Genomic DNA, 60,948 nt, shown 5'->3' on the forward strand with positions numbered 1-60,948 from the left:
CCTGACAACCTCTACAACGAGTTCAGCGTCAGCAGCAACCGCCACATGTTGGGGCAGACTTGCCCAAAGGCAATGTCGAACTCGCACACCAATATCTGAAGGTTGGGCACTAGTGGGAAGGTCACTCCCTCGCGGAATATAGCTTCGTGCATGGCCGCATGGCCCGCTGGCAGGATCGAGGCCTTCTCCTCCACCGTTGGCGGACGCAGCTTCACCACGCCGGGGCAACCGGAACACCCTCTTCAGCTGGTGCCGTCCTCGAACACCCACGCCGACTCGGTATCCTCTCCTGCTACATCTCCCCTCCCCCAGCGGAACCGCTGGCTGCGCTATTGCTTTCTAAGCTCTTTTCAGCGGCAGCCTCTCCCGCCCTAGAACTCTGTGGAAGCATTACACGACCCATATCTATGCCCCACAGAATGGTCTGTAGTGGCTCGACTTCTAGCGGTTCTGGCAGTGAGGTTCCTGCACTGGCAGACGGACGCAACGAGTCAATAAAATTTCTATCCGCTGCGCTGAACGACACTTCAGATCCGGAATCCTCACTGCTCGAAATCTCTATGACGTCGGCCATCCCAAAACCCTAAAACCCAAATCAGTTAGCTCACACAAGATCTAACCTATACCTATATCATTTAGTACCCAAGAACATCAAGAAAGGTTACCCAGAAAATACCAAAATAAGAACAAGCACTCAAACCCAGATTCGACCATCTAGCAAACCCCTAGAGGACCCAACTCTGTGAAACACAACAACCCATCCCCAAGCCCACTCTCACATCCTCACAGCACGTCAAAGAAAGACATCACAGAAATAGCCAAAACCCAGAAAAATTGCCATGACAGACACTAAATGAAACAGGGATATAGATCACAGTACCAACCTCTACGGTGGAGCCTCTGGTAGCAGTTTGAGCACACCTATCTTCGAAGTCAGAGTCCGTCAGTTTCCCCACGTACGATGACTCAGCAATATCGCCTCAGCCTTATTTTCCGATCACAGACGCAGAGAGCTTGAAGATGACAAGTGTATTTCAAAGTTTAGAGCAAAGTGTAAAAATTAGCCGATTCCCCCCCCCCTTTTATGTCAACGTCAAACAGTTCTAGGCCGTCCGCTGAAAAACGACATCAAGAGTCAGCCGTCCACATGTCCCACGATTCCAGTTACTCTCCGGATTAACTGAGGCGTCGCATCGGTTACAAAACCTATCATTACTCGGCATTAATGGCAGGGAGACGGCTAGGCGGAGGTAACACGCCTCCGCACGCTAACCCTCTCAGCGTTCGCCACGTGTCAACCACCATCAGACGAAGCGTCTAATGGAAGCCTCCACTTTTGGGTATACAGCGCCAAGTATCGAAGTCCGCTGAGCGCCACCCTGCTAGCGGAACTTCTCACTTGTCACTTCCTAAGTCTCGAAGTCCGCTGAGCGAAACCCCGCTAGTGGAACTTCTCACTTGTCACTTCCCAAGTCTCGAAGTCCGCTGAGCGCAACCCCGCTAGCGGAACTTCTCACTTGTCACTTCCCAAGTCTCGAAGTCCGCTGAGCGAAACCCCGCTAGCGGAACTTCTCACTTGTCACTTCCCAAGTCTCGAAGTCCGCTGAGCGAAACCCCGCTAGCGGAACTTCTCACTTGTCACTTCCAAAGTATCGAAGTCCGCTGAGCGAAACCCCGCTAGCGGAACTTCTCACTTATCACTTCCCAAGTTTCGAAGTCCGCTGAGCGAAACCCCGCTAGCGGAACTTCCCACTTGTCACTTTCCAGGTGTCGAAGTCCCCGCTGAGTGAATCCCCGTTAAGCGGAACTTCCACTCATCAACTTACAACAGGTAGCCTCTGCTACACTTGACACTGGCGGCAGAGCTCCCTCCTTGCACACCCAGTGCCTTGCTGAGCGCAACTCCGCTTAATAGCTACCGCAAAACACGTCTGCGCGACGCTGTTTCCTGCTACAACTAGCGGGGGGTATCCGCCAGCGGCGAATCCCGAGGCTATGCCTCACTCTGACGACGACCGCAACGCGGCGTTACTGTCAGAACGTCCCTACGGGACACGGGGACTTGTCAACAGTCTACGACTACCCTGATCCGGTACGTTGACCCCCGTCACTTGGGTACTAAGATTGGGCTCGCTACCCAACACCCTCTGCTCCGCGCAGCTTCCCCTCAACAAACAATTTGCCGACCATCTGGAGGTCCATCTTGGCTAGGGAGTGGGGGACTCCCTGGAGGGCCTAGCAGGGGCCCACCCGAAAGGGTATAAAGCGTTCGCTCAGTAAATCCATGGTTGACAACGCACTGACGCTAATTATGCTCTGCAAGTCTAAGCAGAGAAAACGCTTCACACCGCCGATCAACTCCCCAACCAAGATTGCCCTCCTTGACTGGGGACTTGGGGGACTTGTACCTACACGTACGTTTACAAGCATAATTAGCTATAATGAGCCACGCTCACTGTACCGCCAGAGGTATCGAATCTCACCAAGTGGGTGACCTGCTAAGACACAGCCAGGCGGGCTACCGCCCAAGCCCGGGATCGCCCCCAGGTCACAGCTAACGCGCCGCCACGGTCCCTGCCAAGTTAGCGTCAAAAGCTCCAGACGCTAGATATCGAAGCACATCAGTCCCACATCGAAAACAAGAAGAAGATCAACATTCTTCTCACCTATAAAATGTTCTCTCCTCTCTCCTCATTAATTACGCATTTACTACTCATTTATCACTATGTCGCCTGTATACAGTGACTGACTTAGGCATCGGAGAAGTGAAGATCGCCCAACGCGGTCTCCCTCTGACGCCCTGTCTCTCGTGTTTCAGCAAGCGAAAGTTATCAAGTCCTCGGAGTAGCAGTCCACCCATCGGACTAGCGTTAAACGAAGAATCGGCTACCGCAGGATTTTGAGCATTAACATTAGGGAAGACCCCATTAGAGTGTTTTGGGTAAGAGGGAATTTAAAAAACTTAATAGGGTAAGTAGGAAAAAAAATCCCTAGAAATGGGGTAAATGGACAAAAACCATTTAAACTATCCAAATAACCATTTCAAAAAACAAAACAAAAAAAATCCTATCACATTAACAAAGTAAAATTATCTTATCCCGGCATAATCAATGTATGGAAGAAAATTTCTAAAGGAAAATGATTGTTTGCCTCAATGAGGTTTAAGATTTGTGGTTTCAATGCTAGGTGTCATGCCATGTAATCAAATACAAATTTTACTTTCCTTTGTAGTCGATTAATGATTCAAAATATTGTTATATAGTCATACGAAATATTACATAATTTTATTTTTTTTGACAAAGTAAAATAGATATTTCATTGATACGGTAAGGCCAGAATGACCATTACATATCATTCCGCTACCATGTACAGATAGTCAAGACGTTGTGATGCAAACACACCACGTGATTCATAGGCTAGATCATTCATTTAACAAATTCATGCTTACTTATTCTAGTGAGCCTATGCACTATGAAAACAATCATAGTAATAGGCAAAGAACTATGAAAAACTACATCTTTTCTTTGCCCTTCACGCCAGGGCTAGCAGGCTTCCCCGAATGATGATAGGAAAGCACATCTTCAGCAGAGACATGCATGTATCTTTGGTTTAGGAGGATTCTTGTTTTTGGACCCTAGAGGCCTTCCTTTTTTCTTTTTGATGGAGTGTTCAAGGGCAACTCCTCGAGGCATCATCATTTCTGCAGGTACAAGCATGCTACCCGGTGCTTCAACTAGCCCCAATGAATTAGCAGAGAGCTTGAACGAATCCGCATGCATCCTGACCTCTTTAATTGGTGCAGGGGAACCACTACCACTAACTACAAGCTCACTAAGCATTACCCGAGGTTTCTTTGGAGAGACAAAAGGAGAGGTAGGTCTTCCTCTCTTTAAAGGAGACTGTTCTGAACTGGATACCAACGCAAGTTACTTATTAGCATCCTCTGATGCTTGCAGAGTTGCATGACGAAGGACCAGTGGCTTGCGCAGTTTGGATGACGAACTAGGGCCAAACAAATTACATGCCACATAAGGAAGGATAGGCGTCTGAATACCATGAAACCTAAAAGCACCACCAGTAAAGTTTCAATGTGCGAAACCTGCAAAAGACCTAGGTAGTTCCATTTTGTTTTTAGATAACTTGGGGTCAGGGTTTGATTGCGCACTTTTACCTGCTAACTGGCATGCCTCGTTCTCATGAAAGATGAGACCGCACTCTTTACAACGTCCAATCAGATTTTCAAAGAAGAAGGAGATTTCCTCAATAACTCCTGGTGCTAACTTTAAGGTTTTTGTCAGGAAGAACGGTTTGGCTACCTGATGCGCCACATGAACCCTAACGTCTCCAGTTGCTTTGAACAGTTTCTCGTCCCACTCCAAAAACCTTCCTCCCATTCCAAAAACCGTCCCGCAATCGAAGACACGTTAACAATTGTGTTTTTTTACCTCCAAGGCTGGTGGTATATTACGTAGCTTCGCCCAAAAGAACAGTTCATCCATTGGGATTGCAGCGGGAGATGTCAAGCCATCATAGTCATGGATGATCACTGGTGCACGCTGAAAATACCAAGGACCTCCGCGTAGTACCTTGTTCCTGTCCTTGCGTAGATCAAAAGATACCACAAAGCGCTTCTGCACTCTTTCTTGAACCTTGAAAGCATCTTTGAGAACCCAAATCCTCTTGAAATGACATTGCAGATCTGGTGTTGTGCATGGTTTTGGCGTAAGGGGTCGGGCAAGGAGGTATGCCTGAGAGCTTTGCCTGGTTTCCGCTCCCGGCATCTTGGAGATATCCACCACATCATCGCCTAGGAGGGCCAGCGACGATGCGAAAATTGCTGCAACATCATCAATTGTTGCCATGGTAAGATTGCTCCAGAAGCAAAACTCAAATGGTTAGGGTTTTGGAGTTAGAGCAGCGCCTAGGGTTTTATTTCATGAACTTTTACGAAATATTACATAATGTTCAAAGTTGTAAATGATCAATACTTTAATTTCTACTTGTGTCTTCTTACTTTTGGGTTATGGGAACCTATCCAAATCAGTACTAATAGTGGTCCATTAGCACAATACATAAGCATCATTAGGACCAATTACACTTAAAATATTGCTCCAAAATGCACCCGAATTGAAAATAATTTGCTATATTAATTTCAATGGGACAAGCAGAAAAAGTTCAAGAAGATGATAAAGAAAAAAGGGAAGCATATATTAGCCGTCAAGAACACAGTGAACACTAGCTCACAAACCGACCTTATTTGGTCTGCTGATATACAAATACAGTCAATATGCCAAAGGCACCAAAGAAAACACAAAAACAAATTAAGACCATGCTATTTGTTTGTACTGTTGACAATAAAATACACAAACTATGGTCCATAGCATCTTATCTTGCTCCATTTGTTAATTTGTTACAAAAGCTTTCCCTAAATAAGGACGACCCACAACAACATAATCATACTTAAGTTATAACTAAGAAGACACTAAGTGTTTGGATTTTCTTAATTGAAAACAATAATTGTCCTATCAATTGGGATATGTTTTTATTTTATTTTATGCATGAGCAATTGGCCGGGATATGTTTTAATCTCTTGCTTTGGCTCCAACCTACAAGCTCCACTAAATTTTCAGAACAGTGTGTCAGGAAGAGGCGCCTCTTCATCCAATCTTTGATTCCCTGCCACGGATTATATAATACTATAACTACAACAGAGAATTAGAGATTACAGGATGTATTATAGATTTCTAATACATATTTTAATGGAGTCATTGCCATGACTATATCCCTGCTGTAACCCTAATATCAATGCACCAAACCACTTGAGTTATCAAGTCTTTTGACCAGAGAGACCGTGAACCGATCAAATACTCGTGAAGTTGAATGCAATGAGAGAAACAAGTCAAATTTGTACACTTTGAAAGGATGAATTCTTAGTTATATATATGAAGCAAGGTAATCCAGGCAGTCTTGGTCATAAACTTGAGGCATCGTGACTACCGCTCAATTGATTTCAAATCAACAATATCGAGTGTGAAAAGGTCAAGGCACGTATGTTAAAATTAGTATAATGAACTACTTTTTCTTTGGGGTGGTCAATATCTATTTGTTTGAATAATTCACAAGTACGTCGCGATACTTTTAAACATAAACTAATGTAATTAATAATTGGTTCCCGTTGCTAAATGAGCTCTTGCCCAGCTTTACCCAATGGTGCTCCAAATGCATGCTGCATGTGAAATTATAATATAAATCAAGCTCGGTACAAGCTAAAACCCCAAGAATAATACACAGTCTGGATGGTCGACCCCTGCATAAAAGAAAGGGTTTTTATCATAGGTGGGGTCTGAACTATGTCTGACCGGACTGAATGGTACCTGGACTTTTAAAATGATCAAATAGGTACCTGAACTTCCAAAACCACATCATTAAGGTACTTCCGTCTATATTCCGTTAATCCTCCGTTAATTACAGGGATAAATCAGACATTTCACCCAAATTGACCACTAAAATGACTGTTATAACCTCATCTGACATTTTGTCCATTTCCCTCCTTTCTATCTTAATTTCCCTCCAAAAAAATTGACTCTTCCCCCAACACTATTCAATGTAAAACTTTTCATCAAATTTTACCTCCAATTATTGTCTTTCGATAAATAAAAATCAACATCTCAACATCAAGTTTTCTTGAATAATTTTTATTGTTCTTCAAAAATTAGCCTAACATAATGAAATACCAAATTATTCAAGTTTTACCTCCAATTATTGTCTTTCGATAATAAAATTAGCCTAACATAATGAAATACCAAAATAATTCTAACATAATAAAACTTTTCATCAAATTTTACCTCCAATTATTGTCTTTCGATAAATAATAATCAACATCTCAACATCAAGTTTTCTTGAATAATTTTTATTGTTCTTCAAAAATTAGCCTAACATAATGAAATACCAAAATAATTTTTATGTTAGGCTAATTTTTGAAGAACAATAAAAATTATTCAAGAAAACTTGATGTTGAGATGTTGATTATTATTTATCGAAAGACAATAAAATTATTTTGGTATTTCATTATGTTAGGCTAATTTTATTATCGAAAGACAATAATTGGAGGTAAAACTTGAATAATTTGGTATTTCATTATGTTAGGCTAATTTTTGAAGAACAATAAAAATTATTCAAGAAAACTTGATGTTGAGATGTTGATTTTTATTTATCGAAAGACAATAATTGGAGGTAAAATTTGATGAAAAGTTTTACATGAATAGTGTTGGGGGAAGAGTCAATTTTTTTGGAGGGAAATTAAGATAGAAAGGAGGGAAATGGACAAAATGTCAGATGAGGTTATAATTGTAATTTTAGTGGTCAATTTGGGTGAAATGTCTGATTTATCCCTGCAATTAACGGAGGATTAACGGAATATAGACGGAAGTACCTTAATGATGTGGTTTTGGAAGTTCAGGTACCTATTTGATCATTTTAAAAGTACAGGTACCATTCAGTCCGGTCAGACATAGTTCAGACCCCACCTATGATAAAAACCCTAAAAGAAACAGAAGTTACACCTAGTATCCAGGAAATATATATGAAACTCCACATACGTTGTTATTGCCTGCTGTCTTTGCTAATTGGTAGAATCTAAATCTTCTTAGTTGAGTCACGAAATCTTCTGCGTGGTTTTACTTAAATCTTATGAAATCCAGTGGTACGTACTAGTTCGATCTGCAACCTTTTTATTAGCTATGCCAGAAACTAAATCTTTCTACTTAAATCTTATGAAATCCAGTAGTACGTACTAGTTCGATCTGCCTTAGCCAATCCAACAGCTGGCTACGTGTGAGTTCTGGGGGGTTCCTTCACCCGAATTATATGTGTCGGAAGCTAATATAATGTAAATGCAAATCTCCTACTTTGGCGGTAGTCGTATCCAAGGCAGTTCAAGGCTCAAAACCCATTTTTCTACTCTTAGTGGGTAACCCGCTCTGATATCATGATAAAGTAATATGAAATTCATATTCAAAATCAATTGACAATTGATAGAGTGACCCAAACCATTATAAACTCATAGACAAAGTCTCATTTTTCCCATGTGGGATGTATATATTTTCAATAGCTCTAGGATTTAGCTTTTCTTCTTTCGGTTCTGTTCTTCTGCCCAAGCTATAAACAATTTTGAAGGTAACGTCGATAATTATTAGCTCAATTTACACGGTGAAAGTTTCACCAGCCTTCTCAGAATTCTTCTTTGATTCGCAGACATGTTGTCTGAAGACTATTCCACTACACGTACCAGAGAGAAACATCTACCAATTAATTTACTAACATATACTAAGATTTGAAAGACTGCATTATTTACGTCTAAAAAAGCAGCTGCATATTGACCTAACCACGACTATTGAAATTTGACCAGGTTGTGTTAATGTACTTAGCTAATAGTACTATTTCAAAAACTATTCATCGACTAGTTGTACATGGTAATTCAGCTTTATATAAATAATGGCTAGCTAGCTGTAATTGATAGAGATTTATGTTTTCTGCTTGGTTCGTTTTTACAGATCTGCTAACCATTTTTTAGTCCCAAAGTAAAGCGAGGGCAAAAAAGAAGAGGTACACTTCCAGGGAAGTTACCTAGAAATAAGACCCTCTCATGGAACCCACTCACCCCATGCATATGTATGGCTCCTATATAAAACCCTTCCATTCCACATTCAACACCACATTATATCAATCCTAGCCTTTGCTAATCTCTCTCTCTCTCTCTCTCTCTCTCTCTCTCTCTCTCACACACATTTTGCTTAGCTATACTTGCTTTCTATCTGCAACCATGCCTGCCGTAATGCCTGAAACACCCCTTCATGGAATTCATGGATTGGGAAGGGACAACAGTACTACTACTCCTTCACATCCTAGAAGGTATACTTTGATTTCATTCTCATTTATATCTGATCATCAATCTTAAATTCTACAGCTTCCTACAATCCATGGAGCCTAGAATTTTGAAAATATTAAAAGGCGAAGTCTACTCTTTAATTCTACACTTAATTCTCAATTCAGTATATATATATCATGAAATTTCTTAGCAGTACCAAAGGTTAAAATAAGAGTGTCATTAGGATTACCATGCCACTGCAACAATGTACTGTGCTTTGTTTTGTTAATATTTAGAAACCAACTAAAAGTGTTATTTTTTACATAATTTAGGTTGGAGGGAAAAGTTGCTATAGTAACGGGCGGTGCACGAGGCATAGGAGAAGCAACAGCGAGGCTTTTCGCAAGGCACGGCGCCAAAGTAGTCATTGCCGATGTGGAGGACTCTATCGGCACAACCCTGGCCAATTCCTTAGGCCCTTCAGTCACCTTCGTTCACTGCGACGTCAGCCTTGAAGAAGACATCGAAAACCTAATCGAGTCCACCGTCTCCCGCTACGGCCAGCTCGACATTATGTTCAACAACGCCGGAATCCTCGGCAACCAATCCAAACACAAGAGCATCGTCAACTTCGACGTCGACGAGTTCGACCGCGTGATGCGCGTGAACGTGAGAGGCACTGCCTTGGGGATCAAGCATGCGGCGCGTGTGATGATCCCCAGGGGAGGAGGCTGCATTATTTCAACCGCGAGCGTCGCCGGAGTCGCTGGTGGGTTAGGGCCGCATGCCTACACAGCTTCCAAGCATGCCATTGTTGGGCTGACGAAGAACGCCGCCTGTGAACTAGGCCGGTATGGGATCAGAGTGAACTGTATTTCGCCTTTTGGAGTTGCCACGCCGATGCTGGTGAATGCGTGGAGGATGAGTGACGATGACGAAGAGGAAGAAGAGTGTATGGATTTTGGGATGCCTTGTGAGCAAGAGGTGGAGAAGATGGAAGATTTCGTGAGAGGGCTTGCGAATTTGAAAGGCCCGACTTTGAGGGCTAAGGACATAGCAGAGGCTGCTCTATATCTTGCTAGTGATGAGTCCAAGTATGTAAGTGGTCATAATCTGGTTGTGGATGGTGGAATTACTACCTCAAGAAATTGTGTTGGTTTGTAGTAGTTTTTAGCTTCTTCTTTTTCCCATGGAATGGTGCTAATCAAAATGTACATGCATAGAGCACCAAGAGGTTTGCCATTTGTGTTTGGGTTTGTAATAGTAATTAGGATTCATCTATCAATTCAATATCTATCCGGAATTAGTTTCACATGTAAATCTGATCTCTTGTTTGTCAATGTGGTTACTTGATTCATAGCTACAAGCTACGTGTCCTTGATTAAGAAATTAATTTATATGTAGCTTAATTCATTCTGTAAGGTGACTTACCCTTTTGAGCTTCAAAATCAAAACTTAATCCAATCATATAATCAGCTAGCTTATTCGTCAGTGTCAGTTCAAGTGAGTTTAGACTTGCGACTGCTGGTTCAAGTAGCATGGGATGAGTGAAGTGATGTAGAGGTTGCAAGTCTAAGCATTTCGAGTATTATTCTGCATTGAAAACATTAAAAAAGAGTATAAAACCAATCTTTTTTTTTTAATAAAAAAAAAAACCAATCTTCTTATTGACACTTAATTTTTGATTGGATAATTAAGTTCTTGTAGTAATTAATTGAATTTGAGTGAAATACATATATTGGTAAACTTCTTTATAATTATTCTCAATAGTCAGCGTGTAGGTGTAAATTTCTTGCACGAGTCGTGAGTGAACTCTTGAATGAATATCTCAATATCCTTGTTGAGTAACTTGTTTTTATTGATCCGAGTCAGCTCAACAATCTTGCTACTAGCGCAAAGTGAATTTTGTGAATCACAAATTCACTTATTCACAATAGGTACATTAAGAATAGAATAGTACTAATTGTCTCTTAATGGAATAGAGCTTGCTTATACAGTAAGCACCAGGCATCCTTTAGCTTTACTTTTGGGATTCGATTCATTAGAATAGGAAGCATTATTCCAAAGAGAAAGGAGTAATTAATTAATTAAAGGGGAAGATGAATAGTGTCTCAAATTAAAAAGCTGGCGCGGTCCTGGACTCCTGGTTTTGACATCTAAAATTCTAAATAAGAGCTGCGCATTTGACCCATGAACCAATAACAACCCCCCACGCAGATAAAAAAAATTCAGAGCTGTAGATCTTGAGAAGCAAGTCGGAGAAAAACGACGCTTATGACAGCCTACAAATTTGGACATAGTACAAGGGCACTATAATATATTAGTCTCCTAAATATGATCAACGCAAAGTTTTCCACGTTTAATAATTGATTAAGAATGAGTCAGACCTTGGTGTTTCTTATTTCTTCTCTATCTGCCGACTAGTTTACTAGTTTGTTATAAGAAGTAAACGATCAATGAAAAATAAATTGCATTCTTATGGTCATAATAACTGGAATCCTTTAATCCACAAAAAGGGTTATAGGTCTGAATTTTGAAAGTTATTAGGTTGTGGTAATCTATTGAATCTCAACGGTCATTTTGTGGTTTGCTAGCTATCATTGTGGGATCTGTAATTTCACAAAACTTATAGTGCATATTGCGACTTCATCGAAATAAACAAATTAAAATACATGCTTACATTCTAGTGCTTGATATGAAGGCTTATTTACAAGCCCCAAGTCCCAAGTGAACAGAAAATATTCTCATATTTTTAATAAATTTTGTATTAGAAGTTCATAATGTAGCAAAGACTTTATTTAATGATGTTTTTACATTGTTGTAATTTAGGGTTAAGTCTAAAATGATTGCAGCATGAGTTTTAGAATCATATTTTTAAGTACTTTTAGGGCACGTTTACTTACTTGGAATGAAATGGAATGATTACAGAGTAAAAACACACATGTGTTTACTAACACATAAAGGAATTGGAATGATTCAGGGTAAAAGAATTCATGTGTTTACTAACACATGAAGGAATCAGAATAAGTGTAGGTCTCACTTATTTATCATGAATCGATTTTTGAATATTCAGAAATTTGATTACGAAGGGAGTAGATGAGTTTATGAATCAATCATCCGAAATCAATACCGATTCATTTCTTCTCCCATTCCATTTATCTCCAATTCATGATTGTTTTCCATTCCAAATAAGTAAACGTGTCATAAAATATTTAAAACTCAGAGAGACAATAAATAAGATTAAAAAAACAAAAACAAAAAACACATTTTTATCATATACACCACTCAAACAATTCTATTTCAGATTCATTTTGCTGCCATCCACGTGCAGGTTACAAAAGGAGTTGTCCACCCCATGCCATATCCATGTACAAGTAGCCATTTCAGAAAGAAAATAATGCTCACTTGCCTCTCAAATAATCTCAACTTGCATGCTTCGGGTTTGTAGAGAAATTAATTGTTAAGAAATGGCCGAAAGAGACTGTGAACAGCTCGATCAAACTTTGGAATTGAACATGGCTATCAGATAGAAATCAGAATCCATAAATAGCTAGCTTTAGGCTTTAGCTGTAGACTTGAAGCTGGCTCAAACCGTGAAACACTGCTAGTCTACTACTGAGCTGTAAGTTTCTGTCTGCTTCTAAAGTTCAACTTCCAAGGACTTTATATTAAATTAAACTGCTGGGCTTCCCCTCTCATTTTTTTTCTTTTGTTTTCTTTTCTCAAAGATAAAAGCCATGCTAGATTTTTCAATTTATGGGCTGTAATGAGTGAAAGACTTGTACAAACCGGTGAATTTTTCCTGCAACTTCAAGATGAGGTTGTTGGAGTTAACAATTTTGTACAACTTCCTTTTGATATATATTAATTTTGGTCAGATCAATCAAATAGTTGACAGCCTAGTTGGCAAGGAGACTATAAAGCATAGACCCTAATTACAAAAGTAGAATGTCCTTTGTCTTCATATCTTACTAATTCAGTACAACAAGTAATATCCACGTTTCCCGTTCCCACAGTAAGTTTGGTCCTTGTGAATTCTTTTTTTTGTTCTTTTTTCTTTAAGAATCATGCATTTAGGACTGAAATCACGGGGCACAGCCAAGCAGGAATCCTCAAAGGGGTTGAGACCCAGTAGAGGTGCCTGCCAAGGCTCAAATGGGTTGCTGCTGCAGGATCACAATTTCGATTTGGGGACCCTTCATTTTAACCTCTTTTGAAGGTGTTGAAGAAGTTAATTTGATGTGGTAGGAGTAGAACAAGAGTGTAGCCAGGATCAAACGTCAACTCAACTAGGGTACATTGAAGCGTGAACTTGCTCAGTACGCTTAGGTTGTGTTTGTTTCATAAGACTATGAAACCCAACCTTAATTTCTATAGGAGTCCAGGACTACTATAACTTGGCTTAAGCTAGATTAGTACCTGATTCACGTTTGGTGCTGAGTGGGACTAAGTAGCAGACCAACATGGTGTCCCCGAACGATGGCCTCCAACTCCAAGTAGCTGCTGTGCTCTCTCTCTTTCTCCAATTTCTCTCAAACTGGGCACGTTTAGTGGGGATGTCATTCAGCATTTCTCTAGCTCTAACCACATGAAAGCAAACTGCCCGATAATTAATGGTAGAACTCAATTTAACAGACACCATTAGCATTAAATTTTCTCTCCAGCTGCCAATTTTCTTCTCTGTTCATGCTCAGCTACCTTGTAGTCTACAACTTCACGAAATAGGGTTGGGTCAAGCACACAATTCTCACTCCCATAAACAGCAGCCTGGACACTAGCCATCATTCTGAAGCCTTCTCCGAAATCTCGGTGAAGTTCCGACGCCTGGAAATGTTGCGGCAATAGAGGGAGGAAGAAGAAGAGGCCTCTGGTTTTGGGATTACTGTTTGGTGAGGAAAGTGAGATCTGCCCAGTGGCCATTCTGAAATGAAAATGGGGGGAGAGAGAAAGCCGATGATTATAGAACCCAGATGATGAGAGAATGAGGATGATGAGAGAATGATGAACAACGCAGAGTAGAAGGAGGCTTGCACAATCCCATGGTTTTTGGTGGGTTTGTGGTAGAAGGTGTTGGGGCTACTGTTGGGACTGTGGAGTTTCATTAAAAATAATCCTCCTTGCTGCCAAACATGGGATAACTGGAATTAGACTACATAAGGATGTCCAATCCCATCCAATCCCATGTAACAAACACCACCTTAAAGTACTCGGTTTCTCTGAAGAGACACACATCCCTTCTTTAGGCTTACGTACACTAGTAACTCGTAGACTTCTCAACTCTAATTATAGCAAGTTCACCCATAGTCAAGAAAAGGCAAAGTCGAGAAGTCAAGAATTCGACCGGTCAAGTTACTATTCACTGCCACTGGACATGGGTTTGCACCGGTTGTTTTTCTTGACCGGTCAAGACTGTTCATTATTATATTTTTTAACTGTTCATTGAAAACAATTTTTTTGGGTGTGAAATGTTAGAAAAAATTGTAGGGGGGTCTCGAAAATCGACTTTTTACACATACATAATTTGGGAAGACTTCCTTCATGAAAGTTATAGAGATCGTCGATACGAGTTCGTGCATATGTGGAATGCAAAAATCGGAGTTCATATGAATTAGTTATAAATTTTTGAAAATTTGAAAATTTTCTATAAATAGCAAAAAATTCTGGTCCTTTTTCGTAAGGACAGATTTTTCTGCTTTTCTTCACTTTCACCCCTAAAACTCTCTCTTCTCTCTCCCCAGCCGAGCTGGAAGCCCTCACCCCCAGTCAAGAATTTAGTCATTTGCTTGCCCGTTTCTTTGGCCTTGGTCATGAAAAGGCAAGGCTTGCCTGGTCAAAGATGGACCGATGGAAGCAACAAAATGACTTTGGCCGGTCAACACATCATCATTCCCCCAATTTGCTCGGGCAAAGTGCAACCGCTGCACTTGCTCTTACTCTAGTTCCAAGTTATCCAAGAGTTTTCTACAACAAGAAAACCAAAATGGAACCCAAAATACTTTACAAAGTGCATTCCACATAGGAAGCATGATCACATCGTACAAATCAAGATCTGGTACTAAGTAATTCCACAAATTATCTTGCTTCACATTTTGGTTTTCTTGCTGTGAGAGAACTCTTGGTGACTTTTTGAGTTGCGGGGTGACAAATCATGATTTCTTTGTATTCCATGAGATTTCTATTTTTTTTATCGCATAATTTAGATAAGCTAGAAAAGTAGTTAGTTTTAGAAACAATTTCCAAATACCTTTAGAGCTGATATTTAAGCTTGGTGCTTTAAGTTGGTCTTTCTCCACTGTTCTTTTCGTTTCAAGCTTAGCGATAGCATTCCATCATGGAATGATGGAAGGAGTAGGCTGGAATGAACCAAAACATTTGTAGACCAAAGGGGCCCCACTGACATAGCTCGTTTTCATCCACATATACTGCTGAAAAAAATTTGACTGTCACTACTAGAATTATGGGCAATAGCCACATACACTATTGGTGACATATTTGGGCAAATGCCACACATGTACGTGTCTATCATCCATTGCCACGATGCAGCCACTTTCTTTCATGTCAGTGCCCTGTGGAGGGGTTGCTTTCTCCTTAATTGTCTCATTTTGTTGTGTGTGGCTTCTTCTGACATGGTGGGGACCATGGGTAGGAATCAGAGTTTCGATTGCTTCTATTTTATTTTTTTTGTTTTTGGTCAACGATCGCGTCTATTCATGGTCCAGTACTGAGTCCTCAGTCCTCTTGCTTCTTTGTAGTTCCGAAATTGAAATTGATTAGATTCTTGATATTATTCATTTTATCTCATCTTTCTGGGGATGGATGGCTTAATCAAGTTGGTGAGTACAAGGGAAAGCAAGAAGAGCAGCTTCAATTTGCAATTGATTTGGCCGAAATCTGAAAGCAGAGGCAATCCATGTTTAAAGCTTGAATCTTTTGAGTGTCAAAGTCCATAATTGAAGTTAGTGTTGAAGAAACAAACAAGGAACAGAACCAAACTATACCAGGATCTCAATGATGATCTTCTTGGGTTTAATCGCTGCCATGGTTTCAGCCTCCTACTCAGTGCTGAAATTGGGGATCTTGGATTAGAGATGATAGGCACAGAGTCACAGACCCATACAAAATTCAATAGGGATCTTGGATTAGAGATGATAGGCACAAAGTCACAGACCCATACAAAATTCAATCAAAAAGCCATAGACAACAAAAATCATCCAATTTTTCTCCCACATCTATCGAATGAGCCTTCAAAGAAAATTAAAATAATAAAAACCAAAATGGTACCTGTTTGTGTTATCCACAGGAGCTTCATCCCAGGTCTTAGGTTCAAGCACGACGAACGAGTTGTAATGGCTTATAGCTTTTTCATCCCAGGTGATTCGCAACCTCGCTCTCCACGAACACAGTCTGAAATCTCTTCAATCTCTGCAACCCCTTAATGCAAAGAAAAACCACAATCGCATCAGAAATCACAACCCCTACTTCGAAAATAGAAATTAGGTGAAATTGATAGACCAGAGTTGAATAGATTGGGGATCTAGTCCCTACAATTCAGACTGTCCAGGGTAATCGATCATGGTGAATTTGGAGCAGTAAGACCAGATAGAGAGAGGTAGAGAGAGACCAGAAAAAGAGATAAGTTTTTTTTTCTGAGAAGAAGATGAAAGAGAGAGAGAGTCTGAGATTCAAATTAAAGGTGTGGAGCACAATTTATGATGTGATCGAAGAGGAAAAGGAAAGGATAAAATATTCCATAAAATTAGCTTTCACAGAAAAGAAAAGTTAAACAAGTATTAAATATTGGTTTGAATATAAATAAATAATATTTATTTAATCAGCCTCCCACGCTTTGTGCTTATAAGTGGAGATATAGACCAATATACAGTGGGTATGAGCTCCATATCCTCGGTTTTACAAATTTGTGGCAATACATGTGTGGCCTTTGCCCACATTTGTAGTGGTGTGTGAAATCTCCGTTAACGTAATTCCATTGCCGTCATGGTGAAATGAGTTGGGCAATTACTACTTTTGCAAGCTTGGAAGAGTTCAAGAGTATCAGCTGGTTTGTGAAAACTGAAAAGCATGGACACACACACTCTCTCTCCATTCATCAATAATCAAAGCTCCGGTTTTCATTCCCCTCAAGAACTGATTCCTCGATTCTCATCATTACTCTCTCTATCGCTAAAGATCTGAACTAATTCAAGGCTTCTCGATCCCTATCTCCAACGTTTGGAAGACGAGGACATTTCAAATTTTGCCAATGTTTCTTTTGCCTGCTTTATCTGCTCATACTTATTTAGCGTATATGAACTTCACAAGGATGCCTGAGTGTCTTAAACTTTCCAATTTCCAGAATGAAAAAAAGTGGGTAGGCTTTCTTTCTTCTCCAATTGTTTGAGAAAAGAATTAGGAAGTTATTTGATTATCATCGTCGGAGAAACTCAGGCACCACGTATCCGTAATTTTAATGTTCTCGGATTTTGTAACAACCCAGACTAAAGAGAAGATAAAGTTTTGATTGAGAGAGAGTGGTATTAGAGACGCACGCGGTGGTCGTTTGAGAGAGAGGGAGACTTGACTGGGTTTTGGATTGAGAGAGAGGCAGATGAGTTATTTGCACCCAACAACAACCCATTAATTTGAATTTGTTTTAGGGAATCAGAAATTGAGAGATAATCGCTGTGTATTCTCATTGATAATAGAGGTCTCTTTATATAGAGGATTACAATGCATAGAATCTCAATCATACAAGGAAAGTAATTCTACATTGATTAGGATTCTAGATTCTTCTAATTAAATCTTATTACCACTAGGTCAAGTAACCTAGAGTTTGGGCTAAACATAAATTAGGTTTTTCTTGAACACTCCCCCTTGTGTTGCCCAAACGCGGTGCTTCTCTTGTTGCCTTGTTAAAAACCTTGCCGAGTAACAAAAACCCAGTGGGACAAAAATAACCTCGGTCGAAGGGGAAAAAGAGCACAACACACCCTTCACGACATCTCCCCCTGATGTCTGCGTCTCCCCCTGATGACTACGATCATGGGAGTTCAGATAATTTCCGCAAGCCAATTCTTGCCACATGTTTCTCGAACGTGGACTTGGGCAATGACTTAGTAAACAAGTCTGCCTTACTGTCCTCAGATTGAATCTAGTTCACTTTGACCTCGAGAAGAGTCTATTGTTGCTGATTGTGCATGGTGTTATCGCTTTTGATGTAGCCTTGCCTCATTTGTTCAAAACAAGCAGCATTATCCTAAATGCTCGTAGGCTCATCTGTGGTAGACTTCAAACCACAATTGTTTGAACATGCGTAATTATGAATCCAATCCATATTCATTCACGAACCACTTCATGAAGAGCAATGATCTCTGCATTATTCGAAGATATAGCGACTAGGGTCTATTCTGTAGACTTCCAAGATGTCACTGTTTTTTCCCATGGTGAACGCTTAACCGGATTGGGAATGACCTTTGTGTGGGTCAGAGAGATACCCAACATCAGCAAAACCTTCCAAAACACATGTCGTTTTGGGATGGGGATAGTGGACGCAAGCCAGGGTTGGCGGCGTACCTGGTGTGTGATGGGTCCGAATCCATCATCTCTTTGTAGGGATAGAACAAGCCCATATCACTTATACATCTCAAGTATCGAAAGATATCTTTTACACCAATCCAATGGCGTCGCGTTGGCGCAGTGCTATATCTAGCTAACAAGTTCAAAACATATGAGATGTCCGGTCTTGTGCATTGGGATAAGTACAATAATGCGCCTATTGTACTAAGTAAGGCACTTCTGCCTCTAGCACATCTTTGTCATCATCCTTTCGACGAAGAGGATCCTTTTCAGGATCAAGACTACGGACGATCATGGGGGTGCTTGAAGGCTTGACCTTGTCAAAATGCCTAAACTTCTATCGACACGATGCTCAAGTTCCAAACCGAGACAAAATCGTGTTTTCCCAAAATCCTTCATCTCAAACTCGGATTCAAGTGTTCAGAGGTTTCCCTTAACTCTTTAAGGGCTTCTAATGAAGATCATGTCCAACATGAACCGCAATAGAATCTGAAACTTGTCATAGAAACGCGTGGGCATATCCCTTCCCAATCAAGTAGTCACTTTAGTGAACGTTTCAACCTCTTTGTAAACGCGCTCCATGGTCTAGAGCCACTTGACTTGGGTAAATGAAGTTCGCCATGAACCTTCATGTATATTCCGTATCTAGATCCCTATAGAGATACGTAGTGACCACATTTGTAAGCTGCATGTTCAGTTATTCGGAAACTACCAAACTGACAGGGTAGTGGAGTGCAAGGAAATCCATTACGAGAGAATATGTCTCATCGTAGTCGATTCCAGGGCGTTTTGTGAGAAGCCTTGCGCCATAAAGCGAGATTGCCATCTCTTTTTCTCATCACGCTTTCTAACGAAGACCCATTAGTCAACAGGTTTTATGTTAGGAAGTGTTGGCATCTCTAGCTCCAAAACCTTCCTCTTCGTTAGAGAATCCATCTTAACCTGGATCGCATCTTTCCATTTAGGCCAAAAACTCTCTACATTGGTATTCATTCATCAACGGAGCGTGGTTCCATATCATCTGACTCAACAAACTCATGAGCAACGAAATGCGCAACTACATCATCAATTATGATGGAGTTTTTATCCCACGTCTCATGTACACTAGTGTAAGTTTCATAGAGCTCTATATTCTCAGGAATAGGTTCTGATATTGAGGCGTCCCCTAACGGTAGCCATAACCCAGAAGATACTCATGAGACTCATTTTGAGTATTGATGATCAAAGGATTGGAATGTGCCAAAGTATCCTTCAAACCCACGGGCCTCCCACGCATCCTAGTTGGGGCCATGGCCTGTAACGCCAGAGTGCCACTCTCTTTGGCATTGGCGCCATGCCTACCTCCGTGTAGGGTGGCGCTACGTCCTCTCGTAGGGATGTCCTTCCTTGCAGGCATGTTTGCAACATATTTGTGTGATCTCGTCACTTTAATAGGGATCAAGATGAGACATAGTGGGGACAGACCACGACAAATCCTGTCGTTCCTGTTGAACATCTGTGTTCTTATCTCCCCCTAACGACGGGAAGACTGTCTCATCAAAGTGACAACCCTCAAATCTAGCGGTAATGAGATCGCCTTGCAAGGGCATTAAGTGGCGGACGATTGTTGGAGTCTCAAATCCAACGTAGTTGCTTATTCGTCTGTAAAGACCCATCATAGAGCGCTGTGGTGGCGCAATTGGCTCATAAATGGCTCACTCAAATGTGTGTACCCAGTCACTAGCTGTAACGCATAGGTATATTGAGTGGCGGTAGGTCGTAGACGAATTAGCATAGCTGCATGCGATATTGCATCACCCCAAGCAGATGTAAGAAGATTGGTGCGCATTACCAATATTCAGAATACCATCGTAGTCGTTTCCGAGAGACCAATTGGGTGTGTACATGGAAATGTGATGTCCAACATCAAGCCCATTGCAATATCCATCGAAAGTCTTTCGATGTAAACTCTCTACCATAGTCAAATCCAATTGACTGAATAGGATGATCTGGGGAGTGAGCCAGTTGTCATATGATATGTGCTAGGAGTGTAGCATAAGCAGCATTTATAGGTGGACAATGGCACAACACGTGACCGGCGTGTTTGCGTGTCAACCAACATCACAAAATATTTAAGCGTCCGCAAGTTGGTTGAATTAATCCACAAAATCCCTACGGATTCTTTGTAAGAACAGAATGACTATTGTCATATACTTTGCATAGGATGGTCTCAATCCTAGTTTCCCTAAGGAACGGGCTTTGTAAAATGAGCGAGAGGCCTTAGAAGCAACCATTAAGTATTTTGGTTAGGCCTGAGCGTTCGAAACGCTATGTGAAGCAAGTTGGTGATTGCAACATCACCTGGGGTGCCATCACCATGATGGACGCTATCCATGGCGTGATGGATATGGACTACGCCAGCCCTAGGCTAATGGTGGACGGCGGCGGTGCCCTAGGCAACAGCGTCGGTCACACTTAGTCTAGGAATCAACTTTTGATTCATTGTTCATTTCGCTCGAAAGAAATGATGTCCATGTGAAGTTTTTGTAGACGGATCATCATATTATGACTAGAATGATCTATCATGTCGTGACAAAGCCAATATGTGTCTAAATCCAAGAGATCTTCTCTCATAACTTTATTGGATTAATAGTGACATAGAATCCACTAGATAGACACATAAACTTCTCTAAGATGCGTCTGTGTTCGTAATCATTAGAGGTAATGCAAAGGAACTCATTTTCGTTCTCTACATGCATGTTCGCATGGAATTCGTTGGCTATTCATAGGGTACGATTTACCCTAAGAGCGTAGAGAGTTTCTGCGACAGCAGTAATCAAGGTGCCATTTGGCAAGTGGAACTTGGGCTATTCCATGTCCTTGAATTAATATTGGTGGCCCAGCCATCGTAGTCACAAAGTAATATGCTCAAAATCAAAATTGAGTCATAATGAAAAGAACTCGAAATTTTATTCATAAGCCAACGGCGTACATCATTGTTTCTTTGATCAAAGAAAATCTAATCCAATAAAAAGTAATATGGCAATCGCCTACATCTCTTGAAAAATAAAATCTTAAACAGAATTGGCAATCTATTGTTATCAGCCAGATTTTTAGTCTTCAACCCTTCACTCTAGATTATCTTCTTGATCTTCTTGTTCCACATAGTGAGCTTCTCTTGCTTCACAATATGCTTTGTAGGCGGTGACAAGTTCTTCACGAGCTCTACAAATGTGTGCCCAATGATCAGACACTCCACATCGAGAACATACATCTCTTTGCTCGAACTCCATTGATTGAGGCACTTTGAAAGCGTCATTTAGATGGCTCTTAGTGTTGGTGGCACCACCAACATGACCAGAGGTGTTGCCTCCCTCTCTCTTTCCACGTTTACCTCTTTGGTTTCTTGTTCGCCTATTTTGGCGGTTACCTTCTCAAGTAGAGCGATTATATGGATCATAATGTCCAAAAGTATACCTAAGATTAGGGTTTCGCTCTTGGCGCCCTCTCTTAGAGGTGCGACTATAATTGGATTCCCGAATATGTTCTGTTTCTACGGATCTCAAATTATAGTTCTTCACAAGGATATTATCATGATTTTCAGCGACATTCATAGCTTCAATGAGCTCATGAAACCTTGTGATCCGTCTTGCATTTACATCGATTTGATAGTTCTTAGCAACCATCAATGCAGAGACGGGGAAGGTAGAGAGAGTCTTCTCAATCAACATCGCATTTGTGATCTTTTTATCACAGAATTCCATTAAGGATTTAATGCGAAGTGCTTCCAAGTTATAGTCAAGAACAGTCTTGAAATCACAGAAGCGGAGGCTATGCCATCTCACTTCTAGGTCAGGAAGCAAGGAGTCACAGACGTTGCCAAATATTTCTTCGAGTGAGACCCACAACCTTCTGGGGTCTTCTTCATTCATATACTCGTACTGGAGCGAATCATCCATATGACGAGTCATTAGGATGATGGCTTTCGCCTTATTTACCTCTAAGGCTGCTCTATTTGCCTCCAAAGCTTGAGCTTGCTCAACAGTTATCACGTCCTGGCTAGGCTCGAGAATCATATCCAAGATTCCATCGGCCTTGAGATGCTGGTGGATATCACGAACCCATCTGTGATATTCAGAGCCAGTTGTTCCCAATGGAGCAAAGTCCAATTTGTTCAGGCTACTCATCCTGAAAGAGAACAAGAAATTAGGGTTAGTTTCGGAGCGAAGTAGGCTACCACGAAAACATATGAAATTTCTAAGCGTAATCGCTTCCAAGAAATTAGGAATTTCCGAGCGTAGTCGCTTCCAAGAAATTCGATTCCAAGAGATATTGGATTAGATCGAAACAATGATGTAAGTGGTCGATCATAAATTCTCTACAAACTCTAAGTTTGGAGATCTCAACAAGCTCTAAGCTTGGAGATCTCACAAGCTCTAAGCTTGGAGTGAGCACGAACCCCCACAGTTCGGCTTAATTTGGTCTCCCCTATAATGAAGAAAGGGGGGTAGAAGAATGGAGGTTGCAAGTCCCCGAGAAAAAGAAGAGAAATTGAAAAAAAAAACTGAAAAACAGGAACTTTTAGTAAACCATACCTCTTAGGATTGCGGATCGCATTCGATCCTCATTGTAGGATTGCAAACAAGCTTCAGTTCTAGGCGAATCAAACTTGTTGAAATTCGGAGCAGATTCGCTTCTAAACAGCTCCCACTTCGATTGGTGTACAGGTCACAAAATGTCTCCAATATGGCTGAAATTTGGAAATCAGAAAGAAGAGACCGAGGAGAACAACTTTGATGAAGGAAGAATTTTGATCTGAAAATCCGAAATAGAAGTTTCGGGGCTTGCAAACTGACTGATATGCACAGGAACGAGCATGCTGAACAGCTCCCACCTTGAATACTGTACAGATCTCAAAACGACTCCAATAGGGATGAAATTTTGAGGTCAGATAGAGGAGATAGAGATGAACAACTTTGATGAATAAAGTATTTTGATCAGAGGTCCTGAACAAGACGTTTTGGGGCGTGCAAGCAGGCTGATCTGCACAAGAACGAGCGAGCTGCTATGCTGCATGGGCAGTAGGTGGCACATGGGTGCGCAAGGGCTGCAGGGGCAGCTTAAGGCATGGCTAGCAACTAGCAAGGGCTAGGAGCTTGCGGCTGTTTTGGTGAGAAGAGTTTTAGTTTTTAGGGCTAGGGTTAGGGCTCGTGCTGATAACGTGTTTTAGGGAATCAGAAATTGAGAGATAATCGCTGTGTATTCTCATTGATAATAGGGGCCTCTTTATATAGAGGATTACAATGCATAGAATCTCAATCATACAAGGAAAGTAATTCTACATTGATTAGGATTCTAGATCATTCTAATTAAATCCTATTACCACTAGGTCAAGTAACCTAGAGTTTGGGCTAAACATAAATTAGGTTTTCCTTGAACAGAATTGAATTATTGTTGGATAAGTAGAGGAATAAGTGAAGCGCTTGGCTATGGTAGCCAAGTCCGATGAAAACCCGCTCTCCTCCTTGATGCTGATGCCTTTTTCCTTCTTCCCCCTCCAGTAACAACACGAATAACAGTTTCATTTTCCTTGTCCTATGCGCGTTGACTTGGTCAATCTCATGGCTAAACTGACGGCATCTGTTGGTCTACAAATCTTTTGGTTCATTGCAGACCCTTCCCAATATAGGATGCTTGAGCAAAGAATAATAAAGATTCAAAATGTGGCTTGTTTCCCCGTAATTTTAACCATCATATTAGTACTCATTAGCAAGAAATCTAACCACCATATTTGCATATCGAACTTGCTACTTTGGGGCAAGTTTTGACATTTCGGTGGTGCACACATAAGAAGACATTTCTTTGGCGAAACCGATGCCGACTGAGCCCAAAATTGGGATCCCATTTTGGACCATTCATATATGAATGCAGTCTGTACAAGGTTGTTAGAAGAATTTAGTTTTGGATCAGTGCTACCATTCTGGACCAGAGGCAGTACTCTATGATCCATCTCGATCATCATGCACAATCTAAAGTAAACATCGGAATGGGGTTGATTTTGTTGCTTTGCTATCTCAAATCTCAAAGCCACACATTTACTAGTACATTCACTGTGTGAACTGTAAAGCAATATTGTGTTGGCGCTTAATGACCAAGAAATACAGGAACAATGTTTTGCCCAGAGGAAAATCCTCGGCCTCTATAGCAGGAAAAGTACGATAGTCTTTACACCGATGCCGACTTGTTTGGCTTTGGACTTAAATTTGATGTGTCCCATTGAATCCTGCTGTACGTGTCAGTTCTACTGGTTCTGAGATTTCTGACCCCATCATGTCATTTCAAATTTTCAACTTAACTTCATGACCTCTCACCAGTCCCTCTCTTAATCTCTACCATTTAACATCATCAACTTCAATTCAATTCTGCAGAAGGAAACAAACAAAAAATGAGCTCAAATATTCAGAGAAGGGGTTCTTCTTCTTCTTCTTCTTCTTCTTCTCGGAAGCAAAGAAGAAGGTCTCGCCCTAGAAGCCTTAATCCACTCAACATTAACGTTGCTGAAGCTAGGAGACAGGTTTACCATGCCTTGATCCTCCACAGAACATCATCAAAGTCATCATTTCAATCTTCTTCATCCTCATCATCCTCGCATGATGTTGTCAGTGGTACTTCTACGCAGCTATTGCAGTCGATGCCTCTGCCGGAGCCAGTTTGGTCAACCACGGCGCCTTCGGTGCCGCCTCATGTGCCATATTCTGGGGGACCAGCCATGGAAGCAGCAGACATTGAATTTGAGTGGGGAGAGAACCAAGCTTCTTCCTATACTTGGTGGTTGGCTTTTTTGAAGACTTTAGATGGTAATAATAGCACTACTAGTACTGTTCCTCAAGAGTTTAAGTACCCACTGGCATTGGGGAGTTCTAATTTGTTTTTTGGCCGGAGGCCTGGTGGTAATTTTAAAGTCGAAGAGGCAGATGAGCAGATCCCTTCACCAGATGAATGGTTGATAATTCCAACCACAGAAAATCATGAAGGTGAGTTTAATCATGTAATTCCCTAAGTTTATTAGGAGGAAGGGTCATGTAACTTCTACGTCCTAATGATTTTAGGTTAAGTAGCTAGCTTAACTTGTAGTTCCGCTACTTAACTATGTACTCATTTTCTTAATGATGGTGATCATGATGATTTTTTTTATTTTTTGATTCTGGACGACAGTTTTTTCTCCACCCCGCTCCTGATGTTAGTGAGATTTGAATTCATGACCTCCATAATGTTAGTTATGCTAGCTAACCAACATGTCACGGTTCACCGACATGATTATTTTCTTTTAATTCATGAAATGTGCTAATTGTACCGAATACAAGTAACTGATGACTATATATCGGACATTAATTAGAAAGATAACTCTTTAAATTTCGCATAATCTTCTTTTATGTGAAATCCTACATGTAAACCTCTAGAAAATCAAGATAAGAAAACTTTGGTATAAGGTAGAGATTGGATAGGGTGGGCTCCCATCATTAGAATTATTATCATGTTCAATCGATAAAATACAATGGCACAATGAAAACAAATAGCATATATATGCTTGCGTATACCAAATGATTTTTAATTTTTGTTCGGGAATTGATTTAATTAAGATCAATTATGGGGCTTGCTTGAGTTTGGAATTGGAAAAATATTTAGTTGGAGATTGATTAATCTATGGTGTTTGATTATTTATGTAGATCTTTTCTTGTCCCTTGATCTCTTATAGTTTGTTGGTTGAATTGTTTATATCAATATCTCAGATAAACTTTAGAGATTCTCATATTTTTCTGGAAAATAATAAAATAGTTGATGTTTTGGCAAATCACGGTACATCACTACATCTTGTTCTAATTTAGTGTGGTGGGATGATCCTCCACCTTTTATAGTATCATAATGTATCGACATTAGTGGGCCTCAATTTCGTTATAATTAGCCCTTTTTTTTTCTTTTTTTTTTAAGAGGACTGGTGCAGTTACCTTCAAACCTTAATTAATAAAATTGTAGAATACAAGGGGGGGCATAGAGCCCGAACCCCATATTACAATAAGCATAAAGAGAACATTATGAAATAATACAAAGACTCTCCACAAAATCTACGTATTCTAGCAAGTACCAATTAGCAAAGAGTGCACGAATGACTACTCCATTTGTTTTGACATAGCGATGACATACTGGAAAGAAAACTCTATCACGAAGAAGCATAATTACAAATAACATAGTTTTTTCACTTTGTTGCCGCACGGAAATAAATCCTACGACACTTAATGTCATCATGTCATTAGGAGGTTGCGTCCATTTAATCAAGTAAATAGCTCTCCGCCTCAGTAAGTTAGACAAGGCACACTGAGTGTGCATTCCGGGACCAACCCACATCGCCCTAACAAATAGTAATAGGGACTTATTACAGGCATCAAGTCATATTTAACTAAAAATAACAAGTAACAAAAAAAAAAAAAAGAATTGTTTAGGCCCAGAGCCAAAACCCAGGGCCAAATATCACCATGCCCGAGCCAACACTCAAGACTGCAGGAGGCACCACGCCACCATCTCGCCTGTACCACCCTTGCCTTCCGACCACCGGCAGCATCACCACTGCCCCCAACTTGACATAGAGCGATCGCGATCCATCGGTTACGTTGGTTAGAGGCTAGGTGCTGCTCATCCTCAGATCGAACACCATCAACCTAAGGGAGATCGAATCCCACTGATCCGATCTGGGCATCATCGATCTCAGCATTGCCGCCTCAAAGAGATAACCACCAGGCAACCTCTGATCATGCGACATCAACTCAAACCCAACCCCAGACCTGCCGCACTTCGTTCTGGCAAAAGACACTAGCTCCACCTCTAACCGTCGTTGTCCATCCCCATCAGATCCTCCAACCAATCTGGACAGCGCCGCCAATCCCCCGCAGCTAGCTCTTACTCCGACTGGGCCACTCTCCTTCGGACACTCGGTCCCCTTGAGCCAGTCCGACAAAGACGCCCTGAGGGGGCTCCGTCAGACAGGGCATGACTTTCTCAAACTTAATAGGTTTTCTCTTTTTATTTTAGTAGATAATGATTTTGGTAGTTTTAGTTTGTTTTTATTTTAGTTTGCTTGTTCTTCTTCTTTGATTAATAAAATATAGTGATAGAGAAGTACTTTTATTCCTCTGATATTCTCGATTATTCAGAAAAATATATATATATATATAGTGATAGAGATGTACTTTTATTCCTCTGATATTCTCGATTATTCAGAAAATAATAATAATAATAAAATATAGTGATAGAGAAGTACTTTTATTCCTCTGATATTCTCGATTATTCAGAAGAAAAAAAAATGGTGCACTGTACTGTACTTAATCCAGTAGTGTGTGTTTAGGACATCTTTCAAATCGGTCAACTATCTTCACATTTCAAAAGATGGCCTGCTTTATATGTGACATACGGACATGCATAGTCCAATGCGGAATATGGGCTTTCCCTTTGTCACTTTTTGAAGATAGTAGACTTGGTAGCCTGGAGCCCTGGATTCGAGAACACTATATAGATCGGGCTCATTGCGCGGTCCAGTACTAACCAAGTAACCAGTGCTTTTCACAATACACAGGAAATTCCAATGTTTCCATTAATTAGATAGTTATACATTATATGGATGTTTCATACCACTCTAGAGTTTCAGCTACTTAGCGATATACATTACTGTGGGGGAGTAAAATTTTGGCTTTGGGCTCCCACCCATTAAATCAAGCCCACTAATCAAAGCCCAAAAGTGATTAACAACAGGTTAAAAAGAAAGACAGTAAAAGATGGCAGAGGAGTGGAGAACGTGCAAACACCTCTTCTCCCACTACAACATAGAGTAAGGGTCAAGAACCATGAAGTGAGGACCAAGCAACGAATGACTATAAATTCTCAAGCTTATGGAGGAATGGAGGAAAAGAGAGGACAACGGTAATAAGTTTTGATCCAATTTCATTTTATACTCTTCTTGAATTGATATTTACTTGGGCGTCGGAGTGTTTTTCTGTTTTGCAGGTCCCTTCTTCCCATAATCAATTGCGAGATGGATGCGTCTAGGGCTTCTCGAAGATGGAAGGAGGGAGATTTTTGTTGGGTAATCTTCCTCCCGAATTTTTTCGCACCAACAGTTGGCGCCGTCTGTGGGAAACTGAACAAAAAGTCATGAGATTATAATGGAGAAGCCACTAACGCAACCATCAACGCGTTAGAGCAGCAGCAAGTTCATTCACATCGAGTTGTCGATAAGAAAAATTCCCACCCTCTTCTCTTTAATTAATTGGTTTTTTGCTTTCTTTGTTTTCTAGGGCGTATTTTAATTCTTGCGATTCATAGTAAATAACCCAAGTTGCAGGAGATATGGCTCAAGGACGTGTAAAGGAAAATGATACAGGAATGAAGCATATGGATGAGGACGTCATCCCGCGGCACGAACAGGCATGAGGCCGCCATCACCGAGGCTGCTACGCTTACGCCATCAAAGCACGACGATCACACGACGACAAAAGGGTACCCTACAACGCATTGGCTGAAACATGATTAACTCTGCGGAAACCTTAAGGCAGGTGCAAAACAGAAAATTGAGCTAATGGAATACTGGTGCCAGAGGGATTGGGGGCATTTTGCCTCAGAGCAGAAGCTTTATAATGAACAGATAATGATCGAGAGACATCGTCTCGGGAGTAATGCATGTAATCTTGCAACCTATATATATCTGGTAACCCACTCACTTATTTTTAATTGTTAACTGGTCAGAGGTACGTACGGGTTCATTTTCATTTTGATTCATGAAAGTTTTTGTTGACAGTAGGGCAGCTTGATAGAATTGGTTCATGCATGATCTGCATTTGAAAACTAAAGCACTTTGAATCGGTGGTGTGCAAAAGTTTATTGTCTGATTGTTTAATGTGTGATGTTTATCAATGCTTGTGTGCTTAGCTGCTTAGAGCGATCTGTGTACCATTTGACTTACATGCCGGTTAATTATAATTGCTTCTTTTCTTGGAATTACATCGGTCTAGGTCCTAAAAACCAAGTGCATGTATATATGTTTTCAATGATCATGTTTTTGGTTAATGTGTTTGCTGTATACATGTAAATCTGATTCATGTGACGATTCGCCATGTGCAACTTTATGGGATGGTAGATTGAATATTTGAAAGACCTATGGTCAATGACAGAAATAGGAAATGAGTCTTATTTAATCTTCCAGTTTTCAACTAATTTTTTAGCCCATGTTTATACGGTGGATTATAGCACAATGTTTTGGATTGATATTTGTTTGGGAAGCCTGAGGTTAACGAGTGAGTGATTGTAACGTTGCAGCTGTGGTAAAATTCAAGTGAGAGTTAAATAAACTGTTGTTGGTTTTTGTTTCGGACGGGTTTTACTGTTTGATCTGAAGAAATGCTTTGTTCTTGAAATGCGATCATACTTGAACTAGTATTAGATTCCCAGTTGCCTTTACCTGATGTGGTTACAATTGCATGGTCATAGCTGGATTAGTCGGATGTATCGTCCCTTTGCTATGTGATGTTAATTATTTCACGTAGTGCACATATTGGCTGAAAGGAGTCTGTTTAGTTATTTTCATTTCTTGATGTTGATTTGCATTTTCTGTTACATCTTTTCTGTAATTTCCTGGATTACACTTTCGGGGCAGTCTTCTCAGGCCAGTATAGCGTGAACCATCTGATAGACCAGACAGGTATGCGTTTATGTTTGTTAGACTGAACCAAAATCATTTATGGAGTAACGAGATTTATACCTTCAAATGTCAATCATTTATGCTTCTTAGGCTTGAAATATCATTCTTTTCTCAGTGAATGAGCTAGGGCTCTTTGCTTATTGTACGGTGGGTGTAACTTGACATCTTATATGCTTCTCATTGATTAATTGATTTAAAGGTGCAGCTCAAATCAATGCTAATTATATTCTTAATATGGAGTAAGTATTTGCAAAATTTGATTTGGTAACCGGGCCCAGTGCATCTTTTGTGTGCTGTTATTGATTATTTATGCCATGCAGAAAGACATAAATGTATATATATGACATTGTGTGTTAATGAAATCTATATGGTCTAGTGCTGTCACCACGTTTTTCAAACGGCTCTCTACTCAATGGTGTTCACTAAAGCTACCAAGGTCAAGGCCGGGGGCAATATCATTTAGACGGGGTTGAAGCCAAAATCAAAGCAAGGTATTAAAGGGAGTTGAAAAGCTTGTTTATTTATGGATAAGATTATTGCATTATATAAAGTTTGTAAAAAATATCTTGTTATTGCATATGTTTGCTAACATGATTTTCAGTTTTGTGTCCTCTTCGGAGGCGGCATACCGAGAGTCTCCGGACTTTAAAAGGGTTGTCCTCGGGACGTTAAAGAAACAGTCTCCGGACTCTAAAAGGGTTATCCTCGGGACGTTAAAGAAACAGTCTCCGGACTCTAAAATGGTTGTCCTCGGGACGTTAAAGAAACAGTCTCCGGACTCTAAAAGGGTTGTCCTCGGGACGTTAAAGAAACAGTCTCCGGACTTTAAAAGGGTTGTCCTCGCGACGTTAAACAGGCACAGTCCTCGGGAAGTTAAACAGCTAGTCCCCGGACTTGAAAGAGTTAGTCCTTGTGACATTAAGTCGTTGTTCCTTGTAGACATAAAGTTGGTGCCCTTAAAAATGCCGTTTGAGTCCTCACCCTTTATCTTAATTTTGCCGTTAACTATTCTTGTGTACGTTTGATGAATTTTGTTTATTTTTTGACACATGGGGTTCTTGTTGCTATTATTTATCCTTATGGACTAACAATTTATTTCTATTTAAGTATCGATTGTTTTTCCTTCCCGCACTCGGAGCTCGTATGGAAAGGAAAAAGGGGGCATTGTGGGGGAGTAAAATTTTGGCTTTGGGCTCCCACCCATTAAATCAAGCCCACTAATCAAAGCCCAAAAGTGATTAACAACAGGTTAAAAAGAAAGACAGTAAAAGATGGCAGAGGAGTGGAGAACGTGCAAACACCTCTTCTCCCACTACAACATAGAGTAAGGGTCAAGAACCATGAAGTGAGGACCAAGCAACGAATGACTATAAATTCTCAAGCTTATGGAGGAATGGAGGAAAAGAGAGGACAACGGTAATAAGTTTTGATCCAATTTCATTTTATACTCTTCTTGAATTGATATTTACTTGGGCGTCGGAGTGTTTTTCTGTTTTGCAGGTCCCTTCTTCCCATAATCAATTGCGAGATGGATGCGTCTAGGGCTTCTCGAAGATGGAAGGAGGGAGATTTTTGTTGGGTAATCTTCCTCCCGAATTTTTTCGCACCAACAATTACATGTTAACTTTGATGCAGTAACTATTTTAACAACTTTTGGGTTCAGACTTTTAAACTCCGGAGCACCTTAAAACTTTTGATTCTGCATGTATTTTAATATTGATTGAACAATGTTTTAAATACCGGCATAGTCATGTGCTTAATTAACTGAGTGACTTTTTTTGTATGCTTTTTTGTTTAGAAGCTTTAAGCATACAGTTATCTCATTTAGATTGATTCAATCAACGAGTAGAAGTATTACAAACAATTAAGAAGGCACTTCCCTGGTATGACATGGTAGGATACTACTCCCTCCATTGTAGATTCTTATATAAGGGGACCAATAGGCTTTGCCTTATTTTCGGGGCAGTTAGATGTTCAATTGTTTTTTTGCTCGAGTTTTTCATTGCTGGGTTGAACATTTATTCCCCATTTGTTGCTGTACCTTATTGTCTCTTTTCATTAATATTTCAATAATTTGAGCGTTCAGACATTTGTCTGCTCCTCCTTGCCAAAAAAAAGAAGAAGAAGAAGGCACTTCCCTGAATTCAATACGTATAATACAAAAGATAAAAGAAAAGAAGTCCTCATATGAAGTTTTATACAAGTAGCCGAATACAAAGCTTTTTCGATTGGAGCAAGAGCAAGAAAGGAAGTTTGAGTTACCGATTATTGATTGTTGCACGCGCCTTTGATGCGATTCATTAATACTTTAATTTTAACTAAATCATTAGTATCTATGGTGGAATCCATATTTATATATTTACTTTGCTATAATTCTATATGAATTTGGCTCCTCTTCAGTGCAGTGAGCGTGAAGTTCATGTAATCAGAAAGCTTGAAATGATCCAAGGGGTTTATTTATCACCATATCAACTTAAAAACTAATTTTAAGAATCTGAGATCAATCTGTTGTTAACTTCAGGTTACCTGAAAAGACAAGAAAAAAAACTTTTTACGTTTTGAACCAATTCGTGAACGAGAGGCTGATTTGTTCTCTTTTGTTGTCTCCTCCTCCATTCTACAAGAAAAGGGTTTTTCATATTAGTGATCTCTTTTCTAATTTCGAGGTTTAAATATCAAGGCACCCAATAAATTTATTTCTTTTTGTGTGGGAAAGCATGCCTACAATTGTGATTACGGTGAATTATACACGTCTTAGATCGAATTGAAATCTTTGAAAGAGGAACAAGTGATATTAATTTTTTTTATTAGAATAAGAACTTCACTAACAAAAGAAGATTAAAATGAGAATGGTTACAATAGCTTTCCAATCATCTCCCAACAAAGATCAAAGACAAAACCTTGCTTACTTAGACTTTATACTCAAAGTTCATAGTTCATACTGACACACTGATAGAGCCAAAAAGATCCTGACTCTATACAAAGAAAAGGCCGACTCAACTTCAAGGCTTCCTTGAAAAAATTACAAAAGAAAAGTTCAACTAAAATCAAAGTTTTCAATGAAGCGATTATATATGTAGAGAAACAATCTTCACTTTGAGATTGAGATTCAAGTTTGGACAAAAATAATAGAAGGGAATAACACTATTACATCAAGAAGGAAGAGAAGAAACTAAAGGAGAAGTAAAGCAAGAGATGAAATTTAGATCGAAGCTAGATAATCCTAAGTTGAGATTACAATTCTTTTCCTTTTTGGTTGATGAAGGCGAACGCAGTTAGAGCAAGTCCACCCGTTGAGGTTGGCAGGTTAATACTAGCTATTTACTGTTTTTTGCCTTTCATTTCCACAATTTAGGTTGCCATGTCAGATATTGTTCACAAAAGGTCACTGAATGTCAGTTGACAGAACAAGAAAGTGACTTAGAAAGTGACCTTTTGTGAACAGTATCTGACCTGTCAACCTAAATGGTAGAAATAAAAAGTAAAAAACAATGAATAGTATTGACCTGCCAACCTCAACGGTTGCTCTTAAGGCGTTGACATCAATTTGAGCCAAAAAAAGCCAAAAAAAAAAATCTACTTAGCTTATGTGGCGTGTTGAAACTCATTGGAGTAGGTGAATGACTATGATTTATAAAGTACACTATAGAAAATCAACACTCTACCTCAGGTAAAACTCTTCCTGTGGCGAGTGCTAAATGGAGCCATCCTCACTATGCACAATCTATTCAAAAGAAAATTGACTCCCAACCCCCTGTGTCCTATTTGTGGTGAGGCCTCGGAAACCAATGAACACATCCTCCTGTTGTGTTCTTGGGTGGATATGGTCTGGTTTGGGTAGTTCCTTTGTATCAAAATCAACAAGCATAAAGTATTGACCTTTGATAGATGGTTTCAACAATTAACATCTACATGTACTACCAAAAGTGAGAGGAATCGACTTCTTACCATTGTTAGCTTCATTTATTGGAATATTTGGAAGTCCAGATGTGCTTTTGTCTACCAGAGAAAGTGTTAGCATTAAAGCCACCCTCAAGTGCAAGAGGTACAAGTTATAGAATAGAGGATTAAGTAAGGATCTCGAACCCACGATGATTGGTAAATCCTTTCCTAGCTAAGGAAAACCTAAGGAAAAACTAAAAGAATATGCAAGTGTACAATCACAAACAAAGGCTCACAAGTAAACCAAAGTTCATGGTGAGTATGTGCAAGATGGTGTGTAGAGATTTGATTTTGATTTTGAGATTGGTTTCTATTCAAATTGAAACAATGAAAGCAAGTAATATAAACTAACCTAAACAAAACAAGTTGTTATCAAATGGATGGGAGTTAGGGCAACGGGTTTCACCTTTTGCCTCCCTTGCAAGCATTAAAACAATTGAATATGAATGATGCAAAGCTAATTGTCCAACTACCCTCTTAGCATCCGGATAGGACTACTAAGACTTAAACCTCTTTCATTTTATTAACTCTAACCGGATAAGTCTAGAGCTAACTATCTAGAGACAAATTCAATTACCGGATAGGTCTCAATCATTTGCCCCTAAATGCATAAAGCTTAGAGTTTAGGTAACCAAGCAAGCAAACCAATCCTATCTCTAGGTGATTTTAGCTCACTACCCTCACATGCACACATGGTGTGCTTTCATGCTCTCTTTTTGCCTAGAGGTAATCAATCTCTAGGAAAAACTTCATGTCATGGCAAACACATAACTCAAATTGATTAGGTCTAAGTAATGCATTCAACTATTGACTTAGCATGTGAGAATGACAACATGAATTTGCATCAATTTATAAACAAAAGCATCAATCCAAGCAAGTTTGGCTAGGGCTTTCAACCCTAGCCCCAACTAGTTCACTACTCACACATAGCTAGATACATAAGCTTCAACATTCTATTAAACATCAAATACATAAAGAGATAGAGAGTAAATGGTGACTATTGATGATGCCGGAAGAGGTGGTGGAGATGGGTCTCCAAGAACATGATGTGGTGATAGTCACCTCCTTCTCCTTGCTCCAAGCTCTTGATATTTGTAAGAATAGTGAAATTTGGGATCTCTAAGATGAGTTGTGGTGTTGATTGGTGGAGGAAATGAAGGTTGTAGTGGTGGAAATGGAGGTTTTAGAGGTGGAGATGGTGGTTTTAGTGGTGGAAATAGTGGTGTCTTTTCTAGAGAGAAAAATGGATCTTGGATAGGATGAAGATGATTGAATGGAGTCAAGAATTCTGAATCATTGGTCTTTGGCCTCTTTTGATCAGCTAGCTGTGTCATCTTTGGTCCCCAACTGTGCAAAAGATGCTCTTACACCATTGTCCCCCAAATGGTCCCAAATTGGCAAGGTGATAAAAGGACAAGGTGTAGGGAGATATTTGAATTTCAAGTGATGGGAGATTCTCACCACCATAGTCCTCCTTTGCTGGAGAAAAGACCCTCCATGAGTGGCGGCTCGCCGGAAAAGTCACCGGAAAAATCGCCGGAAAAGTCGATTTGCAATTTTCTTCCAATCTCCGTGTCTTCTTCCCCCAGCTTCAAATTTCCACATTTCAAGCCTCAAATAGTCATTTTGTTCGCAAACTTTTCCGGTCATCAACCTGATTAGGAAGCACAGCTCCTTCTTTGATGACATCAGTTAGGAATGGATTCCCCGATAAGCGAATCGGGTCGCACACTTTGCAGCCTCGCTTGCCAAAAGAAATGTGGGTCCTTTAAGATGGGTGTCAACGCCACCACCTTCCATGACTCTGGTTTTGAGGAACAATGGGCTTCCTTACCCACATGCAGCAGCGAATTGATTCCGGCAGTGGTCGACTGCTGTGTATTTTTGTGTTTTCTTTTATGGGTTTGCTTTCAGTCACTATTTCCGCATAGTGGATTTAGTTGGAAGTTGACTTTCCTTCCTTGATGTATTTGGGGCCTGTGTACTTGTTACTGGGTCTTTGTTCGGGCTTTGCCCATAATGAATTCTTTCTTTGAATTCCAAAAAAAAAAAAAAAAAAAAATCTATTGTCTGAAAAATAATATATGGCTCCACCAAACAACAACGAAGTAAATAAGGGTGGAGACGTGGAGTCGACCAAACGTTGGTCTACCTAGTTCAGCAAAGGAATCAGACCAAAGCGATAAGGTTACATCTTTAAAAACTTGTCCGGATAAAACTTATTAAAACAAAATTCTAAACCGAAAAAAAGTACCACAAACAAAATAACACCTTACAAGTTGCACAAGATCCTCATGAAACCAGGTTCCTTGAATTCAATCGCTACTAATATATTTTAAAACTATTAATTAAATCCAATTAATGGTGTTTTTAGGAACCCATTTCAACCTATAATGCAAACCATTGATTCTCGTACATGATCCAACTCATTACGTCTATGATATTGAAGGAAGCAAATCAAATCACGATTATTGATAAATATATTTCAATCATCCAATTGAATGGGACATTACAATATATATACATATATATCTATCTGTCATATGCAAGCAGCTAATAATTAAGTACTTATTATTGCCAACCAATTACTAGTTTGATATATTGGAGACCCCATCTACTACTACTACCCGATCGTGAACGTGACAAGTGCATGCATGGATACGACCCATTTTGACCATAATAGTAAATGAATCTCAACCTCAATGAGCCAAGCTAATGTGACTTGGCAACTAAAATGATCGTCACTCTTCACCTATCCCATTACTGCTCTAGCTTGCAATGATCAATATGCTAGTTGCTGCGAAAACTCATATTGGATCCTCAATGATTCTAATCCGTCCTATCCCCTTCGAATTGTTTCCTGAAAGACCTCATTCATCAATATTGATTATTGTTGGGTACCCACGTACCATATATGTCCCATCATGATAAAATTTCTGAAGCAAATTTTAAGAACCCTAGTTGGTACATATATGTTGGTACTCTACCACACACAGAAATTGTTGCTAGTACTAGCTGTAACTATTTTTGTGGTATAGAATAATGTCAGTCAACAATAAAATTGGCTTAACGATTGAGACAAAGAAAACTTAAACGCATAAGAAACCCTAATGCATGCATGCAACCGATCAGTTAATTATCAACTTATCATTAAACCAGGACAAAACAAAACTAGAAAGGCTTAAACCAATTAACTTAACTAGTTGACATGTTTGACGAACATTTTTGGTAGCTTACGTACCAAAAGTCTGGCAAACTTGATCAGTTTAACGTCCATTTTGAAGATCCTAATCAGGTTTCATAAACTAACTTAATTGAAATGCATGCCCATAATTTACCAAACTTTATTGCCTAATTTAGTTATTTATCTATTTAACAAGAAAAGTATGCCGTTGGTTTATTTAAGCTTTTCAAATGGACCTCCTCCTACCATAACGGATTTCGGATGGATTTCAATCAAATTACGGGGATGTCAATGTAGGTAATTGTGCTCGCTTAAATATCCATACATCAAATTCAGGATTACGTAGTTTGATATGTTGCTCTTCTTGAAAACATACGTCTAAGAGTTGGATGTTTGATAAAGTTATCTAAATGAAACCACCACAAGTGGTTGAGTTGGTAAGAGCCTCCAGGTGTGGAACTCCCATACCCGGGTTCGAATCTCGCCGACGCTTATTGGAGTTAAATCCCAATATATTCTTGGTGGCAGAGGGGGAGGAAGCGTTCTGACAAGATCCCCCGAGCACGGATTAGTCTCTGGGCCTAGGAAGCCACAATAAAAAAAAAAAAAGTTATCTAAGTGAGACTTAATCAATTAGGCCTCGTTTGGTTCGTGAAAAGAAAAGTAATTATTTCATCTTTCCCATGGGAAGGGAAATAAAATTTCCGAAAAACTTTCAATTCCGATATTTGGTGATATAAGGAAAGTTATCCGGAAAATTGTTAAAAAATTTGTAATTAATGCAATAAAATAATGTGTTGTGAGTAATAAATGCAATGAAAAAAATAGAAAAAGTGATTTTTTTGGAGTATGGAATGAACCATTTTCCCCTCTATTTCCCTTTGCTTTAGGAAAGAATTTCATTTCCTTTTTCATCTCAAACACAGAAAATGAACAACTTTCATTTTCTAATGCTTACTTTATGCAAACTACACGAGACTTTAGGGGAACATCTCAATTGTGCTCGCTTGAATTAATACATCAAATAAAGTATTACGTAGTTTTACTATTTTTTGCTCTACGTCCTATGCGAGTATGATGTTTGTTAAAGTTATATAAGTGAGACTTAAACAAAGAAAAGATGTGGTAATTAAGTGAGCAGATAAAGCGCAAAGAAGTTAAAACAAGATATTCGACTTGTTACTTACCTCAAAGAAACCAAAGCAAGCAAAATGAAATTGCAACTCATTTCATTCTATGTCAAAAAAAAAAAAAAATTGAAATAGGTAAAACAAGACTAGTCAATAGGATAACATGGATTTTAGTGGACGAGAAGCTGCGGAATGGAGATGCCGAAACGTTAAAAACAATTAATGCATACATATCACATCAAATTGAAATTTTCCAAAACATTCCATATATGAACAGAGTCATCAGACAGCAAGATTCGAGAATCCAGAAAATGATGAGTAGAAGACAATAAATATAAAATAGTTGGTTCAATGGCTCCCATCCCATATGAGTTTTGAGTTCATTGTACAACTCGATCAATAATTTTGCTTATGTGGGCTTCCCTTCTAGATTGGATTTTAATTTGGAGAATGTCTATCTCCATGTACACGAGGGCTTCCTTCCCGGTTGGATACAACTGGTTTTCATCAATGCGTGGCCACCAACTAGTACTACTGTCAGTTGTCACTGAACATTTCCATCATTTTTCTCTTAATTTCTTTTCCTTACAACTTTTTTAAGTCATGGCTAGGTTTGGCCTACACCTTAACAAAGAGAGACTTCCACAATTTGGGATTTTGGGTTATGAATGATCACCGTGAATAATAGATGGATGTCCTGCAAAACTTTGTGTCGGTGAGCCTTCAGTAGTTGAGAATGATTCATATCATCATATCTATAATTAGTATAATTTTGATCCATATATCTATTTATAGACAAAAAATTTATTTATAGAAGACATTTTTTTTTAGAATATACATTAGATTATAATACGTTTGATTTTCATGAGTCTTTCCCAAAGAGAGGAAAAAATAATGAGATTGAAAATTATTCGGTCATCTAATCTACGTAGACTATATGTACTACATATACATAAGAAAAGACAACTTGAAAAATAAAATGAATAATTTGGTTTGTGCATTTCTTCATATCTTGTATGAGCAATCCCTGAAAATACTCTTAAATGTGAATGATTTTGAACATTATCTTAGATGAGGATATCAATACTTTAGGTTTTTTTTATTTTTGTTATGCTCTAGTTAAATCCTTTCCCTAGCTATGTCTGTTTTTCTCCTCGATCTTCTTCTTTTTTTTAATTAAAATCATCTAATTAGGTTTTGATTAAGATAATAGATGGAGAAACGAAAGAGTAATTGCGCGCGAGATTAGCCAGTACTTGGCGAGCTTAACATGAGCCTAGCTCTAATAACTTATATGTCATATCACTCATATGTACGTACATATAAAACCAAATTCAAAGTTCCTCTGAGTTTCAGAAGCTCACTTACAATATGCAAGATCGATTGAACAATTACCTATAAATTAACGAGATCACGCATTAATGCCTGAATACACGTCTAGTGGGTGAAACCGTGAGAGTGGCCCTAGTGGGACTGCATCGGACGACATGCCAAAAGAACACCGACCTCCATATTTGAAAGCTTTAGGGTCCTTGACAAAGAGAAAAGGATATTTATGGAATTTCGATGTCACAGGCAGGCGGAAAGTGACGGCCGCAGCTACTTGCTACCTCCACTAGATAGTGGTTTCCTTAAAAAACGACGAGCCAGTGGAGTCAAATCGGTCGGACTCAGACATACAGCTGGGCATCTCCCGACTCCTGAGCCGCCACCGTCAAGCATTCTCAATAGCAATTGCAGAGATGAACGCAAATTTAACTTTCACGCACCTTGGCTCTTCCAGATTAATTAAAATGGGTTTGTTGATCTCAGTTCAGTACTTCAGTAAGCATAGACTGGCTGGAGTGCAAGTATTGGTTCTTGGTGGGTTGTCTCGCTCCTCATCGATATATCATTAATATCAACCTTTCAAGAAGAAGGTATACATGCATTCATGTCTAAGATGCAAAAACTACGGTGATTAGGGAGCCAGTTGCAATTTCAGAAAAGGAAGACGATTGCTGATTTGTTTTCTTTCTACTAGGATTAAGGAATGCCATGGGATTGAAAGAAAACGCTATAGCATATCTTAAGTACGTGCTAAATGAATTGAGATAGTATAGTGATTAAAACATTATTTTTTAAGAAAATGTTGATAGAGGTTTCAAGTTCGATTTTTCTTTTGTCCTAGTAAATGAACATAAAAGATGTTTTGAGCTTATTTCCTCGGTTATTTCTTCATAGAATGAATAATTGTTGGATTTATATTTTGTAGCTTGATATAAATTATTGTTTTATGATATGTACTTTTTCTTTGTAAATAAGGTTTAGTAACTATCCTTTCACACACAAAAAAAAAAAAAAGGTTTAGTAGCTTTAGTTTTAGAAGGCAAAAGGAAGTAAAGCTAACGATATATATATATATATATATATATATATATATATAGACCCGTTTCAAAGCGGATGTCCGCACTATCGCTAAAGTGTGGACGTCGATCTTCTGCAGCGTTTCAGGCCGCGATGGCGGCTCAAATCGGGTTGTACGGAGGCCGGAGGCATCCCAGACCTCTTTTGGGCAGCGATCGAGGTTAGAAGAGATCGAAGTTGCAGGTTTCTGGGCAGTGACCTCGCCTGCTACTGCAGGTTCTGGGTAGTGCTGCAACCACGTCGCCGGCGACTCCATCCGACTGCAGACCAGTCCGTCCGACCCCTGGCTTCTGTCCGGCAAGCGGTGCCGCATAGTCGTGGCCTGAGCGGGGCTGCAGCGTCGTTGTCCGCACTTTAGCGAAAGTGCGGACGTCCTCTTTGGAACGGCTCTGAATATATATATATATATATATATATATATATATATATATATATATTTAAATGTGGATTTCATTAAACGCTTGCTAAGATAGCCATTACATATCTTTTTGCTGTTTTCGATTAGACAGATCAAGAAGTTGTAGTAAAAGAACTACTGTGATACATAGAAGATAAACTATCTATATTCGCACTAATCGCTCACTTATTTAAGTGAGCCTATAAACTATAGAGACTTGTAAGACATAGTATATAGACCCCTACCACACCTACCTATATATTTTTCTTGCCTTTCAAGTTAAGGCTAGAAGGTTTTGTTGGGCAAAGCTAGCGAGATACTTTATAGAGACTGAAAGTAAAAGAATACAACAATTAAACATGTGAAACTAATTAAAGAGCACGTGAAATTAGTTCCAAGTCCCGCCTGACGAATTCGATCAATTAAATAAGTTTGATTGAGACAACTAATATTCGGCAGAAATCCTAATCGAAACAAACACTACACATACACAATTTGATTAAGGATTGCCACCTCTTCCCAATTTTCATTCATGCTTAACTCTACTGATCGAGTAACTCTATACAGTTCTTTTGTATCTCTTCGTTAGCTTTAACTAGTAAGTTGTTTTTTTTCGTTTTTTTTTAACTAGTAAGTTGTTGGTCTAATAGGTCTTGCATGACAATTGACAAATTAGAAAGAATCCAGACATGAGATTTCAAACTGGGCAATTCTAACACAACGATAATATATATAGATCAAGGAAAAATGCTGATGAATGATGCATAAGTACAGTGACGTGAGGAACCTTTTGGGTTTACAATGGTCATTTCAAGTTTCAACTCTAGTAAATATACAAACCCTACTTGTCATTTACCCCCAAAAACAAATTAAGCATAGAGCTTTACGATTAATATTATTTTTTAAGAGAAGCTTTACGATAAATTTAATACGGCCCAAAAATAAATTAAACCTGGTTGAAGTCACTAGAGAAGAATATCCATATTATTAACTGATCGAATTATACATCCATGCCCTTGGAGCAAATCCCCGCCATTCAATCTCGCATCCCATCAAGAAACCCAATCACCACCCTTGGTTTTAGCTCTCAGTTCTGCTATAAAAGGAACTCAAAACTCTCTCAACTACTCAGCAATATCATTAAGCATAAGCACACAAAAAGCTAGAGCGACTCATTCATCTCTAAGCTCCCAAAAATGCAGAACAACAAGGCTATTGTAGAGTCTTTGTACAAGGCATTGGCCCAAGGGCAAACCGAGACGGTGGCAAAGGTTCTAGCAACTGACCTGGAATGGTGGTTCCATGGTCCTCCGAAGTGCCAGCACATGATGCGGGTGCTTACAGGGGATTCCAGCCACGTTGGCTTCAAGTTCGAGCCGAGAAGCGTAACGGAGATTGGCGACTACTGTGTGATTGCTGAGGGCTGGGAAGGAGCTCAGGCTTATTGGGTGCATGTGTGGACGATCAATGATGGTTTGATCACTCAGTTCAGGGAGTATTTCAACACGTGGCTGACAGTGAGGGATCTGAAGCCGCTAGGGTGGAAGGAGAGTAAGAGCTTCACTGTGTGGCAGAGTATGCCAAGGGACCTGTTCCACCGTTCTTTGCCAAGCCTTCTCCTAGCTATTTAGTACTAATTAAAGTAAGACTATTTTGTTGTACTTAATTAGCAAGAAAAAATATGAAAATAAAAAATAAGGGTGCTAGTTGTGGCCGAAAGTTCTTGGATCAACAATGAAATGGCAAAAGATAAATCCTTTTGCTTTGTTGAAATAAATACACATATGATTAATCGCACTTAACTTAAGAACAATTAATCTATGTTGCAGCCAAAAGTAAACTTCTATTAGAAGGCCCCTATCTGAACCGGGATATGCTTATTACAATGGAGTTCAGACAGCAGTACCTGGCAAATATCTTGGTATATTTAATTAGAAGATCAATGGTAGTGAAGCTCTTAAGTTTTATTACACAACAGTGTCTCTCAAATGCTTAACAGAGGATATTTAATTTGGCAATAATAATGGGGATGCTTATAACCCATAATGCCATGTCGAGGCTAACTCCAGACATTGCAGGTCATTGTAATGGGATTATTTGTCCAGTAGATCGATTTGGGATCGAAGAATGATTCCTTATGCAACGTAGCAATCAAGGACTTCGAGCTACATCCGAAATCGGTATGATCACAGGTAAATGTTTTCTTATGCGGATATTACAATGAACAAATGTCAGTTGGATTTGTTTTGATTCATAGAGGGCAGAGGTATGCGCAATGGGCAGTGAGATACATGTCTTTTGGTCTCCTTTCCATGTTGCTCTAGGGAACTAATTGCCGTTGGGTAGATGTTGAAGAAGAAAAGGAGGTCATGGACTCATGGTTGATGGCATAGACCATAATATACTGCTACCTGCAGGGAGTTCGCAGGGGGCGATAGATAGTTCTGGGAGTGTTGCAATATGAAACAAATCCATTGCTCTTGTCTCCTAAGATGGGTTCAAAACTTAGAAATATGGACGATGGATGACTTTTGACGGTGTCAACAATTTCTGGACAAAACACGTCACTAATGCGCACACCGGGCTTTTGGCATAGGAAAGCATAGACTTATGGTAGCCAAAGATGTCTCCCACAATGTTTACTTAAATGTTCGAGGGGAAATTGTACGGCACATCAATGTAGCAATACATCAAATAGAGTTCAATGTAGAGATAAACTAGTTTGACAGAGAGAGAAAGAGCAGTCTCAAACTAGTTTAACAATAGAGAGTCGGTCTACCACCAAATCGAATTACTCGAGTGAATGTACGTATTGATACATTGATGTATCGTGAACAAACCCATGTTTGAATATATCCTATTCAAAGCTGTGCTCATAAAGCATTTCCAAGCTATTTTGTCCATGTTCATGAGCTTGAAAGTAGTCAGCAAAGCCCAGACTCTTCTCCGCCTTGTCCTGCAAAGAATTTTAGTAGAGGCAAGACACTCCTGAAACCTTTGAAAATTTTGGAAAGGTAGGTATGAAACTTTGAGGCAGAATCATCAGATCTGAGAATTAAGAGAAATTGAATGTTGGAGCACCAGCCAAGATGCCATACAGTCATACACTTTCCTCTGCATGGACAAAATAATGATACAAAATATGGATTTAGTACAACATCGTTATTGTGAGGCTTTGCCTTGATTCTTTACCTCACTACATTACACAGCATGTCTTCTGCTTACTATACAACACATTACAAACATCAAGCGCTGACGGAATGGTGCCCCAAGGGCCAAGCCACCTAAAAAGATTTTATAAAGAAAAAAAGTGGAAATATTGACAATACTAAGAAACGTATATTGTCCTCTCTGATGCCAAATCAAGCAGTGTCCGGAAGAACTGGTGAGGATACATGGGCGGTACCTCTGCTAGTGCCTGAGATGTACAGAAAAAGGTCTAACTGGTTATAAGTTCATAGCAAGTGATGATCTCCACTGTTTGTGTGGCATCATCAGTGTGCTTTATGACATGTAAGCCAACAATCATTCTAAAGAGGTTAATATGGTGATTTGGTCATCCTATTCAAAATTTCAAGTTTCGTAACCAAGTTTGAAATACCATATGTTTTTGACTACCAATAAAAGCTTTTATTATGAAAAAATATGTTTCCGTTGGTGCAATGCGAAACCAGAATGAGCCGATTCAATTTCCCCCAAAAGAAAATGTGTTTCCAAATTGAATACCTGATGAATCAGAACAGTGGAAGGTGTCATTCCAGGCACTGTATTGACCTCTATAACCAGCACCTACGAATAATGAAATTGACAAAGTTATTTAGCAGAGTCCGGCATTGATACACACTAGTTTGAAGATAGCAAAGCAAAAGAAGTACATCATGACGGATGTATTTTATTTAAAATTTGATACTATAGTAACAAAACAACAGCCAGGTTGTGGACTGGTGTCAAGGAAGAAAACCTGCTAGTTTCAGTTCACAATAGAAAAAATCCATATAAGCTTGAATATTGCTCATGTTTCAGCATAAGAAAGAAGGAAAGATGCTTGTTTAAGATCTTACCTCTCCACTATCCACGTTGACAAAGGCATCAATTCGTGAAAATCCTTCTAATTCTAAAGTGTTGGCAATCATTTCAATGTGTTGTTTACATTTCTGCAAGGCCTCGTGGCTGAATTACGAAGGAGAAAGTACATTAGAACGAAGATTCCAACAAAAGAAAGTATAAAAGAAAGATCCTTTAAGTCAAACATGAGACAGGTTCCGTACATTCTGAAACACAATAAGTAACATAGTGCCAAAGTTTCACTTTAAATGAAATTAAGAACTACACCACATCTACTCTCAAAACCTTACAACCCATGTACGGAACTTGTTTCAATACAACTCTAATACCCAACTTTCATTTATTTAACAGAATGCAGAGGAAACATGTCATGCATGAATGGTGTTATGAGGAACGATAAAGGGAAAAGAAGAATGGAGAATGACGAGCCCACCAGCAATAATCTGGCTCCTTTGTATATATTGTTTTGTAGGACTCAAAAGTACTTATTCCTCCCTAGACAATACCCTTTTAACAAAAGGAATCATTTTTATTGACAAACCTAATGATCGATGACGGAGGTGGAGTAAGATTGATGCCAGTCCCACCTGCCGTTAGAGTAATTTATTATAAACGAGATGTCAGCAGGAAGCTTAGAAAGAATAAACTGAACTATGGAACATACAATAACAAGAAAAAGGGCTTACCCTGAAATTTCTCCTCAAGTGATAAAATATCACCACTCTCCTTCACAGTGATACTAGGACTCAATGAGTGCATTGATCCTTGTTTCCCAATAACACCAACAGTTATTTCAACCCATCTACTCTGTCCATTCCACATGAGGTGATGTCCATTTTCATTTATGGACTTCAATGAAACAATTATGTCATCCGTATCAATAAAAGGTTCAAAGATTAGGAGCTCTGGAGGGGGGTTTGGCATTTCGATCATTCCGTGTTCCTACAAGTTAAATACTGAGATCAAAACTCGAACAAGGTATTTAGTTTCTTGTAATGCATTACTTGTAATGCAAAATACCAAAATATAAGGGTCACCACTCATCCCGGATGGAGAAGTCAAATTCAGTGGCAATACACCACTTTGTGAGAAGAGGAAACAAACAGATACTTCAAATGATTAAATATACATAAGGCTTATCAATTGTTTAAGGAAGCCATAGCATCAAGGACAACTGAATTAGCATAGATCTCAATCACATTAACAGTTACTTGAAGGCACCTGTGCAAAATTTCATACCACTCAAGGAACATGTGACATTCTAATTCCTTGATTTCACTGATGCTATTTGAAGCAAAAAATAATAATTATCTTTATGAAAAAATTAAATAAATTCAGTTGTGACTGTGGAGTAACAATACTGTTACATATGATTTGTTAAGAAAAAGGAGTTAAAGAACGTCTGACACAATTCTACCTCAAAAAAGATGCCATGAAAGGACAGAGGTCACACTAGCAAAAATCAATAATTAAGACCATTCTATACCTTTGACAAACTATTAGGGGGAATCCGAAGGAGACAGTCCTCCAATGCTTTTACATACACTGAAAGGTCTTCATCACAGCTAAGGAAACATAGGAAACATGATAATGAGTGAAAAAAGAGATTGTTCGTCTTATTATCACTGACCACTCATGGAAAGAAAAAATAAAAGTGGATAAACCTACCATAACCTTGCAACTCCAGTTGAGCATCCATCTCTTGCCGGTTTAACACATAATGTTTCACACTGAAGCTTGGAGGTCAATTCATGCCATACATTTGGTATTGGTGTATTAAGGAGCTGATCTCTTCTTCTCAAATCTTTGTTTATGGTAAGAACTCCCAAGTCCGATAGCTGTTCATTAGAAGATTTCAGAATGCTTTTCTACTGAGCAAAACATGCGAGTCATATCAAAACCAAAAAATATATATAAAAAAAAAATCCAATTCCTCTTGTTGGATGTGTACTATGTATTTGTACATGTTTAAGAGCAACTGATGTTGCGACTTTGTCCATACAAATCTTTGAAGCCAAAACACCAGGACCTTCAATTGAAAAATAAAAAAGATAGTCAGCAATGGAACTGAAATAAGAAAATCCTTGTAAACCAAGTCTTGATTTTAGAAAATAACCTGTATGTGGAATCCCTTCAGCCTCCAACAAAGACTGAAGTGTACCATCTTCACCAATGCCTCCATGCACTATAAACAATTATAAACAACATAAGTACTTTCAATTTTGATTCTGCCCTCCGTGCAAAATTGTATAGAGCCTGGTCACATGCTTATATATTGTTCTTGATTCTTACCAGTTGCGATCATAAAATGGTGAGGTATACAACTTGCAAGTATGGAAACCAATTAAAAGTCATACCTGCTAAGGCTACAATTTGAGGGGTTATGTCTATGCTACTAATAAGTTATAACGGAGAGAACTAGTTGACATTATTCTGATAGAAACATTTGATTTTGACGGGTTGTGTCTATACTACTAATAAGTAATAACTAAAAGCACCCTACAATTTCTGTCTGCAAAGATATTCATGACCCAATAAACTGAGAAACTTTTTAAGACACTCGCATGTGTCAGGCACTGGTAATGATGTTGCATAGTGTATGATGTACTGAGAAAAATTAAATGCTACTATTCAATCATGAGAATGGTTAAAAAAACAAAACCTGCAATAAATACTGTTGCCTTGACTTCCTTGGCTAGCTTTATCCACTCTTCAATAGAAAATTTAACAGGCAGTTCATCAGTGATATCAAATCCTGTAAACCAAGAATGTTTCTTGAAGCCTTCCATAAGATCATCAATAACTCTGTTCCGTAATTGAGATGTAAGTGCAGCTCGGTCTGGTTCTATTGCCTCTACACATGCAGCAAGAACTTCCTCCGTGGTGTGTCTTAGCACAAGAGAATAACTGTTCAGGAAGAAACCATATTAACTTGTATTAAGCACAATGTACTGGATGACTTCACAGGACTGTTTATATCCCTATGGTTAATATCAAAAGATAGTGAAATATAAGTTATAAGTAGCCATGGAACTTCATGCTTCCCCTGAAATGTTTTAATGCATCAAAGCTTATTGTGAAGCGTTTTTAGATATCATGGTTTCAAGGTACTGCCTAGCAGATGATACAGTAGTAAATAACTCATGATGTTGATAGACCTTCCAGAGATATGTAGAGGCACATGGAGAATTAAATGGCTTATATTTAAAGAAAATAAAAGTTCTCTATCTCACGAAAATGATTTGTAGGTTGTGCTGACGGATCACTACAAGGGCCAAACAAGACAGCACCTCTAATTTTCTAAGCCTTTTGTCTCATTACACCGGCTGCACACCATCCAGAGAGAGAGAGAGAGAGAGACTTACGGTAATGACCAAACTGTTTGGGAAGTTGCATCAACTTCATTTTTGTCCACATCAGTACTAGACGAATATCCATTCGTGGGGGCAAGCAAGCAAGGAAGCACTTCCAGCTGCAGCCAGCAAGATTGTCAATTTCAGGGTTTAGCATATCCAAACTGAGCCATATTTGGAAAATGAAGGTCCCCCTGAATTTGGATACTTACATCATCAAAAGCTTGCAAATTGAGCCAAACATTTGTTCCACTCATAAGAGATACTTGCCTCTCTGATGTGTCTCCTCCAAAAATAACAAAAACTTTCTGAGTGCCTTCCCAATCATCTTTAAGCAGTGGGGATTTTGATGTTCTAGCCAAATCACTAGACACATCACAAGATGCAAGATGCGGAAATCGCAAACAAGCATGATTAATGATGCTCCGGAGAATATTTGCATGAGAAAACCCAACCTGGATCAAAAAAGGGGATTTTGAGGCAAAGTAGTGGCACCAAAAAGGATTACTGTAACAACTACTCTGTCAATGAAAAATACAGATGGGATGATTTCATGCACAACAGCTCTTTTAAGATTTTCAATTCATGGTTTGTCTATTAATATATATTATGACTTGACAACAAGAGCACCGCTGTAAGTAGTCCTTAAAGGCATATAAAATTGCCACAACAATGCTGAAGATGCTGTTCTAGAAGAGATTGATGTAAAATACCAAGATACAATAGAATTTTTGACAACATGTAAAATACTTGAACAGTGACAAGCCATCAGTCACACCATAAACGACTTCCATTACAGACCAAATGTCGACTGAAGTACCTTTGAGGCTTGCTGGAATAAAAAGCTGGTCTGCTCCATACCACTAATCTGAAATATTAAACAAAGATAATATGAAATGTAAGAAGAACAAACACCCAGCATGCAGATCATTGGGTGAGTAGTCGCCCTTCTTACCAGGTTAATGTCAGTGTATAATATTGTGCCCATCCCAGTCCTTCCAAACTTGCTATCTGGCGATGATGGTACATGAATAGAATTAGGCAGAAACCATCCATCGATTCGAGCAAAGTCACGAAGGCCAAGCTTTTGGAATAACTGAGATGCTCCATCTCGAATATTTTGGATGACATCAATAGGAAAACGAGGTGGAGTATGATAAGCAACCTGTTTGGTATCCATCAAATGAAAGTTAGAAAGATATTACAAGAGGGTTTTGCATATCTCACACTTAAAGTCCTGAACCCTTTCAGATAATACAAACATGCAGAAATATACACCACTGTAAGGTCCACTACTGATCTACCTGTTGTGTTGGAAGATATTTCCTGCGGTAGTTGAAGATTGCATCCTTCTCTCTAACATCTACACTACCAAGGAATTGAAGTTCCACCTGGTCATTTCAATGAATACTATTAATTATGAATATTACAGTATTTGCATAACTAGTGTGCCTGCATCATTTCTACAATAGATGGGGATATTAAACTTCAACCCGTTATTTGTAATACACTAATACTATAGAATGAATCAAACAAAACCATAGAGCATGCATACCTCAGTTGGTAATAGTACAACAGGATGAGAATCTGTACCATACCCCACATCAAGAACAATTGCTGTAAATTCACTCCCTCCTTCAAGAAATATTTCAACAAGGACTTTGGAATCAATTCCCTGTCAAATAGCAAGAGAGAGCAATTTTCATAAGGGAAGGCTTTCCACTCTGAAATTTATAGCCACATCTTTTCAAAAATTAATTGCAGGTCCAACACCTTCCAAAGTCATCTCCAAACCAACATGTTCCAAGTTTATGCATGAATATAAGATTCTCTCGAAACATTTGGGACAGTGTAAATCCAAGAAACAAAACTACCTCTGTAATAATTGCATTAGCCTTGCTAAGAGAATCAGCCAAGCCATATGCAACTGTAACACCAATGCTTGAACCTGCTCGTGCTGGTTTTACCTGGAACAAGTATTAAAGAGGGATATATCATAATCAGCCCTAATCAAAAAGCTATTGTACTGGATTTTTTTTTTCCTCAACAGCACTAAATATGCCTTACCACAACTTTTCCGGACTTAGGATCCAGTTGATTTTTTGCAAACCATTCTGACAGTTCAGGTTCATCTGCTTTACTTCCCTATAGGTCATTAAAATTAGAGAAAATTGAAAAATGCATAAATTATAAAAACTAAATTGTAAACTATGGGAATTACTTTATCATCATTCCTCAATAAAATATCTTAGATATCCACAATTGGTGATCTCAAACATCAAAAGATCAACTAATGATGTCAGATAATTCTAGGTATTAGAAATGTCGGGACTTATTCACACAAAAAATACATGATGCTGATTCCTAGTGGTTAGAATTATCTAGACAAAGAAAAATTTGACACAAGTGTGATAATTTATTAGCACACAATAAAGTTCAGATAGTACCTGTACTAAACAACTTGGTACAGTTACGAATCCATGTCTGCTGAGCTCCAATGAGGCATTGTACTGCCAATAACTCAAAAGCAAAACAGTTGGAAACTTATTATCGTCTTCTTACATTTTCCATATTTTATACTATTTATAAATTAATATAATAACAGTCACTGTCAATTAGACATCTCATACCTTGTCGAATGCTTGACGACACTCATTTGATCCCGTGCCAACAAATGGAATGTTATACCTTTCCAACACCTCCTGAAACATCACATTTTGAGATATACACAAGTAAAGGAAAAAAAGAACAAGAATTTCATACATGCTTGTTGTCATGGTAGTAAAAGTTTATACTATACTCCACCTGAATGCCGCCATCTTCACCAAATTGACCATGTATGACTGGAAACACTATGTCCACATTGACAGCAAGATGGTCCGCAAAGTCAGACCAAGACTTGAAACCTTGAGCAAGGCTGCGTAAACAGACACTTACACAGCTAAACACACTTCCTTACAACGACACAGTAAAAATTGCGAATTCGAAACTACTGACATACCTTTCGAGTTTGAAATCAAAATCCGCCGGAGTGTTGGAGTACACCTATCAATGCTCAAAAACTTTATAAACGGGAAAACGAAACGATTCAGGCAAATTTGGAGCAAACGAAAGCTACAGAAACCAACCTGAGCAGGGGAAATTGCAAAAGCGTTGAGTTCAGAGTCAATGTAGTAGCAACTCACATGTAAATCCTCTCCCTGATTCAAAAATTCAAAGCAAAACAACTTTCTTACTCTTATCCATTTCACTTTTGCAATCCAAACACAACCAAAACAAAATCGCATTTCGATTTCGCTAAATAGTAACCAGTATAGGCCATAGAGAGTGAAGAAGAAGCTCACTTGAATATGATCGATTACTGATCTAGCGGAGTTGAGAGAGATTCCACGCTCGGCGGAGGGGCCACCGCAGATGACCCCGACTCTCAGAACCCTACGATTCTCCTTCTCCTCTCCCTCGACAGTTACATCCTCCACCACCTCCGCGGCGGCGCGTGGAGATCCGACGCCGCGGCACCGCGTCGACGACGAAGCGTGGGTTCTGAGGCTGTGGTTGAATCGGAGAGAGATGAAATTGGGAGTGTAGATAAGAGGCTTATTCTGTGCGGCGTCGTTTTGGTTGGCGCGAAGTAAAGTGAGGCTGGAACCGAATGCGAGGCTGGCCATCGGGAAATGATCGGCGAGGAGAAAAAGAGGAGAGAGTGAGGTGGAGGAGTAGGAGTGGCGAAGAAGAGCATTGGGCTTGTTTTTATTGGTTGGGTTTTGTTTTAAAGAATAGTTTCAGGCGGCAGAGCAATGCCAAATTTGGAGGGAGCGCGTCGTTTCCCTGTGGCCGTTGCCGCTTGTCTTTTCTGGTATGAAACACCAAACACTACCAAATTTCGTCACTTATTCCTTTTTTTTTTTAATTACGTATTTCGTCACTTATTTTAACTCTAACCCATTATTTTATTTTTATTGTTGTCATTTTACATTACAGAACAATAATAAATTAAATAAGTCTAAGCTTTGGAGGGATCGTCTATCCGTTAATTTTTTTTAAATTTGATTCATTTTCTAGAACTTTTCTTTCGCTTTGTTACGTCGGAGGAGTTGAACTATATAGCTAATTTTAAAGTGCTGGTTTAGGATTAATATTTTAGGAGATGTGACCATTGTAGAAAGAGTTAGATAATTCAAACTCAATTTTCTCTAGTCAACAAGTATTTTGCATAAACAGGGAAGTAGGCGGAATCACATGGTTAAACCTCCATTGATATTTTATTTAAAAAGAAAGAAAAAGTAATGCAAATAATGAGGAGATAACATAAGACCTAACTTCTCGAGAAAAAAAAAACAAGAATAACTATGTAGATCAAAACAAAACAAAATAGATGACAAACAAGTCAGCCATACTAACGAAAGCGGAGATTGGGAAGCCCCAAATAATCCCTACGCCAAGTAGAACGAACAAAGTCATGTGGAACATCTCACTAAGTCAAACCATGCGAAGAGAGCCTAAAGTTAACAAGGGTACCTGAAACTTGATTTTTGCTCTAGTTAACGACTTAATAGTTGATTTAATCATAAGTTTTGTTAGACCATAATGAACTTGATGACCCACAAATTAAAAGACGACATCCATATTTGGTGGTAACGAATTTATTTCTCTCTCTATATCTTCATAAATTTTAGGAAAGTACTAGTTGCTAGGCTCACCCGTTGCTGTGCGGTTGATTTTTGCCTTAATTGTTTGGCTTGGTTGGGACTAAGAACGAAATGGTTTTTGAGAGAGAGAGAGGACAAAAAGATAAATCCTACAAAATATAAGGGCAAAATCGTCTCATCACTATTTATAAGAGAAAATTTCAGCTCACGTCCCCAATACTGTAATATCACGTGGGTCATATGTGATATTTTTATTAAGGGTAAAATTGTCTCTCTACTAATTAATTTAAAAATAATAATAATAAAAACATCTCTATGTGATATTTTTATTAAGGGTAAAATTGTCTCTCTACTAATTAATTTAAAAATAATAATAATAAAAACATCTCTCTCTCTCTCTCTCTCTCTCTCTCTCTCTCTCTCTCTCTCTCTCTCTCTCTCTCTCTCTCTCTCCTTCCTTCTTCTTCCCTTTCTCTCTCTGAATCCACCGCATTGTACGGCCGCCATGGGTTCACTCATCCGTGGCGCATTGGCTCTCGCCTCTCTCCTCCTCCTCTTCTTCTTTGCAGGAACTTGCTTCGCATTGCCGAAATATCCTCATAAGCCCTCCTCCTCATCCTCCTCGGCGTCCACCGCTTAGATCAACTCCAACTCCATCCTAGAGGCCCTTCTCAACTCGCATTACTTTGATCTGGCCTAGCTCGTCGAGAAGGCCCTGCTCTTGCAGACTCTCGAAGAGGTCGTCGGCAACCACAACATCACCACCTTCACTCCCCAAAACGATGCCGTTGACCGTGACCTCTAACCTGGCAACCTCAAAGCGCTACTTGCTCGAACCCGGAAACCTCAAATCACTCTAGAAGCTCTGTCCACCGGGAGTTGAGTGCGAGGGACATGGAATTGTAGCAGGAATTGGAGAGGATGATGGCAGTGTTGGTGATGGTTTGGGCGGAGGAGAAGGAGAGGAGAGGGAGGATAACTTTGATGCTAACCTTCAACTCAAGGCTGCGACGGTGACGGAGCTAGGGGCGAATGTGTTACACCCACCGTTGACATCAAGTTGAGTCTTAGAAATTGACATGCAAAACTGTCGTCCTCCTTCTCTTGTCATTGTGAGGTGAAAACCCAAGAACCCATCTATTTTGGATTTTAGTTTTAAGAGAAATTGGGCTATGATTGTTGTTAATAATTTCATTGCTGGTGACGACGATGCCGGACTAGATTGCGTTCGTTCCCTTGTTCGTGGGCATTGCGGTAGAAGACCCAGACCTCTCTAAGTTGTAAGGTATACGTCTGGGAAACTATCTGGTGTTTAAGGTTTGATTGTTAAAGAAATGAAAATGCGAATGTGTGTGTGTGTTTTTTCGATTTTGATTTAGCTGAGCAATACCCGTTGGAGTCGGTGAGAGGATGATGCCGAATTGGAGAGGATGATGGCAGCATTGGTGATAGTTTGAGTGGAGAAGGAGAGGAGAGAGAGAAGAAGAAGACTAAGGTTGAAGAAGAAGCAGAAGCCATTTTTCTTTGATTTCTTGGGCGGAGGGGAAGGAGCGGAGCTTGCGGCGGTTTGGCTAGAACAAAATCCCAGAAGAACAAGAAGAAAAAAAGAAGAAAAAGATTTTTTTTAAAAAAAAATGAATTAACAAAAAAAAAGGGTAAATTGGTCATTTTACTTTTTTTGGGCCCACATGTTTGCCACGTCAGCAAACAGACAGCGCCATTAAATATTTTTGACGGAAGTATCACGTTGATATCAATATAGGTCTTTAAGTATCATATTGATACTTTTGAGAGTTCAGATATCAAATTGGCCTTGACAGCATAATTTGAGGACGTGGGCTGAAATTTTCTCTAAATTTAATATAAAGTATAAAAACATAGAAGCGAACTAGGCGCCTAAGCAAAGAGTAATAAAGGCCCAAAGTTTGGTCTTTCTCCTCAGTGTGGATTAGTTTGAAGCCCAATTAATTGGGTTTACTTGCCATGGGCATAGGCTTTGCTTAGTCCTAAGATCGGCGACAGTGTGGATTAGTTTGAAGCCCAATTAATTGGGTTTATTTGCCATGGGCATAGGCTTTGCTTAGTTCTAAGATCGACGACAGTGTGGATTAGTTTAAAGCCCAATTATATGGGTTTATTTTGCATTGGCCTGTCCAAAGATCTGGGAAAGTGCTGTGGTCAGCTTAGTCTACGCCCAACGTCGGACCTCAGTTTCAGGCTCAAAATTAAGAAAAGTTGAATACCTTTCAAGGTCAACCATTTCTAGTTGTTGCTTCATCAATGTTCTTACTCTTCACTAAACCTTCAACCACAAGCAAAAACCAAATTCTGAACCAAAACCAAAACAAATTAGAACATACAATAACTTAGTGACCAAAGATTGTGGTCAAAGTAGTAGCAAAAGCAAAAGAATTAGCTAGACCAATAGTACCTCCCTAGCTCTAATTGGCTATAAGATAGATTTTTAAACAAAATTAGTATATCATGAACCTGATTCAATGTAGTGTTTTGATTATGAGTCTGATTAGTTTTTGTCCTACCTAATTACCAAAATTATGGTTAATCAGGTTGGGACCATCAATAATACACCTGTTAACGTTTGGATCCGTTGGGGATCTAATTAACGTAAAGAATGAGAGAGAGAGAGTGACACGAGATATATAGTGGTTCGTCTCCCGCCTTAGCGGGAAACTACGTCCACTTAAATGTGTACTAGTGCGTCGAGCCTTGCGGCCTAACTAGATTACAAGAGATGTAATGGGATTGGATTGTGTTTAAGTGGGAGGAGGCATTCCTTTTATAGGTGAAGGAAGCCATCTCTTTTACATGGTTTTCGATGTGGGACAAGCAACCACCATTTCTAGTCTAGAAAGCCTATTTGTGAGGGCATGTTGGCAAGGCCGGAAAGGTGGATTCCCGGCGACGGATTTGCAACTTCCGGATACCGTAGCATAGCTTGAACATAGGGCTACAAGATGCAAGTAGCGGTTGGATCCCATGAGGGTGTTGTTTATGCTTGGTGAGGTAGCAAACTAGCCTTGCTAGTAGAGGTATCTACAACACCAACAAAATCTTACATTAATTGGTCGTGAAATCATAATTAAGTCAGAGTAAAATGTTTGCATGTCACATTGTCCATTCTAAATATACACAGTAATTAGTTGTAATGTATACCAATTGTCAATTGTCAAGTACTATAGCCATGGATGTACGTCTCTACCTAAAATATGACTAATCAATACCTAACAGCTAACAACCATCAAATCCTGAATCCTGATTAGAACACAGAGCTAATAACGATGTTAATCAAGGCTTATATACATGCAAAATGGCTTTATGATAAGCTGCTTTCGTTCACCTGTACGTAACTATCAATTTAGTCTTCTGAGTTGTAACCCTAGAACGTACCATGATATCTTAGCTTTAGCTACCTCATGCATGCTGTTTCCCTAACACCCCCCTCAATTATTTGGAAATCTTAGAAAAAGGGACCACTCCTTAATTATCTGAGTAGTCCTAGTGATGGTTATAAGGCACTAAGCTAGCTGTGTTCTTAGAAGTAGTACCTTGGTGGGTGTCTTTGCTATTCGATCAATCCCAGTCATGGTAGCCTGGCAAGCTTTATTCATCTTTCGAAGGGTTTTGGAAAACGACTACATGCATACTCGTATTATAGTCTTATGTTTCTTTCTTTCAGGGTATAACCTAATCATGACTTTTCTCCATCGACCCTTTTTTGGTGTCACCTTTATCTGGTCTTTTGTTTCCTCTTTCATGCAAGTTCAACTTTTCAAAGAACAGGATCGATCTCCCATCTTGTCTCAATTTAGACTTAGAAACAGTGTGAGATCGATATCATATGTAAATGTATGTATGCGCTACAGCTTTGTTGATTTGTTCTCATAATTTTTTCACAGAAAGTGAGCATTAAATTACAAGTTTAATTCATCAGGATCGACATCACTTAATCACAAGTGTTCTATGTTTCTAATTTATTGATGGGATAGTTTTGTTTATCCTGTTACAGCAATATGTTACCAGTCCACTTGGTGCATGAATAGGAATATCCATCCCCGAATCCCTGTTCATTTGGTTGATGTACACAACTTGGTACCTTTTTCATCGAGAAAACAAGAAGAGCAGTTTTAAATACACACATTTAATTAATACACACTCCATATTTAATACATCATTAATTTAAGGGCTAAATAGTGGTTACTATCATGTGGTTTGGGTCTAAAATCAGTTCAGTCATTGGACTTCTAATTTCATCAAAAACACCCATATACTTTCAATTTTGATCTAATAGGTCAAATTCATTAATATTTTGTTATGAGTTCAAGTTATAGTTGGATTATTTGTTGAAAAACTATTTATTTGATAGATTTCTAATAGTGTGACTCACTCCAAAATTGACTATGCAGGCCACCTCAACACCACATCATAAAACATAGGCTATATATGAGTCACGTCAACAAGTTAAATGACTCAATTGTCGGAAGACTAACAAATTGGACCTATTAGATCAAAATTGAAAGTGCATGGGTGTTTTTGATGAAATTAGAAGTTTAGGGATTGAATTGATTTTAGACCCAAACTACATGGTAGTAGTCAGTATTTAGCCCTTAATCTAATTTCTCATTATAATATTTTACTAAATACACAATAAAAAGTACCTTAAATATCATTTTTAAAATAGAAGTTGAATTCATTAGATCAACAACCAAAATCTAGAGTCTACAAAAAGTTACATAAGAAAGCCGGCAAGAAAATTCAGACTAACCTACCTAATCTAAAGCAAACCATCAAAGATCACTAATACACTCACATTTAAGCAAGGATATACAAGAATGAAAGAACTTCGCCTCCCATGGAAAATAAATCATTTAACTAGCCTTTACTTGTCAATCACGCAATTGTGGTACAAGCAATAAACTAGAAACGTCATAGAAAACTCATAAACGTTTACCCAAACTTACACAGACTTAAAACCCTAATAGATCATAAGAGCCCAAAAACAGGCACAATTGGCCTTGACCTAAGCCTAAGCCCAAGTCAGATTTTGACTAGCAGAAGGGCTCCCCTGCATCTCCACCGCTGTCATGGTTTCCGACGGCCTGCCTGTCTACCACATCAGCTACTGAACGAAACAACTGCTTATCCAACTTGAGTAACCTGACACTTTATAGCAGTGTCGTGGCTTCCTGAAACAATCAACAGCGCAAACACCATATCAATCTACACTTCTGTAGCACCAAATTGAAAAAAACTCTCTCTCCGATCCGGCAATCTAACAACCCACCGCCGCAACAGAAACAACGACCTTGAAGACCAAACCGCAATCCTACCTCACCTTACGACCTCGTCCGTTGAAGCACTCTGATGACGAGAGACTCTGCTAGAACCGAAAAAGAGGATCCGGTCCTCCACCGTTGTTCTTTTTGCTCGTTGTAGTCTTTGAAAACCTAGAGAGAGAAACTAGTGTTTAAGTACCTTAAATATCCTTAATCTCAAAAACCATTTTTTTTTCTTTTTCTTTTTTGAGTTGAATGGTGTCAGACTTTATTGATAAATGATAACCATATTAAGGAATATATTTCTCATATTCTATTACATCTTGAGTGAAGGAAGGAATATTAGACGAAAAGAAAGCTTGGTCAAGATCTGTAGCATGAGCTGCCAATTTGTGCGCAACCATATTTGTCTCTCTTCTAGCATGAATAATTCTGACTTGATTCACCTCTACGAAATTTTGTTTGAGCTCCTCATATAACCTTCCAAGAATAGAAGAATTATGCACCTTCTCCTGACACAATTGTTGCTTCAAAACCAAACAATCAGTTTCCAAAATTACTGGGCATAGACCATGTTCCATCACATAACCAAATGCTCCCTTACAAGCCAAAAGAGCTCAAAAACCATGAAATATCATATTATATGACTATATTAAGGCTACTATTTAATATGATTGGAATATATTAGTATATTGACGTTTTATAAATGACCATATTGATTATTTGTGTTAGTTATTGAAAAATCCATAAAGATTTATTATTATTTCGTTCAAATAGAGGCCTAGAAATAAGTTTTGTATTATTTGAGTTCTCATCCACCAAACACCTTATTGATCAAGCATAAAATTTTCAACCAAAACTATATTAGTAGTTTCTCCACAATGGCAGAACTACGAAGTTATCATTGGAGGAGCCAAACAAATTACCATTACAAAGTTATCTTTGTTCACCCTATTTGCTCATTACACCCTACATTTTAATTTCAATTATTATATTTACTTATCTAACTCATTTCTCTTTCCAGAAATATCCGTATACGATATATTCAATTATAGAATATTCTTTTTCACGAAAATCTCTCATTTAATTTATACTAATAAACAAAATAAATATATATTAAAGTTTTGTAATAAAATCTAATATGATTTACTTACATTTTAAAAATTTTTTTTTCTCTCAGTTAAAAGATTAGTAAGATAACTACTATGAGCAATGAATCTGGTTCTAGGTCTGCTTATTATATTCTTCATTGCGCTGGGTGGCACTGAGGCTATGTTGATTTCGTGGGACGAGGGCGCGGTTGTTTCTGCGTCCAAGCCGATGGTGAAGTGAAAGATGCGGCCTCGTTTGCAGGGATGGCATCTAGGTGGCAGATGAGCCGCGATCAGATCTTGGGTTGGTCTAGATCTATTCGGAAGGTTCGTTTCTTATCACGTGCTGATTTTTGGAGTGCTGGTGATCTTGTTGTCGTGGAGGGTGATGATGTGATGGTTTGCCCGACCTCAAGGACTGTTACTGCTGATGGTGGTCTGAGGCTGCCGGAGGTGAGGCCGGCTTTGCTTCCCTCTGACTTGGACCCTTAGCTGGCGGGGAGGATAACTTCGCTCTACTTGTCGGAGGAATCTGCCTTTGATGGTGGTAACCCGGTGGCCTGGATGATGGTTGGGAGGTTTGAAATCTGTATCTGCGCAGATTGCGGCGAAGATTGATGGCAGAACTGGGATGATCTCGGGCCTATGGTGGCTTGCTTGTCGGCTGAGCTGTTTCTCCTGGAATCGAGTCCACGTGCCACCAGTGATGGAGGAAGCACGAGTGACGTCCTCCGGCGAGTGGCGGGTGGTGGCAGGGGAATGGCTGTCTTCTCTCTTAGAGTTTGCCCTAGGTGGGTTGATTGGGCCTGGTATTGGTATTGGGCTGCAAGGGCTTTGTTTTGGGCTTGGACAGCTGTGTTGTTTTCCATTTTTATTTTCAGTTTGGGCCTTCATCTTTTTGTTCTAAAAGATGATGGGCTTGTTTATTTATTGCTTTGAGTGGGAAAGATCGCAAAGAAAAGAGAGATCATGTTGAGCCCCGCTTCTCGGGGTGTTTTTTTAATTCCTTAGGGCTCTACTCTTCTTTGTTCGGGCTTAATCTTAGAAGGTGGGTGTATTAGGAGATTGCTAGTTTGATTTGCTCTTTTAGTTAGGGTTGGCTTTGTAGTAGTTTCTACGAAACGGTTCTTTCTGTCGCCCCCATAGGAGGGGATCGTTTTTGTACTGCTTGCTAAGCTGCATAATGGATGACCTCTTCTACTTAAAAAAAAAAAAAAAAAAAAACTATAAGCAATGAATAAGAGAATTTTTTTTTGTGTGTTTTACAAAGGGTATT

General features: G+C 39.2%; 3 protein-coding genes and 1 long non-coding RNA gene across 5 annotated transcripts; 2 read left to right on the plus strand and 2 right to left on the minus strand.

The window, feature by feature from the left end:
- The first annotated feature begins 8,531 nt into the window (after positions 1–8,531).
- On the plus strand, positions 8,532–10,232 carry LOC112193617 (short-chain dehydrogenase reductase 2a). Its single transcript, XM_024333823.2, has 2 exons — positions 8,532–8,910; positions 9,199–10,232. Exons 1-2 carry the CDS (start codon positions 8,822–8,824, stop codon positions 10,028–10,030), a joined length of 921 nt encoding a protein of 306 aa, XP_024189591.1. The 5' UTR covers positions 8,532–8,821; the 3' UTR covers positions 10,031–10,232.
- Positions 10,233–15,316: 5,084 nt separating this feature from the next.
- LOC112191308 lies at positions 15,317–16,572 on the minus strand. The gene is made up of 4 exons (XR_005808931.1): positions 16,412–16,572; positions 16,148–16,297; positions 15,865–15,928; positions 15,317–15,757 (listed from the first exon to the last, which is right to left on the minus strand). It is a non-coding gene; the product is annotated as an uncharacterized LOC112191308 (long non-coding RNA).
- Positions 16,573–42,335: 25,763 nt separating this feature from the next.
- Positions 42,336–43,033, plus strand: LOC112192610 (wound-induced protein 1). Its single transcript, XM_024332412.2, has one exon. The coding sequence runs from the start codon at positions 42,417–42,419 to the stop codon at positions 42,849–42,851; it is 435 nt and encodes a 144-aa protein (XP_024188180.1). The 5' UTR covers positions 42,336–42,416; the 3' UTR covers positions 42,852–43,033.
- Positions 43,034–44,269: 1,236 nt separating this feature from the next.
- LOC112192609 lies at positions 44,270–52,453 on the minus strand. 2 transcript variants are annotated; one of them, XM_024332410.2, is made up of 24 exons: positions 51,983–52,450; positions 51,767–51,838; positions 51,640–51,683; positions 51,444–51,555; positions 51,269–51,340; positions 51,086–51,148; positions 50,706–50,783; positions 50,513–50,605; positions 50,194–50,313; positions 49,943–50,029; positions 49,594–49,803; positions 49,459–49,506; positions 48,851–49,093; positions 48,651–48,757; positions 47,948–48,192; positions 47,402–47,470; positions 47,250–47,314; positions 46,954–47,123; positions 46,772–46,850; positions 45,972–46,227; positions 45,827–45,872; positions 45,282–45,390; positions 44,947–45,009; positions 44,270–44,638 (listed from the first exon to the last, which is right to left on the minus strand). In XM_024332410.2, exons 1-24 carry the CDS (start codon positions 52,304–52,306, stop codon positions 44,549–44,551), a joined length of 2,865 nt encoding a protein of 954 aa, XP_024188178.1. In that variant the 5' UTR covers positions 52,307–52,450; the 3' UTR covers positions 44,270–44,548. The 2 variants fall into 2 exon arrangements, with proteins under 2 accessions (XP_024188178.1, XP_024188179.1); XM_024332411.2 differs by lacking the exons at positions 44,270–44,638; positions 44,947–45,009; positions 45,282–45,390; positions 45,827–45,872; positions 46,772–46,850 and having other exon boundaries at positions 46,066–46,227; positions 51,983–52,453.
- Positions 52,454–60,948: the final 8,495 nt, after the last annotated feature.

The sequence above is a fragment of the Rosa chinensis genome, chromosome 3 (assembly GCF_002994745.2).
Source record: "Rosa chinensis cultivar Old Blush chromosome 3, RchiOBHm-V2, whole genome shotgun sequence".
In the NCBI taxonomy this organism is placed as follows: Eukaryota; Viridiplantae; Streptophyta; class Magnoliopsida; order Rosales; family Rosaceae; genus Rosa; species Rosa chinensis.

Bases quoted from the DNA above. Each gene is read 5' to 3' on its own strand.
- LOC112193617 (XM_024333823.2), top strand. From the start codon at position 8,822: ATGCCTGCCGTAATGCCTGAAACACCCCTTCATGGAATTCATGGATTG. The intron at 8,911-9,198 runs GTATACTTTGAT...TACATAATTTAG, and splicing joins ACTCCTTCACATCCTAGAAG to GTTGGAGGGAAAAGTTGCTA.
- LOC112192610 (XM_024332412.2), top strand. From the start codon at position 42,417: ATGCAGAACAACAAGGCTATTGTAGAGTCTTTGTACAAGGCATTGGCC.
- LOC112192609 (XM_024332410.2), bottom strand. From the start codon at position 52,306: ATGGCCAGCCTCGCATTCGGTTCCAGCCTCACTTTACTTCGCGCCAAC. The intron at 51,839-51,982 runs GTGAGCTTCTTC...TTTTTGAATCAG, and splicing joins CAGTAATCGATCATATTCAA to GGAGAGGATTTACATGTGAG. The intron at 47,315-47,401 runs GTTATTTTCTAA...TTTCAATTGAAG, and splicing joins TGAAGGGATTCCACATACAG to GTCCTGGTGTTTTGGCTTCA.